Source organism: Leptonotus elevatus, chromosome 2, assembly GCF_054856555.1.
Source record: "Leptonotus elevatus isolate MCC_2025b chromosome 2, RoL_Lele_1.0, whole genome shotgun sequence".
Taxonomy (NCBI): domain Eukaryota; kingdom Metazoa; phylum Chordata; class Actinopteri; order Syngnathiformes; family Syngnathidae; genus Leptonotus; species Leptonotus elevatus.
In genome coordinates this window covers 16,634,149-16,706,237 of record NC_141240.1, presented here as the reverse complement: position 1 = coordinate 16,706,237, position 72,089 = coordinate 16,634,149, and the positions used below count along the sequence as shown (strand labels likewise).

Here is a 72,089-nt window from a genome sequence, read left to right as displayed (position 1 = left end):
ATGATCCAGCAAACCAGCTAGGAATGCAAATCGAGTGACTGTGGTTTATTTGAAGTTCTGCGTCTGCAACTTCCTTTAAAGTCCACTTGAAGGGACAACATTAACAGTTATGTGATACAACAAACTAGAAGACGGTTTCCTCAGTCACCATGCTTCAAAATCCATACTTGCTTTGGCATACAAAAGCAGTTAAAAAAAAACATTTATGCCTCCATCCATTGTAAATACATTTGCTATGGCTTATCTTTCGTCACGGGGGTGTCGGAGCAGTGTCCCATGGCTCCCATCTAAATTTGGGCGAGAGGTGGAATACACCCTTGAACAGTGGTGGGCAGGTTTTGGATGTTTCCATGCTCTAACGCAGCTGATTCCAATCAATAGGATCGTTATCATGCTTATGCAGAGCTTGCTGATGAGCTGATCATATGTCAGCTGTGTTGGAGAAAGGAAACATCCAAAACCTACAGGACTCCGGCCCTCGAGGACCGAGTGTGCTCACCGCTGCCGTAGAATGGTGGTCTAAAAATACGTGGGCTCATTCACAATCACTACGACGGAGTATTAGGGTCACCTAGTGAGAAAAAAACAAAAAACAAGACGAGGTTTGAAATTATCATGACAAGATTTCAAGTCGTGACGAGTTTTAAAGTTGCCATTGTGATGACAGTTGACGAGAGAACCCTTAAGTCAGACTGTGGCAACATTAAAGTCAACTTTTGTCAACTTCAACTCTTTTCATACTGCATTTAGCAGGGCGTAGCGTGCCATCGTCAAACTCTAACCCATTCATTGTGTCTGTGGTGAGGGGCGGGTACCACGGAATGGAACTTTGCTGGGGGGCACAAAGTGGAGTGGCGCAGCAAGAGGACTTCCGCTTCAAATTGGAAAGCCGCGGTGGCGTGACGTCAGACAAGCACGAGTTCCCACCGAGTCACAATTTTTTCCTCTGCTGCTTGTGTCCTCCTCCTTCTTAAAATGAGCAAAGTCAGGGCTTCCTTTTGTAACAATAATGCATGCATCTTGTCAAGTTGTGGTTCAATCACTGGCAAAATCTCAGTTTTTTACTTCTTGGTTGGGTGCGATGTCAGCAGTTCCAAATATGGGCAATTTTTTCAGATTGAGCAAGTGCAGTGTGAAAAAGGCTTAATGCTGTCACGGGCATCATACTTCAGGATTATCTCGTCAACTGTCATCGTGATGACGACTTTAAATTTCATTGTGATGAGATTTTTCTTGTCTTTTTTTTTTTTTAGGTGACCTGAATATGCCGTCGTATATTCACACCTTTGGACATTTTATATTTAATTAAACTACAACACATGTTTTAAGAATGCAAAATAAATCTAGAACAGCCTGAGAACCCCCACATAAAAGCACAAGAACATGCAAACTCTACATAGGAGGGCTCTTGCAGAGATTCAACCCTTGATACGTCTAATTGGGAGCTAACCACACATGCCTTCTGGCCCAACCACTTTTGTCTATATCGAATGTTGATATTTTATCAATATTCATGTGCTTAATTAGGAAATAATAGTAGCTGCTACAGTGTGTCACTATGGAGATCCCGCGAGAGTAAAATGAGTGACATGCTCCCTCATCTGTCTCTCGTCCCTTCTACCCTCCCACCATTGTGCAGCCTAAAACTGTTTTGACGAGCACTAAGTCAGCAGTCATTCAAAAAGAATGTTCCTTGCTATTAAGCATCACTCATGTCATAGAAACAGGAAGATTAGCATCAGAACAAGCTTCATGTGACCACCGAATACTGTCATTGATTTGCAGTGTTCAAAGGTTCAGGAGGCCATCTGCAAGCTGAGTGCAACAATTGATTAGGACTGACTGATTCAGTGTCACATTTCTTGTCTTTTCATAAAAATTCTGTGCGACGTGTCATGTTTGCTTTGTATACTTGCTGGGTGTGTCTGTGCTTAAGCACGCTTACAAAAGTGGGAAGCATACAAAGAGTACAGTGTTTGCGTAGTGTTCTGAAGATTGGTGTCATGAAAGTCATTTGGATTTAAATAACAAAAAATGTTGGCCACTGATTACTAGTGATATACTGAAAGTGTAAATCTATGTTGAAAATGTGCTAATTAATTACATGAAATTGATCTGCATTGCTGACTAAAGTGGAAAAAGTCAGATGTATTTTTCTTTTCTTTTCTTTTTTAATGTTCACATTAAAAAGCAATGGACTACGTATAGTTTTTACGTAATCTGACAAACTAAAAACAAACATAAACTACTACCTCTGCACAACCTTAACCAGCACTTAATTATGGGTAGCCACCAATTCTACGTCATACATACAATCATGTGTGCTCGGGGACTGATTATAGCCTAGGGGGACAACAGGTAGAACCAGCAGGCAGTAAATTAACTAAAGTGTTTAATCCGGACAAATTTGGTTGCATGGATACCATGAAGTGGTGAGACGACTTCAAATTAGAAACTACTGTATACATACACTCTAAAAACAGTTGGGTCAAAAAACAAAACAATTATGGATCAAAAATGGACTGATCCACTTTATGGGTCAATTTGACCCAACTTTCCGGGGTTGTTTTATGCAAAATGACCCAATTTTTTGACTCAAGTAAAGGATCTGACCAATATTTATGAGTTGTTTTACGCTGAAAGGCCAATTTCTTGACTCAACTCGGGTCAAATCGACCCAAGTAGACCCATAGTTGAGTTATTTTTGACCCAACTGTTTTTAGAATGCATATACATCAATTTTGACTATTTTTCTTTTGTCTTTCTTTCTTTCTACCTCATTTTCAGTGACGGTATGAATGGCGGGAAAGGCTCCAGTTTTTGCAACCCCAAACAGGATAAGTGGTTGAAGAAAATGAATGGAGATACTTTACAGTACCATACAACAAGACATTTTACATCAGTCAATCTGTTGACACCACTGTTCAGAATAAATGTAATCCCTTAAGGGTGATGGCATTGATGATAAAACAAACATGTCAGGTTGTGGAGACATGACTTTGAAGCCCCCATTCATCGAAAGAAATGATAGCAGTGTTATGAAAAAAATGCGAACAATGCCATGCTTCACCAATAAAGAACAAAGCCTTGCCTTGGAAATAAACCAGGAGCACAGAAAGGATGATTTTTATTTTAGACATGGGTTACGGGTTATTCCAAAGCAAATGGAGGTAAGAGAGGACATTGCGGACGGCTGAGTTTGTTTGCTGCAATGTGCGGAATTTTTCATGGTTGTGTTGTATTTATATGGAATGAGGAGAAAGTCAGGACAGTAGGAACAAAAATACAGTAGTGTGAGGCTAACTTCAAGGCTATTGTGCTCTTTAAAGGTGTGTCGCCTTGGCACTTGCACAATAAGATGCACGGCCTTGATAGCCCCACATTCTCTTTTCCTGCTTGATTGTTCTGACTTCCCACTTTTATCGTACGTTTTCAAAGCTTTCCCATGCTAAAAAACACTTTAATCAAACAGTATATTTATCTTCACAACCACAACTTTAAGTTTCGAACACCATCCAAAGCACTTTGTAAAGGAGAACACTTGAGATTTACACAATAGTGTGGCACTCTCAATAGGGAAATAAAGTTGATATGACTCATCCCCTCGTGCGCTACTGAACTGGAAACATTTATTTGAAGTCCAAATCATGATCTTGGTTTTGGTCTCCTGACCAACAATGAGTCATAAAGAGTTGTTAGATGTGCAGCAGGAGATGAGGCTCAGTCGTAGTAAAAAGGAACCCACAAGTTAAACTGTTACGCAATGTGAATTGAATGAAAATCCTTGGAACCAGAAAATAAAGTATTTGTAGCATTTTCTAATCGATGGCCTTTCATTGTGTGCTACAACTGGCAACAGTGAACACACTAACACCAGCGAGTCTTTGTCCAAAACATGGTTTACTGGAGCGGAGTAAAACCCTGCGCTGCAGTCAGTGCCTGGATGATGACGGCAGAGCATTGGAATGTGGCCGAATGGGCAAACGGGGTAAAGGAAGAAAGCAAACGGGAGCGAAAGTCATTAGGCATGGAGGGGAGTGCCTGCAGAAGGGCGGAGGCGCACTGATAGGGAACGGAGAAAGGATTTGCAGGATGGATGGCTGAGGGGAAGACAACAGGCCAGCACAGCTGTACGTCAAGCTAAAACAACACGTTCGCTTTCATGACAAGAGGGCTTTACCTTCGCACGCACTTTACATGCGTGTTTTGAGCAACAAGAACAGCAGACCTCCGCCAAGGTGCGAATATTGAGGTCTTTCTATGAACGCATATCAGTGAGTGCCATCTTTGTGACTTTTGGCTTGTCCCATTACTCACATGATTTGTTTGGTACAATTTTCACACCGGATTCCCTTCCTGACACAACTCCCTTTTTTTTTTAATCCAGTGAGGAATAAGCGGTTAAGAAAATGGATGGGTAGATGGATGGATGGATGCCTGTGATATTTGGGCACTGGTTGGTAATCGAACCTGCACAGTCTGCATTTAAAACGACACAACCAGTTAGGTGTCATTTTTGGGTAAGTGCAAGCAATCCAAAAAAGAAGAGCCTTTATTGCATGATTTTTTATTTATTTTTGTAGGATTTTGTACTAGAAGTAATGCACTGTTATTAGTAGTAGGGCCGAACGATTATGGAAAATAATCTACTTGTGATTTTCCCCCCAAAAAATTGCGATTGCGATATCATATGCGATTATTTTTTTCAAGGTCCTTTTCAATGAATTTTTTACCCAACAAAAAGTTATAATAAACAATATCAGATCTATTATAGATGACAGGACCTTAAGATAAAGGCAAATTAAACCATTATATCAAATTTACAATTACAGTTATAGTTACAATTTACCACTTCAACATATCCAACTTTTCATGAAACATGGCATGTAAACACTGCACTTTTTAAACAGTGTATTTATCAATAAATAAATTCATTATACAAATTAAAAAAAAGTTTTCAGTCAGTAAACTCACACATGCTAAAGTGTAGGCAAAGTAAAATTATACCTGCCTATGTGACGTAACATTTTCCGATTTGATTTAAAAAACCACTAGCATTCTGTAGCAATCGTTGTGGGTCGGTCGCGGGTTGCGTAGTTTCCCGTGGTCTGGACGATCCATGAACGCAACACAGGCTTTTGTTTTGGTAAGCTAAGCGCGTTCGGAGCTACAATACATGTACGTTAAAAGAGGATGCGCCGGTGGCGGCTCCTAAATGGCGGTGAGTAATGACCAGCAATAGTCATTTTGTCCGTCCTAATTTTCATTCATGAACATATGGCCACATACAGACCTATTTAGCCTCAAAATATAGGACAACTCAAATGTATCAGCCGCTGCTGCACACTTGCGTGTACACTTAATTTACAAAACGCGCGACACTACAGCATACGAAAAGTCATAACCCACAGCGATGAAGTGTTTAAAAACTAAGATCAAACCGATTAAACATGTTAGACACTGTCTCAAGGTCTCATGAGACAAAAAAAACTTAAGTTACAGCGGCGACGTTCCTGCTCCCCTCCCTCTTTCTCTCCTTCCGCTACGTTTCAATGGGCATTTAAATCGCAGCCTTTCACGATTACGTAATCGCATTTTGTCAAATGCAATTAATCGTTCAGCCCTAATCAGTAGACAGCATTTTACTATAGATATCAACTGTGTTGTGTCATTCATTTAATATTATGGCTAAACATTCCCCACATTGGTAGAATGTGCTTAACTTTCCCAAAGATTTCCTCCTACATGCCTGTCAAACCAAGTTGATTGGAAACAGACAACTGGAGTGAGCTCAAAGGTTTTCGAAAAAGAGCCGTACATCAAATATTAATGTGGCATGCAAGCAAGGGAAGTTTAAAGGTGTAGTATTTTTTAATTTTTAATAATATACCCAGCAGAGTATTCCATATGTATACGATATCAACACAGAGTTCAACCAAGCTACGATACGGACTGCATGATCGTGACGGAGAACGGTACAAAGTGATCTTTTGGACACAATTGACCTTTCGCAAAAGCCACGCCCCCTTCAGTTGACGCTTCCGTGTCCAACATCTCTTTGGACGCTTTATACAACAGTGAGCCTAATTTCTTCCATTCCTCCTACTATTACTTGTTCTACTACTTGTTCACCTTTGGAATTCCTGTCATTGTCAAAGCTCCGAGGCACCATGCTACCTCTCACAAGTCTGTCTTTAAAAAATGCAACAGACATTGTTACATGTGTGGTGTACAACACACACAATAAGCGTTTGTTTAGTTTTTTTTTCAATTTTTAAAATCAGCAAAGATGTTCATATATGTGCGTTCTCTTCTGCATTATCACAAAAAAAAACATTTTTTTTAAAGTTTTTTTTCTTCTAAAAAAATTGCTTATCATCCATGTTTGGATGCAAAATCGAAAAAATGCCAAACTTTCACCACAGCCAGTGAAGTTCAAATTCCAAGTAACATTTTATCAGTCTGCTGGGGAGTAAACAGCTCTTAGTCAAATCTTTTGAACATGTTTTGAGAGTGCAAACATGTTCCTGGTGCAACATTAAACTGTCTCGCTGCAGACTTGCTCCTTCTGTACGATACACAGACCCGCTCTGCACTTGTGCTGGATAGAGTCCAACTGCCAAAGAGCAATTTTCCTACACAGCAAAATTGCCAGTATTAGATTAAAAACAAGAGTGTTAAATCTAACACTAGAAAGGTGTTTATATGTGTCCACACCAATGAATGTAAATCTGACACTTTTCAAAGTGTAATTTTTTCACACTTAACTAGTGTTACTCCAACACTGTATAGTGTTAAAAATCTAAATAAATAAACAATGAATAGTGTTGAAATTACTCTACACTAGTGTCACTGTTAAAAATTTAACTCAAACGACACTTTACTCTGGTAAATGGTACTTGATTTATTACAAAATAATAAATTCTAGTTCTGGGTTTGTGTTTTGCTATTTCCTTTTTCTTTTTTTCTTTTTTTCTTTTTTTTTACAACACAAGAAGGAGCAGCCTCAAAAAGGGTTGCTAAGTAGATACGAACGAGATAATTATACTACACCAGTAGTTATGTGAAGTAAGCCGTCTGACATTCAAAGAAATTCAACATCCGAGTCATGCCTTGTGGAAATTAATATATTTCACGCAAAATTAACATTATTTTACACTTGATGTTAAAACAAGTAATGCATGAGGCATAGCACTACATTTTATTGGCGTGAACTGAACACTGAAAAAAACAAGGCATATAGGAAGCTATAAATATCAGTGTGATATCTTGTAACAATGTCTTTTAACACAGTATGCTGCGGGACACAAATCTGGACCAGACTTTGGCCACCCCTAATATAAAACCCATAAAAAAAGAGGAAACAAGATTATACCCAATGATTTAAAAGTAAACAGAGTAACAGATACGGCATTAAAAGTAAATCAGAGACAAGGGTGTGGTATAATAATAAACATTTAAAGCCTTTTTAGGGCTTGATGGAATGAACCGTTGCATGTCGTTCGTTTGATGTTTATCAGCTAAGTAACTCACCTTTGCATGTGAAGAACGAGAACGAGTGCTTAATTGTTTTTAAGATGGACTATTAACAGTGGTTCATTTGTGTGTACACTTCTGACACAACTAAACATAGTTAGAAACTCCCTGTATTAATAAAATCTTATGATGACCACAGTTCGAACTTGGATTACTTTTTACTTTTACGTTTCCGGTGATTCATTTGTGGGAATGACATATATTTCAGTGTATGAAATTAGTAACTAGTTGCTGGTCAGTAGATTTTGCGACGGAAAACTGAAAATGGCAAAGTAGCTTCGTAGAAGTGATTGATGCAAACACTGGCGGAACGGCAAAGTGAAAGTGAAGGTAAAGAAATGGAGGAAGGGTGCGCCTCATTAAATAAAAGCTTCAGTGTGCATGAGACTCAGATTTATGTCTGAGCGAAGAATTCCTCACTTGTTTTCAGTCCACAAGTCACAATCGAAGACACTTATGAACCTGAGCTGACTTGTAGTGCAACCTTTTATTTCCAAGGTCAATGCAACTCGCTCAAAGCCAACAGGTGGGCTCTTATGTGAGTGTAATAGTGGAAGACTTACTCGTTGTACTAAGTATTTGCATAATATCCATTCAAGTTTTACCATGCATTTACAGTATATACGTTGACGTTACGCCCTTACTACTTGCCTCACTTTCTTATCACGTGTTACATAGGTGTGATTCATTCCCACTACATTTCCACACCCAGGCCAATAATTCTGTCGGACATTTGGAGTGAATTAGTGGGCCTGACCCATTGGGAGGGGACCAGCAAGGGAGTGGCGTGTGTGTGTATGTGAACACATATGGTTTCACGTTCCAATGCGGACTTCAAAGTAAGTTCACCTGTTATAACAAAGAGATAGTCATGGGTCAGTCAGTACAGCACGTTCTCCCTCCTGAAAGTCCTCCAAAATGCACACGCATGCACACACACACTGGCTGACTTTTTCTGTATTTTTCTGCTGGCTTTATTGAAAGGAAGTGGAATTGTATTTGGCACCAGATAAGGTGAAGCTTCCTTGTGTAACAAACTTACATAACTCTCACCGTGCCTTTCAAGTTCACTAACCCAAACAATCACATACTGTATGTTGTTTCAGTATAGGTTGACCTTTGACCCTGTTACTGTCGTCAATGAGAAATAGTTGCTAGAAACGGTTCAAAATGAGATGATTGCGGGATGTGGTCAAATATTTTGGTGAACACAATAAGTTCATAGACTGAATTTGATTATGCACAATAACAACCTGACAGAATCAATGTACAGACAACAATGTTAATATGCATGCCAGCAATTAAGCAGTGTCATGTAAAACTTCTGGATGCGTTTGATTAGGTGGATGCTGTAATGAGGCCCAAATGTTGCCCGATTTAAATCTGATTAGCAAGTCGAGCGGAGCGACCAAATAATGCAATTTTCTCAAACATCATGTAAACATACTGAATGTTTCTCACCAAAGCGCAATTAGAGCGATGAGTGAGAAGGTTCGTTCTGTCAACAAAGTTCTTGTCTGGTGTCCAGTTCTGATAAAACTGCTGTCATGTTAGCATCCACGCTAATCTCTTGTTTTTAAGATTTCAGTCATGTCAAGCACCACTTAAGGGTATGTTTACGCAACACTATTTAAGTATTTGAATATATGAACTGGGTCAGTCACGTAAGCAGCAGTTGATGGTTTTGGTATTTTCTTATTGTTGCTAATCAGCAACCCACTTCTATAAAATAAAGAAAAAGTAGTTTTCAAAATTGCCTTTTAAAACACGCGTGTGTAATATTTTTCAATGCAACTACACATTTACATCTTCTAATTGAATTTCTGAGTGTTGTTGTTGGCAATGATTTTTTTTTTCATTTTAAGAAAGTCCCTTAAATAATGTGTTCTATGTGGGGACTCGGTATAGTGCACCGAATGACAATAGATTTACACCAAAAATGTTAATGTTTCCGATGCATGTCTATCAAAATATGTTACTTTTGACATGGGATGCACATTACATACATACATGTATGAGCATGTAACCCAAATGGTTACCCCAGTAAAAATTAGTCTCATATGGTCAAAATTACAGTAATTATTTGTATGGAAATCACAACTGAGCCATAAATATAATCCAATGAAAAACAGTTACTGCCACACTAACTTAGAGGGCCTTCTTGGGAAAGGTCAGTGGGTAAGGGCGTAAGGATTACGGTGACCTGGTGCAACCTTGTCCGTATTTGGAAGAGCTGACGTAGCAGCATACCAGGAAGTAAACAGGGAGTCTTTTCCTGTTGGTTTTGATGAGAAGTAAACCGCACCTCTGCAAGATGTAGTTGTCATTGTTGCAAAACAAGGCCCTGGCTTTTTTATTTTAAGGAAGTGGAGGAGGAAGAGATGTGCAGCAGAAAGAAAAACAAAGAAATGGCTGCATCCTATACTAATGTCTCGGCAATAAGGTGAAGAGTGTAATGTGGTTCATGAGCTATGAAGATGGCTTCGCTTCAGGCTGAGCAGGGAGCAGTTTATATGCACTTTTTATAGTGTTCGGGTTAGAGAAGGGGTCTTATTTGGATTTTTAAAAACCGAATAAGAGCATTTTCAGATTTTTGCATATATACATGGCCTTTCAAAACCCAAATAGTGGCAATTGACTGCATGCAATTGCAATGTTCCTCCATTTTCATCTGGCCATTTACTGTAAAAGTCTGCCAAAATAGCATTCCGCTAGCCAATCTCTTATTGGAGAAACTTTTAGTTGTCACCGAAATGCGGCTCTAGAATACTTTTTTTTAACTTGAGGAGTACACAATGAATGGGTACTTCAACGACATGCTGTGCATTACTAAGTACAGTGTGAAAAGGCCTTCATGCCACTGGACAAACTTCATGCATAAAGTTCATGACTCAACTAATTCAATACTGTTCGTAACTTCAAAACCTTGCATGTTAGTGACATTGTAAACTAGGGACCCCTTCCAATTATTTAGTCCGTGAGCAAGACCCGACCGTAATGGGGCCACAATCCAGTTTTGAGTATCAACCACCAGTTGAAAATCAATGCCCTAAAGTGTTGACCCTTGTCAGTCCAATCAGTTTGAGTTAGCTGAGGTTAGGTTACTTCTTGATATGATTAAGACCATTCCAAAAGAAATATTTTCTCATCTTTATTTATTTTGATTCCATTCGATTTTCACAATAAGACCTCCATCAAATAAATGCAACCAAGCCAGTGCAGCTGTGATGAAATTGATAGTGTGTTGGTGTTGCATGAGTGTGTGATGCTACAAAGCATTGTGTAGACTATCACATGACTGCTGCAGACACCTGTTGTGGGTGCCCGGGCGACACTGTCAATAATTGATACGCATCCACACCTGTGCAATGTGTTAATGCATAATCATTAACACATTAGAGTGCCCTTGCACAACTTTGCATTTTGGTTGGTGTGGTGAGAAAATACGATAACCTGAGGTGTGTTGTGCTATCACCAATAAAATATATCATACCTTAATGTCGGTGTCTTCCTTTTCATCCACGCCACAGTTTACATTCACACACTGCACTACGCTCAACAACTGCTTTTAATTCATAAATACATGAAAAATCATAGTCAAATATGACCTATTTTTAATGAAATTATTGACTTTGGGTCCAACCACTTTGTTAGTCAGCAAAGGTAGTATGAACTCACTTAGCACATTTCCATCAGAGCACACACCGTGTACGTTGTGAGCGTGTCCGGTGTGTGAATTTCAACAAGGCCGTGTTGCCACGACTGGAGTGCAGCCATTGTGTGCAGTACTTTCCAGAAATGAGGATTGCGTAATCCCTACAGTCAGTGCAAGCAACCAAAGAAACTGAGAGTTTGCATGGGTGTTGACTGACTCGACAAACAATTTGCATCCGCCTCGTCACATACACTCACACTTTATCTGTAGCAGCATCTGTAGCACTTTTCTATCGTGATTAGGGTTGGGTTAGAAAAAAATCCAACATGGAAATGATTGGATGTATGATAATTCTATCAGATCCATTATGGGCCAATTAGATCAGCCTTTTTGAATTGCTGCTTGATAAATTTATCAGACCACCATAAGCAATTTGTCCCAGAAACAGTTTGGCAACATTAAGTGCTCTAATGTGGACTCTTTCAATTGCAATTCGAGGACCGAGTTTGCAGTTTGCCCGCCACGGGTCTCGGGTAGGGATTGTCAAGTCCTAGAGAGCCACAATCCTGCATGTTTTCGGTGTCTCCTGCTGTAGCCTGCTGCTAAAGATAGTGACATTTGATAGAGGTAAACCAGAACATTCCATGCTCTTTTAATGACATCATGTTATCCATTTCAAACATCTTATCAACCATGCTTATTGGACTTTGCTTCATGTTTTTGTTACCAAGTATAGTATAATACTGATTGATCTAATCAAGACAAGCATCCGCGTCCACTTGATAGTGCACCTGAGCTTCTTTTGAGTTCATTCCACAGAGCAAATTGCAGGCTGGGAAAACAAAACCAGGTCGACAGGTTTGACGACACGTGTTGTTAGCCTGGAGGCGAATACCTGATGATCACATAGCGGGTTGAAAGGAGTGAGGATATCATGTATGTGACTCAAAGTTTGGGAAGAACATTGCACTGGGATCCTATTAGATGTAGTGTGTAACGGGAATGAAAGCTTTGGGAGGTGAGAGAGCTTAGCGAGGAGGGGTGCAGTGAGCAGAGCTGTTATTTCCGACCCACTCTGTATGCCGCGGCAAGATAACAAGTGAACACTTTTTTAAACAGCATGTGGGAATTTGGAGTTTGTTTTTTCTCGTAGAGGCATTGTTTTAGATCGCAGCGGCGACACCTCCTATGTTGCTCGCTCCCCCTACCGACCGATATGACCCCATGTGTGCGATAACAACACGCTGACGCCCTGGGCCAACGCTTTGAAAGTCCATCTGAGCTACTTGGTTATCTTCACTGGATGTCTCCGCGCTTCCCTTACTAACTCACAAAACTACACACACACACACACACACACATGCAATCAGTCAAAAGTAAGCCAGAGCAGACACATGAACACATTTGCACACAGTGGGGCGGGGGCTGACGGTTACGCAATGGAGAGGAGTTACAGCTCTGTGAAGAAAGGCCCCATATGAATGGAAAGGAATATTGGATGTACTTTTTTTTTCACTCCTTACCTGGCACACCTGCACCACACTGCCCCCTACTGCAATAATGGCACACAAAGTTACAAACTTGCGCCAAACAAACTTGGATGACTTTTGTGAGGAGGACTTGCTGGAAGTTACAGTTAAGCACAAAATAATTTATGCACTGGCCAGTTAAATTGAAGTCTTATTTGGTTAAGGGCTATCTTTATGTTGGAAATGGCACAAGTCAGACTGGAGAAAAAAGTCAGTTTTAGTGACCACTGGAGACTAGTTCCACCCTGTTCTGGCCACCATTCAATGGCGGATCTTGTGTTAGGAGAATTAATGAAAAAAATTTGATACTTTTTATTGCTGTGATTTGGGTGGGGGTGGGGGCGGTGGACTTTTTGCATTCTTCCCTCTTTTCCATCATTCTATAGTCATTCTAGTAACATCTAACATAATCAAAACTATAGAGTTGGAATATTTAATATGCCTGTATTGGGAAAGAAAGTGAATCATTTTTAATCAGTTTTAATATTTTGTCAAAATGTACAAAAATTACAACAAGAGTAAATGCATTTTCAAACCCCCCAGATGACAAAAAATGTTAAACATTTTTCAAATAAAAATATATAGTAATTCAACTAATTTATTCCTATATTTGCTATTCACTGTGAATGAAATATATGTAGGGTTACCCTCGCCAGGGGGGATTCCAGGGACTGTTGATGGCTATCAGTAGTACATCGTGCAGCCACATGTTTTCTTTACCCATTCATTCTATTTTTTGGTTTTTAATAGCGCATGTCGTCTTGAGGTTCATGAGTGAGCTTGTGCCATTCCCTGCTGACTTAAGGCGAGTTGCAGAGGTACAACCAGGACTGTTTTATTTGTACTTCTACATGTTTACAAGTTGTTTTGTTATATGTTAAGTAGACATAAGTAACAAAATCTAAACACGCTACATGATACTACAGAGGTGTACAGTTTGGTCCGAATCCAAATTAGGAGTTACTGCTCTACCAAATTCCATTCATTCTAAAGTAGCGGTAGTTGTCCATGAGACAATGTCCAGATGTCTCCTGAGCACAGCGGCAAAAGAACAAGCCGCCATTGTGCAGCTTATCTGCACGGGCGTGTAACCCGATGCCGTTATGTAATGCTTGGCTCGGCAGATATGCACATCTGAAGAATGAGATCCCAGGGATGTTAAGCCAATCAACGAGAAAATACGCAGGATGTTTGAAGTGATTTCCTATTTTTGAGGGAAGTAGGATGTTTTCTCCATTTTGGTCAGTGAGTCAGCTTCTACAAAATGTTTCCACGGAGTTTCCGATGCGTCCATACTCGCTGTTTCACGGTAGATTGGCACAGGCATCCATGACTAAATAGCTACACGCAGCTGTTCTTCACTGTTGCTTACTCTCGTTATCTAGTAAACCATTGATAAATAAGTCAGGGGTAAGGGTCGTTTCGACAGTTTGCTGACTTAATGAAATCGGTGAGATGACATCATACTTAGTTTTAGAATGTGTCCACTGGGATCGATCCATAAATCTTTGGCCACCTATATATCTATATATGTGTGTGTGTGTGTATTAGGGATGTTCGATACCACCAGTACATGTACTCAAACCTTGAGTAGTCACCGATACCACTTGAACTTTTGATACATACATACATCACACATAAAACAATGACAGATCATTTTTAAAAATAGCTTTATATCACAATATAGCATTTTCCCTTAAAATTGCATAAGATAAGTCTAATTTGAGTGACCTAAATGTGAATAAATGTCCACAATTTGAAAATATGTACAAAAATCTGAATTTTAAGAGCAGAGTTAGGAATAACGGCGTTTAAACTAACGGCGTAAGGTAACAACGTTTTTTTTTCCTTAAACGGACTAATCTAACTAATTATTCTCCCCATATTTGAAACGCCGTTAGCGTTATTGTATGTGAAATCCGTTGCGTTGCAATTCATTTATTAGTTTCAAAAAAAGTTACTTTTATTATGAAGTAATTAAATTACTAACTAATTTACTTTTTTAAGCAAGTAATGAGTAACTATAACCAATTACTTTTGTAAAGTAACGTTCCCAACACTGTTTAAGAGTGACTGCGTGTTGTCATACCAGCGATTATTCATTTCACGACTGATTTAGCAATTAAATTGACCTCACTGTCCACTTGCTGATGATTTACAGTAAGGGGCCTGCTGAATAAACAATCAGGAATTCCCGTCCAATTTACGACTCATCCTGCCTTCCTTCCGCCACGGCTCCCCTGATAGGGCCCAGTTTCAGCTGTCCTTGTGGAGACACGTCCTTATCAGTGTTCTTGTTGTGTTTAGGTACAAACAGCACATTCCTGCGGGGGAGATGGGCGTGCGCCGTTGGATCCGAGCACAGCCCTGAAGTTGGAAGGTCAGAAAGCGATGGAAGGGGGGATTGAAGGTAAAAGAGCGTGGGAGGGATTGGGTGAGGGAGGCAGTGCGCGGGGAGGGGGGGGGGGGGGGGGGGATTAGTGAAAAGGGAAAAAAAGGCGTTGCACACAAGCTCTGGGTGGGAATAAAGGGCGAGGGGGAGTAAATCACGGGGTGTCTGAAAGATAGACGACCATGGGAAGAAGGAGCAGTGGCATAATGTAACAGTAAAATGTAAACTACAGTTGCAACTGGAGGAGGGAGAGAAAAAGCAGGAAGGCGATAAGAGCCAACCAAGGAGAAGAGTGCATAATTAGCACTTGGCACACAGCCTTAGTTGTAGCGTAAACTGTCTTAATGAAAAGCCAGAGCACAGAGGACCTGGGAGGCCAAGAAAGTCTTGCAACTTGCATTTTCCTGCACTGTGATTGGTCATCAACTGCCACTCCTTAAGTCAAAAAGTCAAGTGAAAAGACATAGTGATCAAATGCAAGAAAAAAAAGAGCTTAAACCAAGATGTCCGGAAAGCAACTTGAACTGAGCACACAGTGGGAGGTGTTTGCATGACTCAAACAAGGAGTAGTTTTTAGTGAGTATTCATTTAGGATGGTGTAACAGTGCCCCGCCAGATGGCACAGTCTTCCTTTCCTGACAATCTCTATTTTATATTTAATACAGAGCGTATCAATAATTGTGCCCTATCGTCATTAGTCGTTCATTGGACTGCTCTGCTTGATATGCAACATGCTTTCATTATACCAACTAACTATAATTAAACTCTAATTTCGCATTTGAATGTATCTTTCTTTAACTGTGTACATGATGGGGTTGCCAAACAACAAAGAGACTGGTCCTCTTCAAAAAGTCCCATCTCCTCAATTTTGTAGCGCCTTTGTGCAAAAAGTCGTGGAGATGAAGAAGAAGAGAGAGAGAGAGAGAGAGACAAATAGATGAAAAGATGCTTCCAAACACATGAAATGAGAGCACTTTTTGAAATGAATTTGACTCCACTTTTACTAAGCGACCTTATCAAGCGACGGCGAGTGTTGCGAGTGACGTAAGTCTCTAGCGTGAAATGACTGTTTTCTGAAAATGGATTACGAAAAGCACTCCTTTGATCTTTGCTTACATGTCCTATTTATTTTAATCAGATTGTCACCAACAGTGAGAAACTACATACGAGACCAAACAGCTATAGGCATTTTATTATTTTACGGTATAAATGAGAAGAAACATACAAACGTGCTCTAAAGTTATGTAATATTAACATTGCAGTTTATTGTTTTGTAGCATAACAGCAAATCGAGATTTGCTTTGCTCGCTTCTTCATCATAATGTAGGCGATTTTTTTGGGGGGGCCTCTGTCCTCTCAAGCGTCACTTAATTTAGTCGACGGCCTCTAGCTTTAAACTACCACAAAGGATTACGTCAAACATGTTTTCATTAAGGTTGATGAGGATTAACTTCTTTCTCAAGCATTTTTAGAACTTGAACAACTTTCCTTCAAATACTTCTGGGTCATCTCACTTGTATAAGATGACCATTTTTTTTATTGTCTTCATAAAAAAATAAGAATACGAAGAGACTCCTAAAGTAAGAATTGGATCAGAAGTTATTTACAAGAAAGGCAACAGTTTGTAGAGTTGGGGGGATTTAAATCAAAATGTTTGGACATAATATGTGGTGTCCCCCATGGGTCAATGTTGGGGCCCAAATTTTTATTTTGTATATTAATGATTTATGCAATTTGCAGATGACACAACTATTCTAGTTTCTGGTGAGAAAATGCAGCTTATTTGGGATACAATTACCTCTGAATTTAAGAAAGTAAAAACAAGTTTTCAAGAAATTTAAACAAGACGAAATTGTTGTGTTTGGTAATGTTAAAATAGGGAACTGCGTAAGATTGCAAATTGAAGGTGTAGATATAGAAAGAGTAAATGAGATTAAATTCCTGGGGGTAATTGTTGATAATAAAATCAGCTTGATCCAAACTTTCTAAAAGCATATTCTGGCAAAAGTCAAACATTTTCTCAACCAGAAATCATTACACATTCTGTACTGCTCTGTAGTATTACCATATTTAAATTATTGTTCAGAAGTTTGGGGAAACACTTACCAGACATCATTACAAATTCTGTTTCTGTTGCAAAAAAAAGAGCTATAAGAGCAGTCCATAATGTATGATATCTCCACCACACCAATACACTGTTTCTACAATCTAAAATTGTAAAATTCTTTGATCTTGTGGAATTCAAAACTGCACAATTGGTGTATAAAGCTAGACATCATTTACTGCCGGACAATATTGAAAATATGTTTTCAGAGAGACAGGGAGGTTATGGTTTGAGGGGAGTTCATAACTTAAAGACAAAGTATTCAAGAACAAGACTGAAGAGTTTTTGTACATCTGTATGTGGAGTGAAAATGTGGAACAGGCTGGGTACTGATTTACAACAATGTCCAAACATAGACCAACATTTTTGAAAAGTATGGGGAAGAAGAAGTGCTTTTCAATGAAAAGGAACATTGGTTGATGTTATTACTATTATTATTGTATTATTATTAGTATTGTTGCTATTGATAAGGAAAACATATATGTAAAAGTACGACAATATATGCATAACTTACACTGTTCAATGTATTCATTATTAATAATTACTATAATAAATTTTGTTATTAATAATCAAGATATATTACAGGGATGTGATTTTTCCGCAAATTCGCGGAATTCCGCTTTTTTTATCTCCAAAAATAAAATGTTACAATTTTTTAAGTGGTAAAAAATCCGATTTCGTCTCTCGACAGCATTCCATTTTAGTGTTTCCGTAACTGAAATGAAACTGATCTTGCGATTGGCTGAAGTCTCCGTGTTGACCAATAAACGTGCTTGTTATAAAGGCATAGGCATATGCCATTGTTTGTTGACCAATAAACGCGCTTGTTATAAAGGCATAGGAGTATGCCATTGTTCATTTCTCAGACGTTTTTGCCGGGTGTTTAAAGAAAGATGTCCGTGATCGAACGCAAAGATGCTCCGCGAGTTAAGGAAATTGACAAGATCGTAAAAACAAGTTTCGATGGGACTGGTTAGAGAAGGATATATCTACAAATGTTGGAAAGAAGACTGTGACGAATTTGTTCAGTGACTTTATTCGGAAGTTTGATCGTGCCGGGAAAGCGCTTTGCATTTGGTGCCATGATACCATTGACTATGTTGGGAGAGGTTTCAAAGCTCTTGAAAGTCACGCAAAGAGCAAAAAACACGTGAAAGAACTCCAGTCAAGAACAACAAATTATTCCATCGCTGGAAGTTTCGATGCCCGAACGAAAACTCCAAAACTTTACGGCCTCCATCCCTTATTGACATCACAATCGGAAGCGGTAATAGAGAGACGTGATCCACCCCAACAACCTGTACCAGTTGCTGACAGAGTCGTGAATTTTGAGGTCGGTGGTAAACTTTTCAAATTAATCGAAATCAAATTTTCGAAAATATTATAACGTAATAAAAATGGCCATAAATATTTAACATGGTTAATCATTGACACAAACTCAAATGAATGCTGCATGTTTGCACTTTTCAGGTTTCAATATGTTGACTGTCTTGATGTATGCAGTTACAGAGATGATCTTAGTCAATCATGCATTCGACGAATGCATGATTGTGTTTTTACCAGAGCTTGCTGCATGAGGTATTTTATGTTTTTGTTATGCATTATGTATTAAATTAAGAATGATTGATTAAATGATTTATTGCATGGTAAATATATATGATGATATTCTCAGTGATAGTTTTTAAAAGCAAAGAAAGGCAGTCCAATGTTTTTGAATGTGACTGATTTTGAGTTGACTAAAACTGCAATTTTATATGGGATAGTTCAATATACATTGAAATTTTATGCTGTTGTTTTGTCTATTTCTTTGTCATCTGAGTGCATTGAAAGTACTTAAAAACACGGAAAACCCATGAGCTCTGGACCTAGCTGAGTGCCCGCGGCCCCCAGACCCCCGGCTAAATTTTCAGATAATTTCACTTTGGTCAAATCACATCCCTGATATTAGCTGTATACTAGCAGTTTTTTTGTTTAATATATTAACTATTTATTGTGTAACGGATGTAAAAAGAGGTAGGACCAGATACGTTTATACTTCTTCCTACTCCTTTCCGAACACGTATGTGTAAATGTGTAGCTCATGACTGGATGAAACACTGAAACTTTCTTATGTTGCTTTTGTCGCTCAAATGTTGTGTGTGTTGTTTTATAGGTTTTGTATATTTTGTCTTCACACATGTACTTTTATAACCAGTTTGATTTGAATATATACATGTTTGAAATAAAATTGGAGGAAAAAAAAGATGTGGAGCTAAATCAGCAGGTTTACAATATAGCACACATTTTTACTTCAGTTGTATGTTGAATTACATCAACTGTTGTTAGTGGAATAACAATGTTGCTGGAAGAAAAATACAGATTGAAATAATAAGTTCAAAGCTAATCAAGATAACAATTTGAGTTTTGAGATAAAGTGACTCATTATTAATTTATTATTTTTACTTTTACATGTTTGTTTCTTTGGGCTTCAATGAACCTCAAAGCATCTTTTTCAGCTCTTGGTGGCCTAAATGAGAAGACTGTGCACGCCAAGCTCCAAAAGGTCAAAGTGCAACCTCCTGACATGTCAACATCTGGCTGCCAGACAGATAAATGACTGGAGCTGATCCTAGCGGCACTGTGGGAGGCGTCCACATTGTCATTTTGCATTTTCATATGCATATGCTGCTACTAGTATACATATGTGATCTTTTTTCATGCCGTCTCAATCATTTTCAATACGTACGTGTAGTATGTAGTCACATAGCAGCGTGCTTGCCTGCGAATTATAGAAGTGAAAGTCGTAGCTTGAAAACTCACGAAGACAAAGAGTGCACTGCTTTTCGCACCATTTGGAAGCCATTAAATTCATACACGGCCGCAGTGACGTGGCGTGGAAAAAAAAGGGATGGAAAGGCAGGAATACAAACGGGGGTGAAAAGCCGCTGGAGGATATAATGCTTTCCAGACGCGCATATGCTCGTTTAGGATGTCTGGGGGTGGTGACGAAGGGGAAAGGTATACAAAAGGACTTCCTGAAAAAAAAGGGATAGCCTTATTTGAGAGGGATTTCCCTCAAGCTGCCTCCGCTCCATATGCACGTCTCATTTCATGCGAGGCGGCCGTTGGGTAGCCACAATATGATTATATGGTACGAATGAGTCAGGCACCTGAAATAGATATAGACTCCCAATTCAAAAGGCATTTAAGAGATGGGCTGGGAAAACCAATGCAAATGAAAAAAAAAAAGGGATGACTTTTCATTTCTACACTGCTTGCTGTGTTATATAACTCTCTACTCCACGATTTGTAGGACTATTACTATATAATATAGCTGCTAAATATAGTCATAGAGATGCTGTTCATTCAAGAGGCTGTCTTCGATCAGATTTTTGATTTTATTTAGATAGTAGGTAGTAGTAATAGTAGGGGTAATCAGTAGCAAATTTGCTTTTTTTTCAGCTTAGCAAATGTCTCTTTGCTGTTTAGATGTAACAGCCTACTGCAGTGGTGTCCAAACTGCAGTATGGGGGCCATTCGTGGCCCGCTGTCCATTTTTTAGCGACCCTCTCAACATATATAAAAAACCCTATTTGACATCCTATTTGGGTTCCACCCCCAATGGGTGTGATGCACCTGACAACCACTAATACTAGTATTTCACTCATACAGCTTTGATAGATATGCTAAGAAACTATTTTCTGTTTTCTACTAAGACATTTCTCTTTATAATACTTCATCAATTAATACGTTTCAGTTTTGAGAAGCAAAAATGTTTTCCTCTACTTGCTGCTTGCTGTCTGTGTCAAGGTCTGATCACATTAATGCTTAACTAAGATCTTCAACTAAACACTGCTGTAAAACTTTGCTTTGGTTCTGAATGTGGGAGGCGGATCTATTCTAGTGGATTACACGGCTGTGGGCTACCTCAAAATCATGAAAAATCCCAACCTGTTTGTCAAAGTGGCTCTTGCCTCTTTCCATTTTTCTGTATGCGGCCCTTGAAGAAAAAAGTTTGGTCGCCCCTGCTGTACATGGGTCACGTTTACATCAAATTCCGGAAATGATGAGTTGTCAATTCCCCAAAAGGAAGAAGTCCTGTGTTTTTTGACAAAAGCAACCATCTTGTTGCTGAGCTGTCCTTTAAATAATGTGCCATGAAGAAGAACATCTCTCTCTCTCTCACACGCATTGCTATCAATGGATGATTCTTCCCAAGATCGACTTGGCCAGTTTGTGCATTCCTTGTGACCAGACAGTGGTCATTTTTCCACCCACTCCTTTTCAGCCTTTTTGTCCTTGACTATGAATTGCCCTGAAGGACTTTCTTCACTGTCCACTCAAACGAGCCCATTGTGTCCAAAAACATCTCTCGCAGCAGCTCGACACCACCACGGGAGTCGAGCACCTAAAAACTCAACTGTGGCTACTGCAGTGTGGTCTTGCACACACTTGTGAAATGTGGTGTATAAAATCCAGCGGGGCTTTGCCAGGACGCTTTTGAACTGAAAGGAGGGGTGAAAATAATAGCCTGCCGAAACATAGGCCTTTTTCCCAAAATGAACTCTGATGTGTTTCCTGTTGCCGTGGTAACACAGCGAGGACTCGGTTTGGAATTTTTCTGTTCCTTGCACAGCTCAGCATCAGTCAGGGGGAGGAGGTTCTGGGAGCAATTACAGAGTGAAGATGCGGGTTGCGATGGGAGAGAGAGGAGACGCGGCGGCCATAATGTCTGCACGGAAGAAAGAAGCTGACAGGGGTGAAAAAGAAAGTGATTTAGCCAATGTATTCACTCTTGTTTGGGCACTATAGGGAGAAGAAGAAAAAAACGTATGTTGTAAAATGCCTTACGTTAAGGAAAACACGGTCCTATAGGTCGGATCTTGGCCTCGCCCTCTTTTGGAACCAAACTTCCTTGAATGCTCATCTAATGTCAACCAGTCACTACAGGATCACACAATGTTCCCATTCAGAATTCATGTTTCTCTTTCATGTGCAGGAGTGCACGTCTCCACGATTGCATCCCACCAAACAAATGCCACATGGAAGTGTAAATCATTGCACTCCTCCCAGACGCTGCACTGAACACTTCGAACCACTGCACAGACTGTGTACACAATCCATGTCCAAGTACTACTATTGATAGCTAGCTAGCTAGCTAGATAGCTAGCTAAATAGCTAGATAGATAGATAGATAAATGAAAGCAAAATGGGTTCAACAAATGGCATATTGTTTAAAAGGTCACTTTTCCACGTCACTATGCCCTCAACGTTATGTAACGGGGCTTTAAAGAGACTTCCATGTCTACAGACAACAAAAGTTGTGTGTGTGCTTGCATGTGTGTGTGTGCGTGTTTGAACAAATGAAACCTTCCTATAAAATGCACGAGCGGTCCGACAGCTCACATTCCCAGATGGACGTTCACTCTCATTTTATGATTGAATATCACATAGCAAAATAATATCTTCCATATGTGCATGTTAAGTTTAGGGTACTTTTTCCAGTGCCCCTCCCTGAAAAGACCAGAATTCATGGACTCACTCCACCCAGGCATGCGACCTCTGACCACCAGGAAGTGTGTCTGAATCGCCCGTTGTTGTATCTTTTAGTTGTATGCCTCATTTGCATTTTTTCCAGCTGTCACCCTTTGTTGATATTCAGTTGTAGCCAACCCACACTGGCCATTTCATTAGGAAGTCACATATGACAGCCAATACAATACACCAACAAATTGACATTTGACATGAGTTTTTGTTGGGCTTTTGTCTTGGTGCCGGTTCGTTAGATTGTTTGGCGTCATATAAGCCCATGCAGGCTGGATGTATGCATGACTCAATAATAAAAATGCCTTCATTTATTCATTCATTCATTGCCGAATAAATATAATGATTCGATTCATTAATTTTTATTTTCCTTTCAGGCACATTATATTACAACAGGTTACATCGATTACATCATTTGCAACATTAACACCCGAAATAAGCACTCCTCCGAGCCTACCTCCCCAAATCAAGAGGTATTGATTGTTGTTTGTTTATCACTAAAGAAGATGATTCAAAAATGACATCAGTGCTTTCAATTAAACTTTTATGAGGACTTGGTAGGAGAAAACAAATCTATATAAAAGGCAAATACTGATATTTTTTCCTTCCACCCAAAAATGCAAATGCTGGAGCCCAGTCTGCCAATCCTAACATTTTATGCTATTCTCCAAGATGGCTGACAACAACAAAAAGCAACGGTCTTTGAGCATATTTTTGTGAGAGGAATTTATTTTTACTTCTTGAGTCACACACCATTAAAACAAATAAAACAACAACAACAACAACAAAATGGTCCTGTCATCTTGCAGCATCCTCTGTGTAACAGAGTAATGAGTTAGTAGTGAGTAGTGAGTAATTGAATTGAAGTGAATTATTGTTATGATGATCTATTTTCAAATGTTGAGTTTTTTGGAAGATAAAAATATGTAATGATATCTAAGATAAGATTACAGGGAGCCACAACATACAATGAGAACTGGAACCAGTCAATGTCACTTCATCAATGCTTACAACACAACATTGAGTCTGTCATTCCTCAGCTACATTTTCTCACACTCAGGCAGTAATGTCAAATAGTCACAAAGTCAGCCAGTGACATTTTTGCTGACATCCAAAAAAAAGAAGAACTTCAATAGTATTGAAACTGTGACTGAAGGCCTGCTGTAGGAGTTTCAATGGATGCTTCAGTGAATTTCTTTATTGTGGCTTGTCCAGCTACTGATTTAGGTGTCAGTTATGAGAAGCCAAGTGCTTGATAAGCAGCTGACCCCTTGTCAAATACTGGACAATCCTTTGACTGGGCCTGCGAATGAAACTTCCCAGTTGTCTCACTGCTGCCCAATTGTCAGGGCTTGCTCTGATTTAACGCTTTCCGTGGGTGTTCTGGCCTCGGAGGTCACAGCAGAAAAAGGGTGGACTCCATGAACAAAAACTCCACAGTCTGAGTCGGCCAAGTCAGCCAAGACGCAGATTTTTCTTTCTTTCTTTTTTTTGGTCCTCTTTTTTTTTTTTTACTGGGAGCTTTAAAAGAACCAACTAGCACAGTATACTGCAGATGATGTCTCACCAGCGGATTATCTCAGCGCTGACATCAAATATGGTGTTGAGGTTGGCTTTCGCACACAGAGTATAAATACTACAGTCTGTGTGTATGTGTGTGCGTGCGTGTGCATGCTCAGGACTTTTGAACTAACACCTACTTAAAAGGAGTGTGCTACATTCAGACTTCAGGTGCAATTGTCTTGTGACTTGCCGACTCAGCGGCTATCATGTATTGAGCATCTCCACTCCCATTCCAATATACAGTATTACTGGATGCCTCTCTCTCTCTAAGGTGGCGTTATAACAGTTAGTTAAATCATAACAATGCATATATTTATTTATTTTTATAAGAAGTTAGCCACTATTGATGGCAAAATGTACAAACTCAATTTTATATATAGAACACTTTATAAACAATAACACTGTAGTCAGCTGACCTCAAGTTCATTAATAAAGTACTTTAAAACAACCATTGCCGCAATACAAATGGCTGTGCATGGAGTTAAAAAATTCTGTCATGCAATAAAGACAGGTAAAACAAAAACTAATAACGCAAAAATAAATGAACTTAAGTGATGACATATGGTAAAGCTGGAGTTATACTGCTCTGAATGTAACGTCTAGTGTTATATTTTTTTAATTCTTCTCATAATACATTTTCTTCTCTTGAGGCTGTTCCTTCGTTTTAAATAAAAGCCACCACACACACACAAAATCCGTCTCCCATGACGTCATACATGATCACATTAGTTGAATACGCCTTGGAGAGGTTCAACTTTTCTTTTTCTCTCTGTTCAATTTTCCCAGATTTTTTTTGCTCATTTTCTTGCTCAGTTGTTATTTTCTGTGCTGTTTATTTATTTATTTAGTTCAGACAAACAGACACAAACACATGCACAAACGCATACACATACACACACATAAAGCTGCAAGAAAAAGTACCCTTTAGAATTAACTGGATTCCTGCATAAACAGTGGAAATGGAAAAAATGGAATGGAAAAAAAATAGGTGCTGGTACACTTGGACTTCAAAATAAAATACATTTTCTTTGCTTTGAAGCCATTCAGTTGTTGACTGACAGTTGTTTACTTCTGTCTTTTAGGTCATTGACCTGGATTTGCCACTTTTTGTTAAACTTCAGTTGACAGACAGATGGTCTCGAGTTCTCCTGTAAAATGTCTTTATAAACTTTGGAATTTATAATATTTCACGTGTGTCCAAGCGTCCAAGCCCTGAGGTGGCACGGCAGTCCAAAAGCAGTCCAGTGGATTGAGGTGTACATCAGCGTCTCCATTTGAAACATAAAAACCTATAATTGTTGGTGTGGTATTATTAAATAATAGTCTACTGTGATTGTCTGTTGTTGTGACATGTAGATCAGATTAATTTTTACAAGCGTGCGTGTGCGCACGTGGTTGCATGTGTGTGTCTGTAAGCGAGAAAGTGAGAGAGCACATGTGATTAAACTTTTCACGCAGAATTCAAAATAAGTTCATTTGTTAAAAGAGATTCTCATGGGCCAGTGCACCAGGTTTTCCCTCTTAAAAGCCTCCCAAAACACACACGATCGCACACGTACACACGCGCATGTTGGGTTTACATGTCTAGTGGGGACATCTCATTGACATAAGACATTTCCTAGACCCTTACCCTAACCCCAACCATCAAAAATGATTGCCTACCCCCATTCCTTACCCTAACTTCAACCATAACCCAATTCAAACCTAAACTCTAAAACCAAGTTTTAAAGTAGCACGGATTGTCACACCCGCCAAGGTGGAGCGAAATTCGTTCTCCGCATTTGACCCATCCCCTGAGGTAGTGGTGAGCAGCAGCAGGAGCTACGCTCGGGAATCATTTGGTGATCTAACCCCCCAATTTCAATCCTTTTTGAGTGCCAAGCAGGGTGGCAATGGATCCCATTTTTATAGTCTTTGGTATGACCCGGACGGAAATTGAACCCACAACCTCCCAGTCTCAGGGTGGACACTCTACCACTAGGCCACTGAAAGAGGTTTGGACTCATGGGGACCACCAAAATGTCCCAACAAGGACACGTGGTCCCCACAATGATAGTAAAAACCCAGAAAATGGTCCCCATGATGTGATATAAACCCGCACGCTATACGAGTAGATTCACATTTGCAGATAAGTTAACGCGCCCCTTCACAATAAATCGACACAAAATCTAATCAAAGCCTTTTCCTTCCTTCAAGTCTTAATTGTGATTTGGCCTTTTCCTGTGAATGTGTAAAACAGCAAAAATGACCCAATGATTTGGGATACAGCACAACCTGTTGCTGTGGCATAATGAAAATGTGTTGAAATGTTTTTTTGTTTTGTTTTTGCATTGCTGTGTTCAAAGTCACTTCACATAACTAAACTAATCTGATACATAATGAATGTAATGTATTAAGGCAGTACATAATTTCAGTGAAAGTTTAAAGTACCTCATCTAAAATGGTTCAATAAATGTTTACACATTCCAAACAATGACTTTTACTCCTTTTAAGCTTTTGAGTCTGTAAGCTTTGTCCAATTCTATCCGTAACTTGTAGGCAGGAACTGAAGTGTTTCAACGCCTTAGCGTGAAGGGATTAGTGAGTCTCTGGAAACCATTCAGAGCGTGGAGATGACTATCTGGCTAAAAACGGACGAAATTCTTGACATTGGGCCAGAACCTTTGAGGCACTCTAAGTCCTTGCTGTCATTACAGCCTGACAGAACTTAATTGTGTGACCAAGTACAGAATCCAGTCCTACATTCAACATTTGTCTTAGATGTCTCAAAAGTTTGTTTTTGTTGATTGGCATAAATTAGCTAGTAGGCTAAATGTCATTTCATGCATCACCTTAAAGTGAGCGCACCTTATTGATCTTAGACAAAGGCTACTGTGAGTTTGAAACGGGATACAATCATCTTCTTTGTCTTATCGCTGCACCCCTGCGTCTGTTTTCTCATCTAGGTGTGGCCACCTTTAGATGAAGACAAAACACTGGATGATGTTCGCCACTGCCAGACATACCAAAACTCCCGACTAGGCTGACAATGAATGATTCTTGTTTGCTCAGGGCTGGTTTTGACGACAGTACAGTATATATTTGGGGCTAATACCTTTAGTTGGGAAAGTTTAAGGATTGATGTATGATTATAATTTTTTTTAACAACATAATTATTTGTCTGTTTACAGTGACTCCACCTTGATTATTATCTTTGTTTGTCATACATTGACTTTGGGCTGTGCAAGCTTCCCAAGATGTTGCCGGTGTGTACGCCTCATGTGTGAATTCCTTTCACATTTCTCTTTTTACTGCAGTACAGGGGTTCTTCTTTTCCTGTATTTTCTACCCTTTAATATATTTCCACGTGCCTTCTTGTAAAACAATAAGCAAAAGATTGGGTGAGACTCATCAACTCATTCAGACAATTACTCAGCAATCAAGCCACAACTTATGTTGATGCTGACTCACCAATGAAGATGGAATTGCTTCATGTTTCCAATGAAAGTCTGACATTTCCATCTAAATGATAAACTGGATTTTCAATTCTTACCTTTTAATATGATTCAACGGGGTTGTATGTGTGTGTGTGTGTGTGGGGGGGGGGGGGGGGGGCACAATTCTGAGCATATCTTTTAGCTTTAGTGATCTTGTGAATGGAATGTGTGTGTGTTAAAAACCTGCAGGAGGGACGTCTGGAATGTTTGACCCAAGCTCAGAAGTTATTGTTCTGATGTGCCTACTAAGGAGACTGTGCAATTGTTTCTTTGTTTGACCATATCCTTTATGGGAGGGGGGCAATTATGACCTACATCCTGCTCGGAGGGAACAACATCACACGTAAAAGAGGTCAAGATACCTCATATCATACTTAATGACATTGAAGAGACATTATGGATAATATTACTTTTAGAGTCATAACAAAAAAAAAGTTTGCTTGCAAGACTTGATTTTTTAGCCATCCATCCATTTTCAGAAGCACTTGGGATACAGTTGAGCTGGAGTCTGTGCTAGCAATCGTTTATCTCTACCAGAAACCTTTCTTAACGCAGCCTTCACCACTATAGAGCTCCAATAACTGGCAAACCAAACTCAAACTAGTAAGTTAGTAACGTGTAACAATACTAATTCCCCTTGAAAATGTACTTGCTGCAGTTATTTTATACATATGTACTTTTTATGGCGGCATTTCCCCTGGATTTATTGTACTGCTTATCATTTTGTCATTTCCCAATGCATTATTGCTGTGGACAGCAACATTAATGTGAGTGTGAAAGATTGTTTATACTGTATGTGCCATCTAAAAGCCTGGCAACTGATCTCGGGTGTACTCAATATCAGCTGGGATGGGCTCAAGCGTTTAAGAGAATTGGATGGATTTTTGCTGTCATTTTAACACCAGTCCACTTATTTGGTTCGAGTAGTGTTCACACTGTATCAGAGTTTGTTTGCAAAAAATCTTTAACTGGACAAAACACACGCTATTTGCTGTCAAGTCGGCTGTCTAGCAGCTGGTGGCCAAGGCGAGCGTCCCCTCGGTTTAAACTATAGGTGTTAACACCACTTCAAATATTAGGATAACAATAATGTGATGAAAGCCGAGGCAACGTTGTCATTGACGATGACATTGATATAGTTTGACATAAAATACTGAACAAAATAATAATCTCAAGAGGAGAGAATGCTTAGCAATAATTCATGTTGATCAAAAATGGACAGCTCATCTGAGCATACTCGTGGCACAAAAGAACTCAACATGGGCCGTCGCAAAATGGCATTTCCAGCCAGCGAAAAAAATGCTCCTGGTAGATGTGCTTGCCGCTAAGACTTGCACAACTTGGCCAACCTGGAAACCTGTCCTTGTTCTTGGCCAAAAACAGCAGCTGGTTCTGCATAGTGGGAGCTTTCAGTGCTTGAAAATAATCAAAGACCTCTTTGTGTATGGCGGAATAATTTCCACCTTCCACTTTGATAGTGCAGGCCCAAAAAATTGTTGAAAATCCCCTTCCCTGGTTCCCACTCACTTACTGAAGTTGTATATTCAGAAATAGAAAATCATCTAAATCGTATAAGGTGACGGAATCATTTCACAAGGCGCTCGAGGCGGCTCGACCACTTCAAGCCAAAACCAAGTGATTTTCGATTACTTAACATCAAGCTTTAGATGCCTTTACATTAAATGAACATTTAATCAAATGATCAATGCTGCAATTAAAAAATATTTAAAAAAACAAACATATTTTGCCTCATTTCCAATATCATTTTATTGACTTTTATGAAAATATATGTATTTACTATAATGTCTCGCATTTCTCCAACTTGGAACCAATCAAAATCTACCAAACAGTTTTATGAGAATCTTGATCGTGTTAACAAATGATGAGGATCAGGAGTTCGATGTAACGCACGCCTTAACTTCCAGACATTATCGTAATTGTATGACAAGCCTCCCTTTTGGTGGGTGTGGCATCAATTTACAGTATGTCACACAGCTGACTAAAGGGGATGATAATAACTTGAGTAATAAAGGGGTGTTTCTTAATCCCAGAAGAGTGAAGAATGTTATGTGTCACCGCATGTCTTGAAGACAATCAACAACAACACAAAGGTGTATTTGGGTCACATTGTTAAATGGAAGGATGTTTTTTTCTAATATATATATCCATCCATTATTAGTCACGTGACTTGTTGATGTTTGCAATTGACTTGCTTGTTGCTTGTACTATATCACTGTCGTTTTAAATGCCATCTCTACGTCATGTCTAAAAGACATGGGCCGATGTTGCTAATTTATATTTCAGCACTGACAAGTAAAGAATGAATCTGTGGTGAAGAGCTCTCCATTCAGTTGATTCATGTTGACACATAAACATAAAGATATAAACTGTTCAAAGTGAAATGGAGTGTGATGGATTTACCAACTTAGGACAAACTGTAAGGGACAAAGGGATGCTAGAAGCGCCGCTGCGGTTTAGGTCAGTGGAAAAGGAGGAGGTAACTGAGAGTGAAGGGGAGTGGTCTGAGGGGCGGACCTGAGGGCCCAAAAGGTTTATATAGTTTAGCGGCTTCCCCTCTTTCTGCCTTGTGTCTGAGAGTTCCCATTTCAACCATCCCAGCCTGTGCCTCACTCTCTGAGTCTCTCCAGCAATGATGCAACAAACCTCCAAGCAAACGACATACTCTGTGCGCACCGCGTCCGGTGGCAAAGGCTCTGTGTACAGGGCCCCCACCATTCACGGTGGCGCCGGGGGGAGCCGTGTCAGCATCTCATCCAGTGTGCGCAGCGGGCTGGGATCGGGAATGGGCCAAGTCGGAGGGGGTTTCTCCAGCAGCGTCCAGGTGAGCGGCAGCGGGACCAACATCACCGGCAATGAGAAGTTTGCCATGCAGAACCTCAACGACCGCTTGGCCAACTACCTGGAGACGGTCAGGAACCTGGAGCAGGCCAACCAGAAGCTGGAGATTAAGATCAAGGAGGCCATGGCCAAGAGCGGACCCGACTTCAGAGACTACAGCAAGTACCAGGCCATCCTGGATGACCTGAGGAGGAAGGTGAGGATGGATTTGGGCAAATGTCTTTATGTCGTTTAAGCTAAAAGCATGTGACAGGTTGGATGGGGCGGCAGGGTCATAGGTGAAATGAATGATTGAAATCCAGAGTCAGACTACCTGAGAAGAATAGTGAGTGTGTTTTAGCTAGAAACCAGTCGGTGTTAATCATCAGCAGTGAATACCTAGCAGACAGAGTAGACTGGCCTCCTGTGGGTCCATGGCACAGATCACCCCCACCCACCCCCGCCCCTCTATGGGCCGGGAACTGGGGGCTGGACCGGAAACAGTAAGGAGAAAGATCACGATGGGTCAAAAACAAAGATAAACAACATAAAAAGTCTCAGGGACCAAAAGGATCCGCCACATCAATTTAAACTACTTATTTTCATTCATTGCATTGTGGTATACTGTATATCAAGTCACATTTTTGTCATTAGCGCCCAATTTTCAAATGGTTTTCAGGACAGGCACAATCATGAATACAGCAAAAGTAACTGTATTCGTCCTTCAAAACCTCAGTTGTCCAATATTTCAGTTCTATTTCAGCCAGTAAAAACGATGCTGTGGAAAATGGAATTAGAATGGAAAACAATGAGAATTTATTACAGTATATACCGTACAGGCAGCAACACAAATATCATGGTGTCAGGGTTGTAAAAATATTACATTCATTACATTCAAAGGCCATCTTTTCCTAAGGTCTTGACATCCTCAAAATATTACACAAGAGGAGGCATAAGAATTCTAATTAGATGACGATGAGGTGATTCAATTGTTCAGAGGATTCAATTCTTCCGAATATATTCAAAATCATCTCCACTTTCTGTTGGTGGAATGCAAAAAATATTCAAATGGTTTCTTCCACCCCCATCTGAGAAAACAGACTAAAGTCAGCAACAACCACAGACCACGAAAGTCAACGGCTGATTGCAAACACACACACACAAGAGCTTTAACACACAAACACACGCCACCCTGACCTCTATTCCCACCTTCCTTATGCAAATCACGTGCCCCCATCCTGTTGGCTGAACTATCCTGTTTGTCAGCAGGCCCGACTGCAGTTGACTCTGTGGCAGTTTCTCATTGGCTCTTGGACTTTTTCACCTAGATGTTTGCCTCATTTACCGACTGTACTCTTTCCAAAAGTAAACAGTGCCAAGCATGTGCCTGTTCAAATGCAGGCTACATATCAAGTCAGTAGCTAATGTGCCACTCACTTTTTCTTTGGGACTAAATGAAACAATTGTTTAACTCCCCCACCCCCCACCCACACACAAACATAATATTAGTAGGAAAGTGTTTAGTTTTTGCTCAAACCCGACAATGATGATATTTGGGCATGAGCATAGACCTATACTATGCTAAACCTCTTCAATGCCATATAAAAAAAAATTTAAAAAAAGTAGCCTACATCGGTTTTCTATATTACTTTTCGTACAAAATCCTAATAATGTGGTACAGTATTGTTTTGGGAAATATTACATTTCATTTTACAAATACGGTAGCTAGAATTTTCCTAGGACACCATACCTACCATCATCCATCTTGACTTAGATTAGCATAAAGGCTAAGGCTATTAACTTAGCTTAGTGTGAGGGTAGTAAAGCAACTACTATATTTATTAAATTCATAAATGTATAGGCAATATGTTGTTCAAGAGCAGTTAGCCATTAGATAAATGTTTAAGAAGAGCTAAATTGCTAGTTATTTTTATTATGACATCAGCTAATACAATAAGCATGAGCCAAAATACATAATGCTTAAAGGCAGTCTCCATTTCTTTAGTCTTTGAAAGCCTTTTTAGCGTGAATGTCAATAACAGCTTTTTGTTCCACTCCCTGTCATCAGATTTCAATTTAAATGGCGTTCCTCTTTTGTAAACCTGTTGCAGGTGTTTGATGCCACCATGGACAATGCCCGCCTGATCCTCAGCATTGACAACGCTCGCCTGGCAGCTGATGACTTCAGAGTGAAGTAAGTCGTGCGATTGTTTGCTGTAACGGGCAACCTGAAGCCAAACAGCTGCAGGCACGCCTTGTTTGGCCGCTGAACGGCTCCAACTTTGAATACAATACATCCCTGTTACGATCATAATTGGTACTTAATGATAAGTTATCACTTTTACACCATCATTGCATTTACATCAAATATAAATGTGCTTAATGATACATTTTCCGTAATTAATGTCAGGTGAAAGAGTTTTAAGGCCTGGTGTTTGAATTTGACCCATTTTATCAGTCTTTCACACCTAACCAACCATTATGTTTTGATTAGGTTCGAGTCCGAACTGACTATCCGCCAATCTGTGGAGGCCGATATTGTTGGTCTGAGGAAGGTGATTGATGACACCAACATGAGCCGCATGAACCTTGAGAGCGAGATTGAAACCCTGAAGGAGGAGCTCATCCACCTTAAGAAGAACCACGACAATGTGAGTGAAACTGCAAACATTTTTCTCAGACCTGCCCATACAAACAAATGACCTTAGAGTAGGAGGCATTTCCACACCGCCTGTTAACTTGATAACCTTGATATGTGTTTTAATAAGGCCAAAGATATTTTTGGCATAGACAGAGATCTTTGCAAGCCAACTCAAAAAGGGATATTGCCTTAGAAATACTCTTGTGGACATAGCCTTACACAAAACAGTATCATCTGACACTTCCTGAGAGATTCCTGGCCGCTCTGGAAAACAATACTTCATTAAACTTCTGGGGCAATGTTTTCTTAAAGAAACCTGAAACAATCATATGTTTGTTTTATTTCATCAATGTTGGAGACAGTTACTATATATGCTTCCATTTCATATCTACCTCAACAAGGTATGACATTATGTTTGAAAGCCAACATGTTCTGATTGAGTTTTAACAAGAACTGTATTGCTGCTTCTTTCTCCAGGAAGTACAGTTGCTTCGTAGCCAGATCGCCCAGTCAGGAGTCCACGTAGACATTGACGCTCCTAAAGGACAGGACCTCGCTCAGATCATGGCAGAAATAAGGGCTAAGTATGAGAAGATGGCACAGAAGAACCAAGATGAACTCAAAGTATGGCATGAATCTCAGGTAAATTACCTGGAAATAAATGACAATTGGCTAAGCCCATTGTCTTTGATTGAGGTAGCTTAGAGGCAAATTTTGATTTCAGATGACAGAAGTGCAGAGCCTGGTCAATGTGAACACAGAGGCCCTGAAGAGTTCCCAATTAGAGTTGAATGACCTACGCAGACAGCTTCAAACCTTGGAGATCGAGCTGGAGTCCCAGAGGAGCTTGGTGAGAAGCACTTACCCGACACACTTCACTGACCTGAACACAACGCTTATCTCAGCTCCCCGAAATGCCAAACTCAGCCCCCACACATGACTTTGTTGGCATAAGCTTTACACACGGCTGACCCGTCGCTATGGTGCTGTCATCAGCCAGCTGGCTTTACTGTTTGCACGTGTTAACCCCTTCGCTTCGTGTTCCTTCCACTTTTGCAGAAATTATCCCTGGACGGCGCGCTGAGGGACACAGAGATACGCTACAACATGGAGATCGAGTCCCTCAACAACATCATCCTGGGCCTGGAGGCCGAACTCACACAGCTTCGCAACAGCATCCAGTTGCAGACCCAGGACTATGAAACCCTGCTCAACATGAAGATGAAGCTAGAAGCCGAGATTGCAACTTACAGACGGCTGCTGGATGGCGAAGACTTCAAGTGTGTAGATTGCTCAGTCAAGAAAAAGCTGTGCTTGAGAACTTTGCAATTAAGCTTGATTTTTGATATGTTCCTGTTTTTTCTCTCTTCAGGCTCCAGGATGCTCTGGAAGATCAGAAATCAGTGAAGACCAAGGTCATGACAGTGACACAGACCCTGGTGGATGGCAAAGTTGTGTCCTCCAGCACAGAGACCAAGAACCTCTGAACAAAAGAAGCAGCCATCAAATATTTGCAGCAACAACAATAACAAGAAACTCAATTTGGCCAAAGCTGATCTTTTGCTCCAATTGGCTCGTGGCGTCTTAGTTAAACAGTAACTAACCCTTCGACTAAAACCACTGCAGTGATTAGCTTGACTTCTTTAGTTTAACCCCCGCTCAGGCTGACTGAATCGAAAACTGGACCAGAAGAAAACAACATCATCTGTTATTTATTTCATCATAGACGTTCTGCTATTTATGTGTTTGTATGCTGGCCTGCAGATGTCTGCTCACATATTGAGGCGAGCTGAGGGATGTTTTGAAACAAAGTAATATAAGGGCCATTTTATTACAATTCATCACTTTTCTGACATCCTTGTTTTTTTCTTTCTGTCCAGTTGAACCTGTCTGTCTGTCTGTCTGTCTGTCTGTCGTGCTGTGAGGCTCAGACATATCAATAAAGTTCATTCCAGGGATTTGTGTGACTTTGTTTAATTTTTATATTGGGACTTTAACAGAACTAGTATTAAACAAATATACATCAAGTTTCATTTACCTTATTCAGGGTTGTGGGAAACTCTAAGCATATGTCAACTGACATTGGGTGATAGTCAAACGACATCCTGAATTAGGAGCCAGTTAATCACAGGACAATTAAACAATAACATACACCAATGACAACACATCAATTTTAAAATGAATATTCAAAGTTAGTTGAGTGAACCACAAGATTATATAGCTGTTAACTAATTAGGGTAATTTGGAAAAACAAATGAACAAAACGGATATGAGTCGGTCTACTGGTATGTCCACTTCAAACCTAATTTATCCTGCCAATCTTTTGACAGCTGCTGTTAAAAATAGAATATCATTAAGATAATAAACAAATTAATTATAAAGATGTATCTGATCTAAATGGCTGATAATATGGAAACCATATTTGAGCTTTTCATAAAGGGCACAAAATATTCAGTATAAACAACAGCAATAATATTCCTAGCAGGCCATATTTGTATCCAAATGTTTTCTGAAAAACACACAAAAACAAAATCCAATAAATAAAATCTAAAATCATATTTGTTTGCTATTAATTATTATGGTCCAGCTGACTTAGGGAGGGAGGCGGTGTACACTCTGGACACAAATTTAAAATCAGGGCTACAATAAATATGATAATCAAAAAGAAACTGAAAGTTATTACAAGTATCTTTGTTGATAAGATTATTTTATGTTATCATTCAACAGCACATATCGGCTCTCATTAAATTAGATTGTGCTGCTGTAGATAGGGTTTTGAACCATATAATTACCATCTTTCCAGCATCCATTTAACTGCTATTGTAATTATAGATATCATAAACACAATCAATGCGAAAATGTCGGAACACCTTCATGTATTGGCCAGTCTGCATCATTGTGGGTGTTGCTCAGGCAAAGTCTGCACAAAATGGTTAAAGGTGAAAATGCAATATAGATAGGAGAGGAGTGGCAGGAGGGAATATTGCCTTCCACAATTATATATAAGACTCGAACACTCTCCTGCTTCTTCTCCATTACTCTAAGCGGCCAAACATTTCCCAGACGCTTCTGCTCAGTCAACAATTGGCCATGGAGCCCCTGGTTGTAAAACGCAATGCTCAACGGAAAGCTATTCTTACGTCGTATGCTCCCACCGTGTACGCCGGGGCAGGTGGCCGTGGAATCCAGATTTCTACCTCCACCTTTGGCTCACGAGTTGGAAACAGGTACAGCAGCGGGTATGACTACGAGTCTGCAGGGTTCATTCCTGGAACCCTGGCCATCGAGAATGAGAAGTTTGCCCTGCAGCAGCTGAACGACCGCCTGGCCAGCTACATGGAGACTGTGAGGAGTCTGGAGAAGGCCAACAGCAAGCTGGAGTTTAAAATCAGAGAGGCTGTCGAGAAAAAAGGCCCGCTTGAGGGGAAGGATTACAGCAAATATAATGCCATCATTGCAGATCTGAGAGCAAAGGTGAGCTAACTTAACATTGCTGTTATGCAGCTTGTGGTGGACCAATTCCCAATGCACCATTTACAATCGCCCATGAAAGGCTGATGTCATTTACATAAATTATACAGAATAGGATACGTGGTAATAGTAGACTTTGCACTTTACATCTTAAGTCATAAATACCACAAAATGATGTCTGTATATCTCTTTCCTCTTGTTATCTATGATTTCCAGATATTTATCTTTATGTGGAGGTGAAGTAAATTATCCAAGGTCGTTTTCTCAACTGCTTCATTAAAGTGAAAATCATAATCAGGTTATGTACGAAATCCTGACCTTTCATCACATTGATATGAATGAAAGAATCCGCTTGTCGTTTCAGATTCTCGACAAGATTAAGGGCAACATGCAAATTGCTATCGCCCTTGACAACGCCGGCCTGGCCTCAGAGGATTTTAGGATCAAGTGAGGGTTTGAGCTTTGTAGTCTTTGGCTTCCTAGTTATGAAGCTAAAAACATTCATCTCTGTTTTTCTCTCTCGCTCTAGGATGGAATACGAGCTATCCATGCGTCAGACAGTGGAGGCTGATGTTGGAAGACTTAGAAAGATTCTGGATGACACTAATATGATCCGAATGCACTTGGAAAGTGAAATTGAATCACTGAAAGAAGAATTAATCAAACTTAAGAAGAACCGAGACATTGTGAGGGAGCGCCAACACTAACGCACTACAGTTCACCCAAACCTAAGCATCATCTATTGTAAAGTGTACCATGACTGTATATGCATTTGTTTGACTTATTGCACAGGATAGGTTTTGCTCAGGAAATCACTCCCTGTTTATTTCCCCTTTGACAGGAGGTTGCTGAATTACGTGCCAAGATCACTCAGGTCGGAGTCCATGTGGACGTTGATGCCCCCAAAGGCCAGGACATGGCAAGGGTCATGGACGAGATGAGGGCTACGTACGAGAAGATCATACTGAAGAATGCGGAGGAGGTCAAAGTATGGCACGAGTCCAAGGTACTCCAAATTATTAATTTGAGACACTTGGTTGAGTATGATTGGTAGGAACTGTGTATATTCAATATTGTGTGCAGATCACAGAGGTGCAGGTCAAAGTAACTGAGCAGACCACAGCCCTGAAAGAAGCCACAACAGAACTAAATAAAACCACGAGAAAGTATCAGACATTGGAGATTGAACTGCAGTCAGCCCTGAGCCTGGTAACTTTGGTCTTGACTTCTGATGATAAAAATAATATACATAATACAAAATAATTGATCAACAAAAATACTCAAACTCTTGTCACCCAGCTAGAAAACCTGAAGGCGACAATCCAGGACATCGAAATGCGTAACAGCATGGAAATTAAAAAATACAATACGATCATATTGAGGTTTAAGGAAGAGCTTACTCTGATTCATACTGAGATTCAGCAAAACAGAAGAGATTACGAACTCCTCCTCAACATCAAGGTCAAATTGGAGGCTGAGATTATGGAGTACAGGCGACTGCTTGATGGAGGAAAATACTTCAAGTAAGTTGGAGCGAGTATGGCAAGAATCTTCAAAACATCATCACAGTGTATAAGCAAAGAGTATCATTTATTCTTGTGCATTTTTACAGGCTTGACGATGCCCTCACTAAGAAGACGGTAGAAACCAAAGTAGTGACGGTCACTCAAACTTTGGTGGACGGCAAAGTTGTGTCAGAGAACAAAGACGTCAAGTCTTCAAGTGAGGATGTAACCTTAAAAAAATGAAAGAATAAACTGAAATACACCCATCCTAAGATTTACCGTCATGCCTGTGTAATATGTATGATTTGGGGCTTGGGGGTTGTATAAAGAAAGTAAACATTTGCAATCAACCATCGCCAAATCACAAAAACACTTAGGAGGGTGATACAGGGGTCCTCACCTTGTCAAACATCTCTCAATACAGTATAGAGCCTTAGCATCCTCTGATCCACATGAAGCATAGGAAAACAGCCACAGAGGCTTCCTGTTTGGCTTCCTGCCAGGATTCTCCCAAGTCTGCATTGGGTCTCGGAAATTCTTTCTGCTTCTGAAAAATCGACACTCTGACCTGCAGTATTTGAGAAGTGTCCCATATTGGGCAGAAGGCCATATTCCCATGCCTTGTCCAAGCAACCCATGTTTATCTGTATTCTTGTTAGCCCTGCCTGCTATTTGACTGATACACTTACTTCTTTTGGAATGTGATGTGTAATTCTATTTAAGAGCAATAGGCTTTGTCTGTTTGCTGCAGCCTACACACCACAATTAATTAAATTCAACCACCCATTTTTATTAGCATTTCGTACCTTTAATCCCCAAACTAACTTGAACCCAAAAGAACTTTATGCGCCATGAGTGAACATCTACTCTTTTTTTTGTTCACCCTTTGAATTCCAACTGTTTGATTGTTAATTAATTTGATTTAAAAATTATGGTCCAAAAGTAGTAGTAGGTGGTGTCTGGTCGGTGCTGTATTTCACTTTTCTTTATTTTCTTTGATCCTTCCTCGGGTCTCCTGACAACTTCACGACTCTATCGGGATTCTGAAGTATTCGGTTCAGGTGAAGGGTATGGGATTTTTAATAGGTTTCAGGTTAATCAATGAGTGCAAACTCACACGCACGCACATATGCACGCACACACACACACACACACACACACACACACAAACATGCACACACACAAAAAAAAAGAGAGCAATGGTGATGACATGTTGAATCGGTAAGATTACCAAATGAACAATACTGATCTCTCTCTCTCTCTCTCTCTCTCTCTCTCTCTCTCTCTCTCTCTCTCTCTCTCTCTCTCTCTCTCTCTCTCTCTCTCTCTCTCTCTCTCTCTCTCTCTCTCTCTCTCTCTCTCTCTCTCTCTCAAAAAACAAAAACAAAAAATATGGTCCAAAAGAAGAACAAGACAGCAACCCAAACCAAAATGGAGCACACATTTTCTGTAGGGTATCACTAATGATCAGCCAAAATGGATGACAACAGAACTAAAATACATCACTTAATACTGGGTGGGTATACTCTAGGTGGCAATTACTTATACAGTATTATAGTCATGAGACAGCCTCCTTGTATAGATTCCCAGTATAGTTTATCAAACCAATAAAAAAAATTATTTGAGATGACTAAATTTGAGTATTGTCACTGTCTAAGACGTGTAGTGTTGATTTACGCTAATTTTGTAAAGGCACAGTCATTTACTAACTGAAAGAAGCTGGGAGGCCTTTACCTGTTTAGTTCCTCCACCCCTGTTCTCTGGAAGAGAGAACATGTTTGCGCGTGTCCAGATAACAGGGGTGGAGGGGCTAAAAACATTTAGGAGACAGGTAGGCAGATAAGGAGTGAACTAAAACGACCCATGGGAATAATGTCTGCATGCTAGTAATTCCTCAGCAGGCCTCATAAAGACAGAGTTGAATAATACCTCGGTCTCCCAATAGAGAGCCAGGAAACCCAGAGGATTTATAGCTCCTCAAAACAGGAGGAGAGGCTAGATATCACCAGGAGGGTTAGACCCTATGTTGTCTTACTTGTATAACATCCTCAGCATGCTAACATGCCTGTCATCGTGAGAGAAAGCATAGACAAGGTTACATGTAGTCTTCTTGGTCTGAAGGTTGAATGAGGTGAAACCTCTTTTAGGGATGATGACGGGGTTGATATCAGGTTTGGTTATGGTGGAGTTGTTTTGTACATGTCAAGAAAAATGTACTGCAATTACACGGCATTGTGTAACCTCAGAAGTCAGGGCTTAATGGCACCTATTTACGTCTACAGACTGACCTAAAGTGGGTAAAACCCAAAAATATAGTGTTACGGAAATGTGCCATTTTTATCAGTATGTTGCACGCAGCCATGATGGAAGGGCTGAATTGTGTTGTCCAGTACACTGGTTCTCAGCCCCGGTACCTCGAGTACCCCTATCCAGCCTGTTGTCCATGTCTCCCTCAGTGAACACAGCTGAGGATCGTTATCAGGCTTCATGTAGAGCTTGCTGATTAGCTGATCGTTTGAAACAGATTGGATAGGGGTACTTGATGACCACGGTTGAGAACTACTGGTCTAGTACATTGAGTGTGTTGAAAGGTTGTAGACTGCAGTTGAACCTCTGAAGTCAAACTGCATGTTGTTCCATTGGGAATTTAAACAACATTTTCTGAGATTCTAAAGTTGTACAAAGCTTCAAACTCAGAGGCTGGTGATTGACTAATATGGTTCTTGAGCTCAAAATTATACAACCTTTGGGGCATTTGACGTTAGAGATTTCACATGATTTAATACGTATCTAATAGATGGTTAAAGATCATTTCATGTCAGTGTTGCATGCATGTTGCATCACTTTGAGTGTAAGTTACTTCTTTGATTTTTTTTAATTGACAGACTTTAATGCTACCATTAAGTGCAGCTTCGTAAGAGGTTATCAGTGGCTGTAAACACTTTAGATAAACAGTTTAAACGAGACGTGAGGAGTTTCCTCCGTTCAAAACTTTCTTCAGGCCATAGTCTCACTGTGTAAAGTCCCGCTGTTTCATCTCTGCTTCCTTTTTCTGTAAAACAGTTACGGGCTTAGCCTAGACACACACCATGAATCATCTCTCCCTACTCTCACTGTCACACAATCAAACACACATTGTCTTTCCTTCGGGCTCGCACATCTGCTGGGCGTGGGTCATAGAGTAAACCATCCGACTCGTTGGGCCTCCTCCCAGTGAGAAGGGGGAGGCGGGGCAGTGAGGGGATGGATGTGTGTGTATGATAGGTCGAACAGACAGGAGGGTCGCAGGACAAATTTAAATAATGAAGCGACTTTAAACGCTTATTGAAAGAATTAATTGAGGCGGTTTTATTTCACACAATTAAGCAGCTGTGTTTGATAAGTCCAACAGACTACTTACAGGAAGTGTTTTGAAATCAAAAGCCAAACAATGAGCTCATCGTTTACCAACATAGGGTCGCTAACTTAACACACAGAACCGAGAGTAAACATACTTTGTGACCGTATCAGAAATGAAATAAATGCTGGAACCTCCAAAATGGAACACATTTAAAAATGTGTTTTGCCAGAGGAAATACAAATAAGTATTTCCATAGCCAAACAAAGTTACTTTGTGCAAAAGTGCAGAAGCATGACAGTAAACTTGAATACATTGATGGCTGTCATTGACGGTGTTCACTTATATAAGGTTGACTTTCTCTAAATATTCCCTGTGACTGACTGGAGACAAGTCCAGGGTGTACCGGTAGTCTGCCTATTGCAAGACAAGAATAGGCCCTCGCATCCTGTGCCGCTGAACAGGATGAGGAGTAGAGAAAATGGATGGACATTGATGGCCAACACAACAGATCACAAAATGATAGAAGTCTTAGGAGGACAACTTCCTGCCATCCAATTACACAGAACAAAAATAAAAAATAAAATAAAACACGAACAGTTCTTTTTAACAGCCATAGATTAACATGAGAATTATTCAAATGTATTGCTGTAAAGCATGCACTGTTGGCATTACGGATTATTTTACTGATTGCAAAACCATTGAAATGCACTACTCCCACTGTGATGATGAAGGCATGATTCAAAGCTTATTTTTGTTGCAGATGCACTTCATCAGAAACATTCACAACTTGTCATGCAAATGCCACAAGACAGACTCATACAGTTGACCTTAAAAAAGGTCACGCTCTTGTTTTCTAAATACCTGTTGTGTTGGAAATAAAACACCAAAAAACAAAGGATCTCACTTTGATGCTCAGTCAACTAATGTTGTACAAATGTACTATTATAGAAATAAGCAAGTTGTAATGAAGGACTAACGATGGAGCGAAAGCAAGTGAATTCTGAAAATAATATCATGAGACAAGTGAGAGCGTGGGCATGAGGCAAAGGGCAGCTTAAGTAAGAACACAACTAGGCAATGTGCCCCCACCCAAACACATTCATTTTCATTTCCCCGGCATGTTGAGAGAAAGAGAGCTGGGAATTCAAGACTTCGCTTGAAGCGCTGAATTGGCTAAACTTGACACGGGTGACTCATGTCTGGTTTCCGTGGAAACTAAGCCCCCGCAAAAAGTTGTGACCAGTAAGTGGCAAGCCTTATGGCGTAAGAAGATTACGATCTCTCCTCTGCTAAACATACGGTGATAACAACTCCAAGACAAAGCAAATATACAATTTATGATGGTGTGTGCAAGGGTCGTTTGAATGTCTTCATTCATTAACCGTGACACTCTTTAAATAAGTGTCATGTAAATATTTAACAAAGCAAGGAACCAGAGTCAATGATTAAGCCTTAATGCTTAACACTGTATAACAAACCTAACATATATATTTTTTTCAGGATATAGAATTTCTGAAATCTTTTATTTTGGTCCTCTGAGGCTGACCTACAATAATAGGCAGGCTTTTGTCTGTTTGTGTGTCATGGCAAAACAAAAGGACAGGATATTTGGCTTCAATTCTGGAATGTTGCTGTTAAGCACCTGCGGCCACCAAACATCTTTTTGGAAAACAAAAAACAGATCCATTAAATGTGTGACCAAACTATTTAAAATACATTTATTTGTGTTTATTATTTCCATAGATTTTTTAGATAAGGTCTATGAAACATATTTTTCATAATGATGTAGAAGTTGAGATCGCCTGAGAAATTATCCAATAAGATTGCTCTTATGTCATTCCCATGCTGCCAACGGCCACAAAGGGGCATTCATTTTTCAACAGATCGGGAACTTGGCATTTGAGTTAGGTGAGGGTATTTTGTCGCATTTACAAATAAAATAAAAAAATTGGAATTGGGGCAACATTTGCAAAAAAAATTAAAACTAATGTCATGTGAGACAGACATCTTCATATTTCACAAGACTTATTTCATGTGAATTTCAGCTCAGTGTACATCTAAATGATTACACATGTGCACTGGTAGATCAGCTAAAAGCAGGTCTAAATTGTGGTGCAGGGGGTGTAACACAATTTTGGTGGAGTTGACCCAGGTGCAGGGATATAAATATTACGCTCCAAGGACGTGTGTGATCAAATCTTAGCTTATCTTGCTCCTCCCCCCTACGCGTCAGCGAGGAGTTGAGGAGTTGTAGTTGTTTAATATGATTGTTTTTGTTTAGATTATAAAGTGGTATTTTCTATGGGAATGTATTATTTGGAATTTAAAAAAACAATGGGAAGGTTGACGACCAGCACGTGGGTATTTGCAATTAACAGGGAACTGAACTTCTAGCATGTGTTAGTTAACTGGATCCCGACCATTATTTCCCCCAATTCTACATCCAAGTGTATAAATGTTCCGCGTGCATTTAGCTTCATAAGATAAACTTGATTGCTATCTATCAGAGGTGCCGTAACGTGCAAAGCTGTTTTCCACCGCTCTCTAAAAATAGAAAGTGTTTGGGGAAATTGACTTTTTGACGAGAGGAATTCCATCACAGGAAGGGAGAGTCGGCAGTTAAATCGTTCCAAATTTGAGCGTGACTCTCTGTCAAAACAACAACTGCTCCAGGAAGGTGACTCATAAACATAAATGGTTCAAAGGGTAGGGGGAAAAAAAACATAGATACTGCCTGCACAACTCTAAATCTCATCTTCCTTTACTGTACGAGAACAAAAAGGTTAGTAACACAATCTTCACACATTTTTGCCCAAGAGAACTACAAAGAGAGTGAGAAATGGGGCGAGACTATTTGAAATAAAGTCCTTGGGCGTCTCTCTTAACTATGGCACACACAAAAAACAGGCAGAGGGGGACTGCTGAGAGATGCCAGCTTGCTCCCTAGGCGATGACAAGGTGCCCTTGAGCAATGCGCCAAACCCCCAATTCACTGAGTGCTCATTTGTGTGCAGCTGGAGACTTGAAACCGTGTTCAAAGCCTCATTACCGCTACCAAGCACAGACCAGTTGAGGGGAAAGGCTACGTTTTGATGTGTTAGTTTTAGTTCGATCGTTTATCAGTCACTCAATCTGATAGTTTTGCTGAGGAAAATGCAGACCACTGATTGATTTTCACTTTATAGTACAGGGGGTTCTCGAGTTCCGAATGAGTTCCGTTCTTACGCTGAAGACTAGGCCGAATTCCCGCGTATGTCGTTTTTCGCCGCTAAAAATAAAAATGTATGCCAAAATACTTTGTAAAAAAATTGAACATATTTGCAGCACCCAGAAGTTGCCGGAACAAATATTTCTTGCTGCTGCACAGACAATTATTGCTGACGGACGGCAAAGTAGAGCTTGGAAACGTAAACACGGAAATGTGACGCACATGACAGCGAGCCGACCTGCTCGTTGCTGGAGGTAACAACAACACAACTTTAAATCGGTGATTAAAGTGGGAAGGTCGTAGGTCGAGTACGTCGTGACACGAGGACTCCCTGTAGTTATGATTCTTAAAAGTGAGGTGCTTGGTAACCACAAGCCCTCAAGTCAACATGGAATTCGTTTCAGCTGCTGTGGACTAAAACATTGCAGGAAATTGCCGTATATGTTGGGACTGGAAGCTTCTAGTACTATAGTTGCACTACTACCTTACATTGTCGCCCATGTATCTATATCCCAGCGTTATAGTCTGCTCGGAGTTACGTCTTTTCATGGTCCTATTGTCCTGCACCTGGAGTGTCGGTCTGGCGTTCACACTGCCACTCAACATGTCAACTCATCGGAGGCCTGACATGATGAGGCCTTGCACTTCGTCGTTGAGGGAGATTAGCAATCAAGTTTGGAATTTCAACCTCTCCCACTGCAGACCTTGCTCTTGAAGAGTGACAATGGTTTCGGGAAGAGGTACACCCCGTGAAATCTTTTATCATTTGGCGTCTTGGTAGACGTGTCACCACATCCTGTTTTGGCTGGTTTGGGGTGTGGAAAGAGAGGACCTACCTGCAGTAATCACTTTGCCTATTTAGGGGTGAAAGGTCCCTCAGGGATATTGTTAAAGTGTGTTTACTTAGTTGCCATGGTTATGCAGTGACAGAGAGAAGATGTCAGACTATGATAAACACTGAGGCAAATAATAAGTCTGGGTTGCGATGGAGAGTTTGAATGTAGTGGTGGGCAAACTTTCATTTGTGAAATTGACAGATTGGCCTGGACATTTGTGGATGAGGTATATATAAAAATGTGTATGTCAAATCCTTTAATTTAATTTTGAAAAAAAACCACACACATTCAATTCCATTTTATTTGACTTATTTTTACAACCCCTAGGTTCTGAGTAGGTACTGGTAAATGTTTAAACAATGTGAAGATGTTTAATTTATTATTAAGTCCCTTGTATGTAATATTGGTGAATTGGGGGAGGAGGGGGCAGTTGATTTGTTTTTTTTCACATCATTTTATAGTATATAAAAGTTTTCTGTTTTATATATGTTTCTATTCTATTGCTATTTTCATTTAATCAATTATATAATGGGTAAAAAATAATTAATTTGAATTACGAGTAATGTAGAAAACTATTACAATTACTTTTAAAGGCACTAATTCAGCAACTTATGTATAAATGATTTTGTGAATTGCCAGCCAGGAAGTGCGATTGTACTGTAAACTCTTGTCTACAGTTAAGTGTTAGACAGGATGTGCTTCTGAAACTCAGCAAGCCCAAGAAGGAAAGAAGGAAGAAGGAATCTCTCTCTGTGTGAAGCATGTGGCAATTACTGACCAAACAATGAAACATTGCATTCAAGGGCCGGTTATTAAGACTATTCACTCCCTCTAGTGTTTGAGATCCACCAAGCCTGTACAAAAGACATTCTACTCCAGTGAAAAAAACAACAACATTTAATTAACACATCACATCAGGAGTTGCAGATGAATCCATTGTTAAAAGAATTTCATTTCAATCAACAGACTGTACTTCCATGTCGTGTGCGTGTCAATAGAATGTTGCCAAAGGTCAGTCAAGCAGCAGCAATGTAGCTTCAAGTCTGGCTGACTTATTTGGCTTCTGATTAGAGTGACATGACCAAAAAAGGCCTTTAGTCCACATACTTCTGCTGGGAAGCCTGCTTTTATCGCTTATCGGTGAAATGTTGCAAAATACCACTAAAGGGTCACTGCGGGTTGGTAGGAAAACGCGGTGACGTAAAAAATAATTGGATAAGGCGAGGCTCAACACATGGGACCTTTGAATGATGAGCCGAATGATGAGCCCTCCCCTGTTTGTGTGATGATTAACCAATTCACCTACTCACACAGCTATGCGGAAAGTGTTGTAAAATGTTTGATCAGCGCTTGCAAACATTTACAAACCTTGACATGAGAGCGACAGCAGATAGATCAGCGTCATCGTTTTGTACTACAAATGATGTGTAGAAGTGACACTGATTATTTCAACATCCTCGCTGAGCCGACCGCCTGAGCAAATAAGTCTCAAAAAGAGGGTGATGAAGTCAAACAGGGTAAAAGAAAGAAGCTCTTCCTGAAAATACTTTTGGTCTTTGCCAAGAAGCTGAAGTCTTACGTAAGCATGCTAATAGTCGCACTGGTCCTTCTTTGGTCTTCGGGGTCAACCTCTCAAGACAGAAAAGGCTGCGTCTCTGTAAGGGAGGCTCCCTATGAGCTCATTATAAAGGCATCTCCTGTTTTGTTTTTTTTGTTTTTCACCCATGCAATGTTTTCTCCTGACTTCTTCACCTAATCTGGTTTGTCTCTTGGGAATTGCCCCCCCGCCTGCCCCTCTATATCCTGAACTGATCTCACTTCAGTTACTGACAAGTCTTCCTTATATGAGCAGAGAGGAGAGCCCCACGCGGCGGTGCGTCATCCAAGCAATAACCTCATATTTAGTTTGCTTCTGGTTCAAAATGTCCTCTACAGTCGATGTGAAACATGACAGTTCAACACATGCACACGGTCAAATCCACTTGAAGTCTCCAAGATAACAGATGTGAAATAAAGAAACTAAATGATGACATGTTGTCGTGTTTTCACTCAAGTAGACAGTCATTAATTTCCTTTTTTTTATAAACAGCTCAATATGCTCATTATGCTGCAAGAGGAATAGAGTGGACCCTCACTATTTGCGGGGGATATAGTGAGATGTCTATATTGATGACCAGTGAAAAGTAGGACGTGGATTAATTAACCAAATCCAAAATATTCTTCTAAAAACGCTGATAAACATGCAATTTTATACTGTATTATACAGTCAGTTTTTCTTTTTAAAGAGAAAAAGGTTTTGTTTACCTTGACGAGTTTCAGTGTCCACTGCCGCCTCAGAAGCTGTCAAACTGCCAGTTGTGACGTGTCCTCTTATCAGCTGATGTTTCTGGATGTCTTTAAAAAGAAAAAACAAAGACTGTATAGATTAGAAGACAAAATTAGTTTTTTTTTTTTTAACTATCTACTGTATTATTAGTGGATAAAGACTAGGGGCAGAAATAAGTGATATGCATATCTGTGGGTGGCAATTTTTGTCGTCTCTGTATATCAATTCATAATGCAATCATGTTACCATTCACCCATTTTAAACGGCTCTTTTTGGCCATTCTGCTAGCTAAACATGTCCACAGTGTGCTTGTAGCGACCAAGTCTGTGGAGTGCGTGCGTGCCATGTAGCAGACACGTTTCTTAAAAATAGTCCATATTGAACATGACATAAAAACTTCTGTATTTCTGGAAAAAAAAATGTTGAACATGCTACATGTGCATATCACATTCACGATGCATTGCCAGAATTTTTTTTTTTTTTTTTTGTGGGGTTGGTTACTTTTTAATAATAATAATAATAATAATAATAATAACCCTAACGTAAATACTACTTAAAACGTATTATTTACGAAGACATGTTACAGGGACACCAATCAATGTAATATGACACATATAATACTTTCCATGCACTAGCACTGTAGATAATTTTAATAATGTCCATAGCCAAGGTCACTGTTGTGTTCATGTTTTAAAAAAATTAATTGTGACGATCTCTCCTAAATTCTTCTCAGAACAAATTCCTTCCAACAAGAATTATCTTTCAATGAGTACTGTTTAATAAAGGCATTTCAAATTGTTGAAATTATTCCCACTTGTCACTTGTGTTGTTCTGACTTCAGCATGTTGTAGTTTGTAACAAGCGGAGGCTGATCAGCCATGGACGGTGCTGCTGGATAGCAAAAATGGGCTGGAAGTCTACAGGTAACTTGGCAAAACAAAACAAAAGTGCTGCATAGACATAACAAAAACAAAGAGGCGCAACCTTGTGGCACGGTGCCATACTATGTATTGTTACAAATTGCTTTATGCATAAGCGTGATGTTACGCGAGGATCTTATTACTGAACATGAGCTGTAAACATCATATAAACCAACCACTCCTACAAGGAAAACCTTTAAATCCTCAAATTGCCACTTACAGCTTTCCTTTATCGCTTGAATGGTGAAAACAAAAGGACATTTGTCTCGCGCTAACATACAGAGAGAGCCTCGCCCAAACTCAAGGGGACAGTCCACCCCAAAAACTCAACAGCATCACATTGGACCAGCCTTCATCTGAGGTCAGCGTCGGCTCTCAACAGAGCAGAAGAAGCAAATCCATGTCTGGTGTTAGAAAAGCAGATTGTATTACACACACCTGTCTACAGAAGAATAGTAAGGGTGACTGAGTGAAACAGGAATGTTTGGGAGCCGTTTCCAAAAGAATATTCATCCTTGCAGCTTCATCCTGTGACATCACAGGATGAGACCATAATCTCAGAAACCCTTTTGTGTATGCGTGTGCAGTGTGTGTGCGTGTATTCAGGTGATGTAACCCAATAAGAGGATGGTTTTATTACAGACTTCTTACTGACTTGATCTTCTCTTTTTGCTTGGGGATTACATTTAAGGTAGTCAACAATAGTCGTTTTTACATGCAAGAATTTTTGTATAGTGCCAACATAATGTCTCGTGAAATTCCACCTCCCTGAACCCCCCCCCCCCCCCCCCACCCCATCTTATGCAGAAAATAAACCAAACTGACATTTCCGTGAGCTGGACTGCTGAGAGATCTCATGCGAGCCGTTTTCTTGCCAAGAAAAAAAATGAAGAAAAAAAAAGGGACCTACAAAGTTGGGAGGCAAAAAAAATCACAGCAGAAAGGACGGTGAGCGTGCTGTGATAAGAGATGATTCAACGGTGGCAGCTGTTCATTAGAGTGAGTTACTGTGCTCTCGCTTCAACTGATTCATTCCGGGCCTAATGAAAAGGCAAACACGTAGCAGCTCTGTGGGAAATGTTTGCTAAGCTACTTTAGCATTACGGAATAGTCAGAGGGAGGGCAACTACATTACACACTATGCAATAGTTAGAATAATGATGTCCAATCATTCTGCAACCAATTTGTACAGTCCTCATACGTCTGAACAGTAATGCTATACAAGACACTAATATCAGTAGTATCACAAAATAAAAGGTGTCCTGGCGGGTCCACCAACAGACCAAAACATAGAGGTGTGAATTTTTAGGCTGCAATGGCATCAATTATTATATGATGTATTACAAGCCGGTGCACAGTCCATCATTTTGAAGCCTTTATCTAAAAGTCAAACTATTGCAAATTATTGCTTTAAGCATAGAGTAGGAGTAGAAGTAGAAAAAAACGGAAACACCACTGTGATCAGGACAGGCACGAACGGTGGTGAGGAGAGATGTGGGTGTGAATTCTGGTGACGATTCATAGCAATTGTGTGTCATTAAGCGATGTTTAGCTTTTGGACATTTACAGTTGTGCTCCTAAGTTTATAGAACTCAAGGGTACGTAAACTTTCAAGCACAACTGTATATGTAATTGGTTATTAAATATACATACATAATGTTCGCTTAAATGTAAAATAGCATTAATGGAAGTCACCTTCACCATAAAAAAAATAAAATAGTACATGTCAATGCTAACAAGATCCATCAGATAGTATAACTGCACGTCATCCAATGACAGAAAAAATTCATGGCTGTACCGGTCATCTGTGCAAGACATTTTCGGTTTTGTTTTTATGCGACCATAAATCAGTTAAGTTTTGCTTATACAAGACACGGGGGCTGATAGTTACGTAACGTCGTGTCCTGTGCTACTGCAAATAACTGTCCCATCAGTGTGTAGTATAGGAAGCATGTGTTTTCAATTTATTATCTAAAATGATGTGCACAGATTTTTACGATGCATCCCCAAGCCTGAAAGGCTGCTTCTAAATTACTTCATGTGATATTTGTGGGGACAAAAACTGATTCTTAAAAAAAATAATAATAATATCCAATCATCCACCTTCAATACCACTTTTGCTGTTCAGGTGCTTATCCCAGCTAATGTCGGACAAAAGGCGGTCTCTCTCTGCTTTCCTGTTACTGCTCTCCTTGTCGCTTCCCTTCTGTGTAATGCACAAATTCTGCCTAACAACAGGGAAAGTGTTTGTGACAAATACAGTATGTAAACAATTCTGTTGATCCATATTGCTCTGAGAATGTCTAACTACTTGCTGTCAGCTCTCTGTCAGTCACTTGTTTGTTTCACTTTTTCACATTTGTCTGCCTGGTTGATGATATTTTGTTCATTGGTCTATCAGCATTATCAATCTTCATATTCTGCCAAGCAACAAGTGGAAGTGGCTGAGCAGGACAGGAAAGAGACCCTGTGCAATTCTGTTGATGTTGTGAAAGTTTTTCTATGCTGGGGCATCTGTTGATAAGGCTGCACATTTAAAGTGTCCCATAATTAATAGAAGTGATTTTTTTCAACGTGGCAAAATTTGATGGGGCTGGAAGGATGAGAAAAATAAGATGCAGACTTGCCAGCTGTGGAACAATTTTAAGCGTTGTAGTTAGTGTTATATAACACCGTCCATAATTGCAGAATTACACAATTAGCACGCTAACTCGCCTATTTACCCAACATTTAAGTGAAGTGAAATTGTCCGTGTGTTTCAGATTGGTAAACATAATTTGTCACAGTTTGCAAGTTGTCTTTAAATACCACTGAAGTCATAACATTTAAAAACAATTGTAGTGCGTGCGTGCGTGCGTGGGTGCGTGCGTGCGTGCGTAATTTTACCAAGGATGGAAGGTCTGTGCAAATTCAGCGACTAATTCATCAAAAGTTCTAGAAAAACAAATTCACTGAGTCACTCGTTCTGAATGTTTGCAGACAGCCAGCAGACAATAAGGTTCTTTCACTGCAAGGCCCGGTTGGCTCAGCGGGACCAACTGCGGTTTGGTGAATCCAAATATCTGAAAAGTTTCCACAGAAGCACACGAGGAAGCACACGCTCAAATGTATTTACCGAGAAGTGACATGGCGTCACTTCAATCAATGGCCCACCGGTAACACATCTCAACACATCATCAGGTTTTCATTATACCCTCGTTGTTAAAAAATAAAAAAATAAAAAATAATAAAAAAAGTGTATCGATGATGTTAACTTAACTAATAAGAATTTAATTGTGAGGTGATGATGGCAGCTTTGTCACCACATGTTAATCTTGTTTTACTTTTTGCGAGAGAACGTTTGTGTTAAATTTAGTCCCCACACAAACTCCAACACCACTCAGGGAAAAATGGCAGGGTGAAAACCACAGTGGAAATTTTGGAAAACTATCCACACATGCACACACGCACACAGAAAGCCTGTTGCCAACACAGTGATTTATGTCCATATATCTTCTTTCCAAGCTCCATGTGTACAGGACTACTGCTTACTTACACACCAATGAGCTCTCCTAAGTTCAACGTAATGCAGTACAATACGCTACTTTCCTACGATATTTTCTTCTTATGCGGCCATCACATTTTCCTCTTTTGCATACTCTTATGTTGGCAGCACACAAAAAAGACATAGCGAAACACATTTTGACCTCCAAACTGTTGTGTGACTTAAAAGGCATATTTTCCCAGAGTTGTGCGCAGGAATTGAATTTGGAGGTTCAACTGTACACAGAATATTGTATGTGTCTTTCATATCAAATTTCTATATATATATATATATATATATATATATATATATATATATATATATATATATATATATATATATATATATATATATATATTAACTTGCAATTAATTTGCATTCACATTGCAGTGGTGCAGTAGTGTCAAAGTCCAGTCCTCGAGGGTCTGAGCCCTGCATGTTTTAGAGGTTTCCCACGTTCAACACAGCTGATTCATAATGAATCTCATCAGCAAGCTCTGCAGGAGCCTGATAATTTATCCTGATCATTGAATCAGGTGTGTTGAAGTAAAGAAACCTCGGAAACATGCAGGACTTAGGCTACGTTCACACTGCAGGGCGTGATGCCCAATTTGGATTTTTTGTTAAATCCGATCTTTTTATGTGCTGTTCACATTACAAAAACAAACGCGTCCGTGATGCGACTCGCATGCGCAAAGAGCACACGTCGAGTGACGTACACCCAAAACAACAACGTCAAGTTGTGGTATTCACGGAAACGTTTTACCTCCAGGCAAGCGACTTTTGTCAGTGTCATATGCAAATTTAGCTGTACCAACGCATGCTACAGATTGGTGGACTGGTGAACTCATGCCATGAGATTTGTCTTCTGTAAAATACGTGTCTTAGCTCAGTAAAGATTGAGAAACACTGCAAAAAGTTGTAGTGCTTGTATCTACATCCTTACATGTTGCATAAGACTTCTGCTAAAATAGCCTTTAATGTATTGTTTTCAAGAACTAATAGTTGACACTTCAAACCGCAACAAAGGCTTTGAAGCCTGCTGCTCTCCTGACAAGTAGACAGTGTTCCACCACGGTCAGACAAGCCCGACAATGTTGCCCTTTAAGTGCACTAAATAACCACCGTGAAGGCTGTTTGTCCAGAGCTATAAAACACATTTCTATTTGTACTTTCCCTACATGCTTCACACTCTCTCTTTCTCGCATGCACAGACACACACGCTAACACACAGTGAAGAAAATACATTTGTCACGACAACTGAATTGTGTATGTGACCCTCTTTGACCAAAACTGCATACAATGGCAAATCAATTGAAATAAAATTTAGAGTTTAGCAGCACCATAAACTGTCATTGGAGTAGGCATGGGGGTGCCACTAGAAGAGACCAACTCAGGGGGCTAGCCACCCTAATCAGTACTTGTCCCAAGTCCGGATAATGCAAAGGGTTGGAGCCAGGAGCGGCATCCGTCCATAAAAACCTATGCCAAAGTTTCTTTAAAAAAAAGAAAAGAAGAAGGCAATCACAAATGGGGGAAAACCTGGGAAAAGTTACCTCACAATGTGTATGCACGTAAAACCTGTTTTGAAATAAGTTACTCATAGTTTGGTGATAAATACCTGACATCCATGCAAGTCCATATGAATGTATTACTATACAACAACAACAACAACAACAACAACAACAACAATAATAATAATAATAATAATAATAATAATAATAAAAGCCCAGAGCCGACATAGCATGTTTAAGATAATATTGTAATTAAAAGGTGAAATGATTCATATTATTTTAGGACATTATGAAAGGCTGTATGAGTTGGTCCTGCTGAATTTCTTTGCATACACTGCCCCCTTGTGCTGATGGACTAAAAGTGACAATCGTGATTGTGTCTAACTGATTGTACAGTAGGAGGCACTTCAGGTCCCATTTGTACATTTGTATTTATAAAACATTTAATTTAGGAAAGAACTGCATCATGTAAACTAAAAATGCCATTTTGTGCCACACTACAGGATGACGTATTCCTTCGTAAACCCAAAATGATGTCAACAGAGGACCCCTTGTGGTTTGTAGCCTACGAGTCGACCAAATGTGTTATTCAACTACAGTATGTAAGTATTTGTTCTCTGAGTCACACAACACGTTTATTAACCCTTATAATGCAATACAGTATGTAACATACATATATAATATATTGTATATATTGTATGTATATACGCTGACGAGAGACGATCCGTTTTGCATGTGGTCACATCTCGTTTGTACTACGTCGACCGGGTCATTCGATGATGTTAAAAAGTTAAAATGTGTATGCAGAATATGCAATAGTTTATCTAAATATGAAAACAATCATTCATTGTAATGTTTTCCCATTGTATTATTTATAATTAATTAAATTCTAATAAATTAACCAATTATTTAATAAAATAAAATGACTGTTAAATATTTAATACTCCAGGGACAGAAACATAAATGTCCCAATTTTGTTTATTGCCACATTTATGACTTTTGGGGAGTCAGTGACTAATCCATTGAATCTGATTGATTAGATGTTGAGCCTCAGCAAAGAGAATGAACTGGATTTATAAACAAACATATTGTAACCCTACTAATTTTCTGGCGAAAGACAACTCATCTTGATACAACAGCACATCTACAAAGACATTAACTGTACAATTTTATTTTAGTTTTCTTCCCCCGGGGTAAACCAGCCCCCAAATACGATACAAAAAAAATTAAAAAACGGTACCCAAGATGTTTTGGGACTTTTATATATAATGGGATGCACACCGTGTAAAACACATGAACATAAATTGACTTTGAATATTACGATACCGCCAAACAATGGATGACTGAGAATACCAAACGTTACGTAGTTCACGTGAAGGCAACGCGACAAAATGAAGTTGCTGGAGACGGAGCGAATGCTCCTCGTGCTACTGTGATGGAAACAAACTGAGAAGGTAGACCGTGCATTTTTAAAGTTCTCACCGGTGTAGTTAGGACACGATAGGTGGCTATTTATGTCCGTCCGTCTATTGTTATTGACTGCGCATTATTTCCTGGTAGTTGACAGTCCGTTAGCCGTAAAACAATACAACTTTAAAAGTTGTCGTTTATGCACAAATGACTGCCTCGTTGTCTCACCAACCTGCAGAGGAAGGGACAGAAACCAGGCAGTGACAGTGGAGGCAAGCCGTCTGCTATGGGGAGCGCGTTTTCTCGCTGGATCGGCAGCGGACTGTGGGTTCTGCGGAAGTGGACGAGGGGCTCCGGGCGGCCAGGTGACGAGACGCAGGTAGACTCAGATGACGACTCCTTGGACGGACTCGTCAGGAGGGAAGACATCGCCCAGTTTCCTTACGTAGAGTTCACCGGCAGAGACAGCATAACGTGTCCTGCGTGTCAAGGAAGTGGACGCATACCATCGGGTCAGTACAGCAGGTGGATTGCACATTAGCATTAGCATACGGTTAGCACCATCACGTAGGAACTACTTTCGCCATATCCCATAAGGAGTTGCCACACTACGTCGAGGAAACTTATATGTAGTTCTAGCTAGCGTCGAAGCTTCCTGTGTAATAAAAATAATAATAATAATACAGTAAAATAAAACCCCAAAAATCTCAAGTTAATGTTCATCAGCACCAATGTCTCTGAAAAGAGTTTGAAAAACGGACGAAAATGGTGGTTAAATAAAGTATGTCAATGTTGTAACACCGTCGTATATGGTTAAAGGATGACACATTTCAATGCGGTAACAGAATGCACATTATTTCAAGAGTGCAGTGCTATTGTCCACAGCTCGCGTCCACTCACTCCCACACTGACCGATCACTTAGGCCAACCTTCAATCCCCATCTTCAAAAAATATCACAGACATAATTATAACAAAGCAAATAAAGAGCAACTTTTAACATAATACAGCTATTGATAAGCATGCTTGGAAGTGCGTGACTTTGCCATCGCTACGATGTGCTAAGAATTTAGGACATTGATGTCAGATTGATGGTGGTTGGTAGATGACGTCAGATGTCAGGGAGCATCCAAAAATGATTTACTGTTTTAATCTTAAAACAATATAATGATTGTGATCAATTTTTGTTCAATGGAATGAAGCTGAGAGCTTGATGCCTCAAGTGTGGACTGAATTTTGAGGATGAGACACCACAAGATGGCCATGTGGTTAAGACCATCCCCAGACACACGGCTGTGGTGTCCTTGAGCAAGACACAAATTGCTTCGTCCTGAGCACCTAATGGCGCTTTTCCACCAGGACGGTGACGGTTCCACACCAAAGCGGCATTTTTTTGTCCCCGGATGTTTGCGTCTCCATGGGACTTTTTCGTGGCCGAGCGTTAACAATGGAACCGCTTTTTAGAACTATCTCGAAGGTAGTTCTGCAGTGCTGGTGTTGTACCGCAAACAGCACCCCTGACGTAAAATGCACCCCTAAAATGCAATTTGCCAAATTGCAAATATGCACTTAATGTTGATATGCTGTTTGGTAATTTTGTGCTATCCTTGAATGGTAATATTTATGCCAGCTATCTGGCATAGTATTTATGCCAGATAGATATTACTAATAGCTATCTGGCATAGCTATTACCATTCAAGGATAGCACAAAATTACCAAACAGCATATCAACGTAAAGTGCATATTTGCAATTTAGCACACGTGAATACTCATATTGGTACCCCCACCCCCTCTTTTTTTCTTTCTTCTTCTTTTTTATAATGTATTGTTTTTATTTTTTGGTGGAGATTTTATCTCCATTAATCCCCGTTTTCCCCGAGAACCGAACAAGGAGGGTGTTTCGTCGTTTTTTGGAGAATTTTTTGTTTTTGTTTGTTTATTTGCGTAATTAATCAAGGAGCAACTTGAATGATGTATGAGGAGGCGGAGGACAAATGCGTGCGCGCTCCCGCGAGGGGTTGCATTTTAGGACAGGGGTGCTGTTTGCGGCACAACACCGGTCGTCTGGGGCTGAGCTGGGCCGTGTCGTCACCTGTCATCTGATTGGCCAACAGCAACGCAGCCGTGGCACACGGCCATTTTCTGGTTTTAGACGAGAGAGGCAGAGGCGCCCTCCGGTCTTCGCCAAAGTCATAAAAATACAGTATATAGAATCAATCTATCATTTTAGGTTTATTTATGTTGCGTGGGAAATGGAGCAAGTTTTGCCATCATAAAAACTTGATGAAATGCACATTCATAACTGAGCTTACGTCATGTGTTTTGAAAGGCTCTACTGTTGTGATGCCACTTTTTGAGCTTTTATAACATAGCCATAGTAGAGTGGATTGTTGCAGGCGAAATGCTTAGTCAGCACGTTGCATGACTCCCTGTTCCTTCCAATAGCTCAAGTCAATGAACTGGTTGCATTGATCCCATATACTGACCAAAGGCTGCAACCTCAAAGAACGTAAGTCATCATCAGTGCACTACAATAGAGCATGTCACTTTTGTGTCCTACCCTAACGTACAAACCGTCATCGTCCCAGCAAACTCTACGTGGTCCTGTCCATCGTGCTGTGTCTCCTTGTGTTCGCGCTGGTGGCCTTCTTCCTCTTCCCGCGATCAGTGATTGTGGTGGATGATGGGGTACGCGCAGTGACCGTGCACTTCGACCCCGCAACCTGCAACGTCCAGATGAACTTAACGGTGTGTGTGATCCCTCGACCTGCAGCGCAGTCCACTACCTCACGTTTCAAGCATGTCAAATCACTCAAACAGTTCCCTGATGTCACATACACAAATGATCAAGCACAGCACACTTAACGTCCACAGTAGCTGAAATTACTCATTTTTGGGGAGGGTTCTGTTTCATGTGTATGTTGAGCCCCTGCTTACCCTGCCGCTCACTACGTATTACTAAAATTAGATTTACCATTACTTCAAATTAATACGCAATTGTCCCGCCTATTGCCTCAAAAACTTTAATGAATTTGAGAATGAACCTCTCGTCAGACGCAGACACTCGCGCTAATCAGTGCTAACACTGCAGCTCTGCTTACCTTTTAGTTAGTGGTAGAGAAACTGGGTGTCACTATTCGGGCAGATTTGTAAATTAGCCAGACTGTTCAGAAAACATGTTTTCAGAAATAGGCAGCGCACAAAGCATTTATTTGATTGCGTCATTTTACGCTTGGGCATCCCCAGCGACCAACTATTTGTATACAAATAATAAAAAGTCAGTGAAGTGTAACTCATTTGTACTCCCCTGCTATGTTCCCTCCAGAGCACACTGAACTTCAGCAATCCCAACTTCTTCTCAATGCTGGTGCAGAGTGTCAGCTGTCAGGTGCTCTACATGAAGAAGGTGATCGGTTCGCTTCAGCTCACCACAGCCACCACCATCTTACCACTTAGCGAGCGGCAGGTACGTCATTAGGGACGTCGTCATCACCGTGTCAACAAAAGTGGCGTTGAAAAACTCAGTGTCTGCTCCATTTTTTTGGGGTTTGATTTGCCTCTTCATTGTCGGACAGGTGAACTACACAGTCAGCGTGGAGATTGGCAACAGCGCACCGTATGTCTAGTAAGTGGCAAGTTGAGGGGAATTACAAGTATTTCATACTTTTTTTTTTTACAAATTAGCTAGATAAATGAAAAAATGTGGTCAATTTTACTGTAGGAGTATGTCGTGTAGATGCGTTAAAGAAATAGGGTCACCATCTTAAAGTGCACACATAATGGGAATTTTTTTTTTTAATCGATTGCATGCAAATGGGTCGCAGGAGTGCCTGCCCACTCGATCTGTAATTCAACAGACAAGTGTTGCTTCAAAGAGTGAAAACACACATGATGCTTTACTTTTACTTACTTAATTGAAGTGTCTCCTTTTGTGTCTTTTCAGCTCCTTCTGCACCATGCGCAGTATCAAGGTCCACAGCATCCTTGTCTTCATGCAGTACGTATGCCTTTATATTTATTTACATTCATTCTCCGGAATTTGCTTGCATCTGTTCAGTATTGCTGTGCTGTGAATGTTACTCTTTCTCTTAACCCACTTTCACTTCCAGGAAATAATACAATGGTGAACACAAAATCCATTCTGGAAAGCAGTTCAGCTTTCCATTTGTTTGTACTTAGAAAAAAAGAAAAGAAAAAAAAATATATATATATATATATATGGAAATTAAATTAATTGTCCGTCACCATCATGACAGGAAATTTTAAGTAACATTATCAACTCATATTTTTCCTCTTAAATAATGGTGCTTGTAAAGCCAGTGTTATTCGCTCCATGCTTTCTGCAAAACACTTTATTGAAGGGCCTGCCTGCGTTTTCAGAACCTCTGTGACAACCTCATACATGGTGCGAACATCCCAGAACAGCCTGGAAGCGTATCACTACGTTGACTGTGGCTCCAACACCACATACCAGCAGCACTGGCACACCTTCTCGGCCCGCAGTCAATTGTAGTTCCCACAGCAATGGCGAGGGATGGCACATTCGTTCTCTTGACTTGAGTGTTGGTCGAAGCTTGCACCTAATCTGGTTCCATGACCAATCTGCCTCTTGATTTGAGCAACTTTTCTAAACAAGGTGAACTGTTTTGGATGGCGTTATGAGCCAAACGCACTGGAAAATCTGTTTCTGCGGTTAGCAATTTCCCTTACCCTGCATGCTTGTTTAACTTGAATCAGGTTCTCTGTATAGATTACTAGGTGTCTCCATTGCGTTTTAAAGGGATGCTTTTTGTACGATTCTGCTTTGTCTAATACCTTTTAGCAGATGTTTGGGGGAAAAAAGACTTTGACGTGTTCTAAGGCAAAATAAGCATTAAAAGAAATGTGAATAAATACTAATAAAGTAAACTTTCTCTCTGGCCTTTTTTTCTGAATCCCCCACCACAACCTAAAATAATCAGTGACTCAAAAGTGTGTAAGGTACCACATCATTATCACTTTATTCTATTTTCCGAGTACAAAATAGCAGAATAAACTTTTCAAACAAAACAACTTTCCTTTTGTTATATCTCATACATGGTCCTATAGCTGCATGTGAAAATATATTACTACATAATATAAAGATGAACATGGAGAAATAATACAAAGACCACAATATATTATATTGCTGTAATAAACGCAGTGTTTTGTTTTTTTACGAAAGCAACGCACTGAAATAAATGCATAGCAGAGCTACGAAGAGCAGTAAGTTAAGTACAAAAATATAACTGGATAAAAAGCTTATTCATACAAGTGCTTCATCTTTGGTTAAGTACATTTTTGGCCTCCGTGTGACAATTACACTCAATACAATAACACTGTACGTACGTCCTCACGTCTCCTTTTCCCGTTTCACTTGCGTTACTTTAGTTAAGAGCGGACGTGACAACACTTGGTTGCCAAAATACTTTCAAACTGCCTCCGACAGGACACACGGTTAAAAAGTTGAACATTCCTATTTACGCTCTCAAACTTGTTCTCATCAACGGTCTATGAGTGGAGGGAATGTAGCAGGATTGTCGTTATTAATGATGGTGTGAGTTCATGTACATACGTGACACTAAACACAATCAGGTCTTTGGTCTTCTTTCGATTTATGATGCTAAAAAAAAACACCTAGTTCGCCTTTGCATGTTGTCTGTTTTCAGACAGTTGGTTCACTCAGTTTTCAACTTCAAATTAGTGTCAGCTGCGTTCATGGAGAAAAAACAAACAAATGTATATCAGTGCTATACTTAAAAATGTGCGTATTGAGAAAAAACAATCAGTATGCAGCATTATCCAAATTACAATAACTAGTTCTAGTTGTTTACATATAATGTTGCTATCCTTGCATGTACTGTACTATTTTTTAAATTTGTTTTTATCCTTGTATAGTAAATAAGTATGGATACCCTAAAGTGACATGGAGAGGAAAAAATTGAATTGAAATATGTTTCTAATTAGGATGAGAAAGTTTCTCGTCCTAATGGGAAACATTTAACTTTTTTTCCCTGCCATGTTACTTTAGGGGCTCTGTATAGTCAAATACCTTTTTATCAAACACGTTTTGTTTATCCAACACTGATCACATCGCCTGACCTACTTCATCATCTCCGGCTTTTGCAGGAACGTGGAGTCTTGAGAATTTTGTAATGACAGATTTTGGTGCGACCCTTTGAAACCAACATGTAGCAAAGCAGGTTATCAGGCCTGCTCTGCGTTACCAAGGTGAGCGCACCGACTTTTAACTTGGCGATGCGAGCCAGAAGCTGATCAAATAAAATGTATATTCTCGGGGCATTTGTGGCTTAAATGTTTTGGTCTTTTTGTAATAATTCTTGAGTTTTTTTGTTTTGTTTTTAGAATTGCAAGGCATGGCCATGTAGAGTCTGAATATACTTAATTTTGGCCTAAAAGAGTCACATAGCCTGCAGTCGAATTAGCTCCTAAACAGGTGAATCCTAACCCAGGCGTTAGGACCAAGCTCACGATGAACGCAGCTACTCCCTACCGACGCTGCGACAACATGACCTTGTTGATGAAGTTGACAATGGCAATGGCGGGTTGTTCTGGGTCCAGCTCGGCAAATAGGTGGCAGACGTTCTCCGCCAAGCTGCCTGGCTTCTTGGCTACGAATCCGAAAACTCTGAGGGGAGAGGATAACAAAGAGCAGGGACGGTAAGGGTTTTGGCCAGCAACGGTTTCAAACTCCTTTATCGCTCAGTGTTCAAATTGTGCTCATGTCATGTCTAAAAATGGACATGCAACTACTGCTATTCGTGACCCTTAAAAATATTGCCTCTGCAAGCTCATAGAAATAGCAATTGTCAAGCTTTAATAGCCACTTAGCAGAGCAAAAGCAGAAACTCCAAACTTCTACCATTAACAGCACAGGCACAATCTAACTCCTCCCTGACATATTTATTTGACTCTTAGTTACTACTTTCCTATTAGCCAAGGCTTTGGCGACGTCTTGTGATAATGCAGAAAGAGCACAAAAAGTCATGAATAGGGAAGCACAAATAGGAAGGGGATTGTTTCAGCAGGTGGCCCATATACAGTATATACCCCCGCATACTTGTGGTTTAGCACCCACGGATTCCCATATTCACTTATTTTCAACTTCACTTTTCTTACTTTTTTTCATTTATAAAGAAGCATACATGCTTTCTCACACCAGTAACCAAACAAACAGAACACTTACTTAGCAGTAGTGTTGTCTGAGTTAGTCCACCTATTCAAAGAGAAAGAAAGAGAGAGCAGGCTCAGGCAGCTGCAGCCAGCATGCTCACACACACACTCACACACTCATGCATAAAAGCGCTCCCAAATCCCACATTACACAAACAACCATGCGAGGATCACAGCAACAGACGCAGCCAAGTGATCCAGGGTGCACTCTGCGGATTTTCTGTTAGTTTCAGTTCCAACTGCAGCTAGACAAAAAACAATTTCTGGCTGGCCCACCTCCTGTCCTTGGGGTCAAGGCTACTGAAGGTTACGCTGTTCACTGCGTAATGTCTGCGGAAGAAAACCCTAGAAGAAGACAAAAGACAATATAGCTTACTTAACCTAACACACACACACACGTTTTAGTCGGCGTACCTGCATAGAGAACATGCAAACTCCACACAGAGATGTGTGACCAATGACAATTCATTCTTTATCTATCCCTTACCAGGTGGAATAACAATAATCCAAGCTAATATTAACGGCCGATATTCCTTTGTGATGTTCTGTACCTGCGCTGGCTGTCGGTCAACGTGATGCCCTGCGACGTCACCTTGAACTGGACTACGGTGGCAGAGGGACGCGGGTTACGAGCCAGTGTGGCGTCTGTTGCTTTGGCGATGGCCTGAGGGCCAGTCAGAGACTCCGTTTCCACAGAGTTCAGGTAGAGGACGTTACAGGCTGAGGGACGAGAAGCAGCATGAGCGAAAACTCAGCAGACGGATGCATGGATGGATAATATAGTGATAAAATTTGCAGGGGATAGGGACTAATAAATAATATTAACACAAAAGTTATAGTTGCTCATATTTGTACTTCCTGTAGGCATCATGGCCATGTTTCCATTACTTCTAGTTTATGTAGAGGTCAATGAACTCACCTGCTCCTTGTTTGAGCAGGTCAGCGGCAGTACTGACGTTACTAACAGGCTGAACCTCAGGCACATCTCCTACCAGATCTGACAACACAAGCAGAGCACAAATTAAGTAAGCAATACATGTGATTGATGCATTCAATATGAAGGAGTGCTGACCTTTTTCAAGGATCTTCAGAGCACAGGGCAAAGAGATGGGTGTGATGGAGTGTTGGTAGACTAATGCAGACAGACTCCCTACAGATGCACATTAAAACAGCTCGTGTTAATCCGTCACCTAGTCTTGAAAGTATTTTCCCTTGAGACACACGATGATTGGCCTACCAAAGTAGGGCTCGTTCTGGCAGCCTTTAATCTTGACTCCTCGAGGGCCTGTTTCTATGAGGAAGTGCCTCACCAAATGTTCCAGAGGGTCGCCTACTGTTGCAACAGAGAAATGCTGTCAACATTACTTACCAACGCCGCTGACCACAATATTAGGTTTACTGAGCACAATACAAAGAGGAGATAATGCTATAAAGTACACATTTGTTTACCTTTGCTGCTGTGCTGGGTGACATTAGGAGGAGGTGTGGCCACCTTCAGTGCCAGGCCATAAGCCCCTTGGAAGGAATTACTATCCCTGATCAGAAAGGTCCCAGGCTCTCGTTCCTTCAAAGCAACTATTGCTAAGATCAAACAAAACCAATATGTTAGAGGATTTTTATATAATCACCCAATTAGCTCTGCAACTGTGTGAGCTAACTATTCTGAATTCTAATTTACAGGTAGCTTGGGCGAAGATTCGCCATTTCCATGTGATTGCTGGATTCCCGCCAAGTACAAAGAAGTTCTACCACAACCATGTGAAAGCCAAAAGGTAAGCAGAGCTGCTGTATTTGCCAATATTAGCATTAGCTCACAGCGTTATCTTCCGATAACCGACATACACTCAAATGTGTAATAGTAAAAAATGATAATTTGGTGAAGTCCGAAGTATAGCTGGAGGGCATGTATGAGCCGCAATGTGTCAGCTGAATGTGCCGCATGCACTAATCCGCATACTGATTGGGTACTATGTGTAAAAGTGCTGCTCAATTGGAATGTCTCATCAACACACCTGAAGGACGGTTAATAATATAATATATAATAACCTTGCTCTCTGGAGATGCCTGGCTTATACCAGAACCTCGAACTGTCCTGGACAAACTTCACACTGACTCTGTTTCCATTCTCAGGCTCCTCGGACCCAACATCACTTTGGTTCTCAGAGGGTGCAATTTCCCCCACAGTTGGCGAGAAGGTGACATGGTGCTGATGCTGAGTGTTGCTGGAGTGGCTCACGGCTGGTTTCAGAACCTCCGCTTCATCAGTGGGTGAGCCGGGTTGAGCGTGGCGTTTCTCCGGTAGAGGCGGTTGTGGGTGGGGAAGCGGGATGGAGATGGTAGAGTAGTTGGAGACGGATATTTGATGAAGCTGTGGGGGGTGAGCAATGTAGCAGTGCCTCTTGTTGATGTCTATAGCTGGATTGTGCTCCATCCCCGGGTAAGGGTGTTGAGGGGGGCCGTGCTGGACAGGAATGTGGTTGTGATGGTGGAGGTCAGAGCCGCTCATCATCAACTTCCTACCCAGAGTGGCAAAGCCAGGAACGGGGCTATCTGAAACGGGGGATCCCTCCATACTGTTTGACGCCACCTGGATTGAAGACGATGCAGGGGTTGGGCTTGTTGGGTAACTTGTAGAATTGTTGGTAGGTTTGGGGGTTTCTGGGTGAGAACCCCTGGTTGGAGAAGAACATCCATTGACCTGCGGTGAGGGAGCTGATACCGAGCTGGTGGTCTGGGTCTGGCTCGGAGGGTGACAAACTGCCTGAGTTGACGAGGAAGGCACGGCCGCAGCCTCAGACGGATGGGGGGTTTGCAGGCTGGGATGTTGGGGAGGGTGGGCTGGCGCAGGTGAGGTATGAAGAGCCGATAAAGAGCAGTGGAGGTGTCCCTGGCTTGACGCGGTTGTCGTCACAGAGTCCAAACAAGTGTGTGTTGATGATGGTGCATCATGGTTACAGTGATGCTGCGGGCTGGTTGTTGCAGGGGACGGAAGAGTTGGTGCAGTGCAGTGGTTGTTTGAGTCTGTTTGAGTGAGTGATCTTGTGTTTGACGTTTGGCTTTTCATTGGTGAGGATGACGAGTTCGTGCTGCTTCTTGGGATTTCCGTGGACTCCTGGATGACCTTACCGGAAGAGTAATGCCTATCCTGGGGCTGCGACACCTCGTGGTCACTGCTGATGGCCGTTTTCCGGATCTCGTACTCTCGCCCTGGACTGGGACTAAAATCATAAATATTCAAGTTGGACATTATTTTAAACATAAGTTACATCAACTGTTGTAGCGAGACATTACAACAACACAAACTGGCGCCGAAAACGGGCCTTCCCCAGCACTGTTTCCACAATTTTGGAATCATACATTTGTGTAAAATTTCTTAGTAAGGGAAAACTGGAATCCAGAATAAATTAAGGAACATGTTCCAAATCCACTAAGGATATTGTCATTGGCAAAGGTTTGTCTCTATACAATTTCTGTATCGTTAAGAGTGTTTTTCTCAAAGGACATTGGAATTATATTTTGGTGTGAGCCTATGTACCAAAATTGGAGCAAAAGAATTCACCCGGGAGGTTCAGAATCTGTTATTATGTGGAATCAAGTTTCATCTGGATCCAATCCAGACAACACATTTGGAAGCTATTTAAACTTAACATGGGAAATCCTGCAATCATGATGGTTGATGAAAAGGGGCTTCCCCAAACAGTTCCCGCAAAGTTGGAAGGAGAAGCGTGAAAGTAATGTGATGAAATATTAGTAATAGTTGTAAGAACAGACAGTGTTATATCAAGTTTATCAGAGAGCTTATTGTTATATGAGTAACTCTGGATTTTAAACTTTACACTGTTTTGGGTTTCGTCATGACAGGAACTCTATTAAATTAGGGGAATACCTTTCTGGCGTCCGTAGAGGACTGCTGGTATGGACGGGAGTGGATGGCCCAGACATGTCTGACGGAGTGGAGCACGCACCATGGCCCTCTCTGTGGCCCCTTTTAAAGGAACCGTTGGTAATGTGGTCCCTCCAGCCCACACTTTCACCCGAGGTACGAATGCCGTCTGGAAAATGACATTAATAATTCAGGAAATTCCCCAGTGGCAACACATAAAAAGTAAAGAATGTGAATGAATAGCGTTGTGTCCGTGTCTCACCAGTGTGTGAGTCAGAGCTGTATGATTGTTGTGTGTCTGGATGGTGACGGTTGTGGCTGTGATTGTGCTCAGCTGACCCGTTGCTACGACTACAGGGCCCCATCATAGAGGATGCAGGTGGCAACGGGGAAGTGGACTCTGAAGTGGACTGGTACCCTGAGGCATACCCCCTGCTCTCAGACGGTGACGGCTGGTAAGGTGAGCAGTGGCACACCTGCCGGGGTGTTTGGTAGCCGCTGCTACTACTGCTGTACTTGAGGTCAAGGTGCGAATGAGCGTGACACCGTGACGCCTCTGGATAGGCAGGGTGACATGATGGCAGGGGGTCAAAGGTGAAGGCAGGGAGATTGTGACCCTGTGGTGCATAGGAGGCCATGGTGTCCTTCCTGTGCCAATAATCCGCCTCTCTCTCCCTCTCCCACTGGAGCTCCGCCTCTCTGTCTCGCTCCCATGTGAGGGAAAACTCTCGGCCACGCCTCTCCCAATGGCTCTCTGATCCCCCTCGGGCTAATTCAGCCTCCCTGGCTCTTCGAAGCCCCGTCTCCCTCTGTTGAAGCTCTGTCTCTTTGTCCCAGTGGTAGCCGTTGCCCCGATCAAGCCTCATGCTGTGATAGGCTGCCGATGTTTCTTCTCTCCTGATGCTGCAGTCCCTGCAAGAGCAGCCAGGGGGCGGCAGACCATCTATTAGCATTACCTCGTGATAGGGAGGGGTGGTGGAGGACTTGGGATGGTGAGGGTGGTGGTGGTTGTGAGACAGAGGAGGAAGGTGGTAGGGACCGTAATCATCCTCTCGGCAGCAGAGGCGAGCTGGTGCAGACAGAGGATAGTGAGGATGGTTGTGGGGGTCAAGCAAAGGGTAGGGGCAGAGATGACGTGCTGAGGTAGCTTCCGAGCAGGAGCGGTGCAGGCAGTGTTGCTGATTGCCCTGGCGATCCCACACCAGGTCTGGTGGTGGGAGAGATTGGTGGGGGTTTGGACTATAGTGCTGGCATAGATCCATGTGCGAGGGAGGAGCAGCTGAGTTGGGGATCGGAGAAGGAGTCGCCCCGTGGTGCCCATTGGTACCAGGTGCTCCATCAAGGCAGTAACCGTTTGGCATTAGAAGGGTGCGGTCGCATCCGGGTTCTGCACAGCGCTGAGAGCGGTATCCATCTCGGCAGGAACAGGACCGGCTGAGCCTCAGCGTCCCGGTGCGTTCCGAAGGTGACGAATCGCCGTCATCCAAGATGGCTGTCTCTCGCTCTGGATTCCTGCTTCCCTCTATGCCTCCAAGAAGACGCTCAAGCTCCTCACGTTCTTGCCTGGTCGGAGGCGGTGGACGTAATGTTTCCTCATGGTGGTCAGGATGGATGGATAATTGATGAAAAGGGCTAGAATGTGCAGAAAGGGCGGAGTCTGAGCGTTGAGGGAGGAATTGATCAGGTCTATCCTCTGTTCCAGGGCTGCTGCCATTGGTTGAAGAAAGAGAACCAGAACCTGGGCCCCGACGCTTCTTTATTTGCGCATAGAGACTGCCATCAAGAGGACCTCTTGTGTGGGCAATATCTGGGACAAAAAAAACAAAAAAACAACACTTGTTTATATAAACACTACTTATAAAAACTCAAGAATATTGGACTTTTCTGTGAAATTTCATGATGATCATAAAGGCAATGCATATTTCCATTTTCCAACTGATACATTTCCTGGTTCGTATAGAAATGGTATTTCAACAGTCCTCTTCTTCATGCTATATATATATATATATATATATATATATATATATATATATATATTATTTTTTTTTTTTTTTTTTTTTTTTTTTTTGACATCACAAGACAACACCAACACACCTTGACATTGCAAGGCATAAAAAAGAATGTTCTGAAACGGAAATGGCCAATGAGTTCAGAGTGTCACAGAATGTCATCATTCGGTTGCAACAGAGAGATACACTGAACAGTTAGTTAGACATGTGCCTTCAAAAGTTTAGAGAAGGTTACATTTTGTTTGCCTCTAAGAGTTATTGTGCATTTTAGGTTCATCCTGAAGTTTCACCCTAAAGCTCAATCTACTTAACTTTTTGTGAGCCATGTATGCAGTATAGCATAGGATGTCCTTGGATGACAAATGGGTTGAAAAATGCTTGTAAGAAAAAAAAAATTCTATATAGAATGATTCTCAAACATAGAACAAAAGATGCAGAGTCTAGGTACAAAAAATATAAAAATAAGCTTGTATCCATCCTGAGAAGACAAAAAAAATGATTACTTAACCAAATTACTAGAGAAAAATAAAAGTAGTACAAAAAATACCTGGGGTATAATAAACAAAGTCTTGAATAAAGGCAAGACAAAACCAGTCTTTCCAAACAATTTTATTAAGGACCACTTGGTAATTTATGATAAGGAGAAAATTGCAAACCAATTCAATTGCCCCAAGGTTATCACAAAATATACCCGACGAAAATATCAATTATGGAATCATACCAAATAACGTAAACAGTATTTTTCTTGAGGCCGTACATAAGCTAGTGAAATTTTGAGCGACTATATAGATATGAATGTCGCTGATAAAACAAATCATAGACGTGATTATAGAGCCTTTCACGTAAAAATATATACAATGTATTACAAGTAATAGAGAATGAGTTGAAGAATTTTATGAAATGGTTCAATGCTAACAGACTATCTATAAACATTAGTAAAACTAGATTTATGATTTTCAGTTGTAGATATATGGATGTTGAAGCAACACTGACTGTGCAAGGCATTGAACTGGAAAGGACTCATGAAATTAAGTTTCTAGGTATCATTATTGATGAACATTTAACATGGAAAGCGCATATAGAATATGTCAAATCTAAGGTGTCACAAACCGTAGCCGTGTTACACAAGGTCAAAGAATCATTGAACATAAATGCTTTGTTATTGTTTTATAATTCATTGATTTTTCCATACCTGAGCTATTGCATTGAAGTGTGGAGGTGTGCAGCCAAAACCTACACTGAATCCATCTTTCTTTTACAGAAACGTGCTATTCGTGTTGTTTGCGGTTGTGGATACAGAGACCACACTAACATTATTTATACAACTAAAAACTTTAACATTTATTGAATTGATGGAGTTTAACTGCCTTAAAATATTGTACAAAGCCAAAGTTAATGTACAAACAAAATTTATAAAAAGGGAAAGTGAGTAGAAATTAAGAGGAACAGACATTTTTTCCAAACCTAAACATAAAACAAAACAAAAAGAACAATGTATTTCAACTCAAGGTGTCAGTTTGTGGAACAATCTGGATTGTAAAACACATTCTTCTCAGTCTATTTGTATTATTTTTTAAAGCATAAAAGCACAATTACTGCAAAAATATATATAGCACAAGGACACACAGTTGAATTATTTTAAATTATCTTGTAACACTGAACGCGTCTTGACCGCTCGTTGAATGAATTAAATAAACTTGATTGATTGATGGATGGATGGATGGATTGTTAGTTATGCATTTAGATTCCCCCCCCCCCTCTCTCACATTAGAATGGAATTACACTGTGATATTTTAGGTGTGTTGTTCTTAAATTCCATTCCATGCAGTAAATATTGATAAAAGTCTGAACTAATGATTTAAGTGAAATAAGATCCATGACATGTCTACTCTTACTGTACATTTGGAATGGTGCTGTTCCACTGTTGTGAAGAAATTTAAACTTGTAATTTTATACCTTGATATTAGCTGTAATGACAAAGATGCACATATACATAGAATAACCCCATTTATAACATTATTTGGATAATACTGTTCATGCATTAGCACAGAGTTGAGAAAACCTAGTCCTAACATCAGTAAAATGGCATAAGATCACTGAAATTTCTGAAAAATCAAAAATAAATTCCAGTCAGCATTGCATGACCGGCAGCGAGCTGACAAACACTCCTTGTTCCACCCTGCAGACTGCGCCACAAAAAAATGTGCACAATACAACTTCAAAACCAGCCCAGATTTTTTGAAAAATTAGACAATTAGCCAGTCTTCTCAAAACCATGCTTAATCAGCATAATATGCTCATTTTAACATCCTATAAATTTACAATAATTATTAAATTTAATGTCTTACACTATTATAGAAATCAAAATGGCATTCAAATAGGATGACATTTTACCCTCAAGGCTGTCCTGGTATCGCTGGTTGAAGTTTTCGTAGGAATCCCAGCGAACTACAGGGTCAGCAGTGTTGTAATCGACCGTGACAGCTGGGTCATTTCTGTGGTATTCACGACCTGTGAAGAGACGTAACATTTGGGGTTAAACAGTTGTTTTGACAGAATACATTTTGCCACATGCAGTAAGTCATTATTGAAAAGTGGCAGATGAGAAGAGTGGAAAGTACATCATCTCAGTAGTACTTCCCTAGTTTATCGAAAGTTCTCTAAGATTCCGAAGTTAGTGATTTGGTTGTTTATAAAGAGGAGTGGTCATATCAAGATACATTGCAGACCATTGAATAAAACACTACCAAATGGCATCCTCCGTTGCTGTCCTTTGTTGTTCCTGGGTTACATTGCCTTTGCTATTTATTTATCTACACCTTCTTAGAATAATCGTATAGATCTTTTTTTTCAGATTTTTCAGGAAAAACAATTTGTTTTAGCTATTTGCATCATGAAGAGATGATTTAGGCAAAAACGATATTTTCTGCAAAAATATGACTTAGGCAATTGTTTTAAGAGGGTGACGATATGGTAATTATTTATGCAGCAATAACCATCCCGACTAAATGCACCGCAATATGAAAACCAGTTCTAGTTTACCATTCCAGATGTTACCATGAAGAGCTGAATTTAACTGTCCCACCTGGATTATATGTGTTCAAGTGGAAGAAAATAGCATGCAACAATGACAACAGATGGGGTAATAATTGAGCATGAAGAGGAACTTTTGATATGGTCTGGTCTGGGAAGGTCAGCTATTTTTATTTATTTTTGGTCTGCTGAGCTTGACGAGATCCTGTGCACGTAACTAATGCTTTAATAATATTATTTTACAAAAATATTTGAGGTTCCCGTTTGGCTTTGACATTGATTTGTCTTGTGATTCTGAGTCTCGATGAACAGAAAAGATTATCACGGTAATGAGTGCACCAACCTTTGATCTTCTCAGGTCCAGTGGAAAAGACAAACTCCACTGTGGCATCCGATGGAAAACGTTCATCTTGAATAGAAAGAGGAAACGCATACATAACTGCTAAGTTAGATCCATAAAGGCCATGAGGATTAGCTATTCAGATCATTGACATTATATCAGCAATTCAGTAGACTGAATCTCCTCATGATACCCACAATGTTGACTGTAGGCTGTAATTCAATTAGTATTTATTAGTACAGACTAATATCTTCCACAGATGTGTTCTCGGTTACATAAAACCACAAAGGTGTACTTAAGTACA

General features: G+C 40.4%; 4 protein-coding genes across 9 annotated transcripts in view; 3 read left to right on the top strand and 1 right to left on the bottom strand.

Annotated features, from left to right (window-relative positions):
• Positions 1-30,351: 30,351 nt before the first annotated feature.
• On the top strand, positions 30,352-35,215 carry krt18a.1 (keratin 18a, tandem duplicate 1). Its single transcript, XM_086068315.1, has 7 exons — positions 30,352-30,833; positions 32,728-32,810; positions 33,111-33,267; positions 33,735-33,899; positions 33,982-34,107; positions 34,317-34,537; positions 34,630-35,215. The coding sequence occupies exons 1-7, from the start codon at positions 30,429-30,431 to the stop codon at positions 34,742-34,744; spliced, it is 1,272 nt and encodes a 423-aa protein (XP_085924441.1). The 5' UTR covers positions 30,352-30,428; the 3' UTR covers positions 34,745-35,215.
• Positions 35,216-36,332: 1,117 nt separating this feature from the next.
• LOC147178614 (keratin, type I cytoskeletal 18-like) lies at positions 36,333-38,476 on the top strand. Its single transcript, XM_086066917.1, has 7 exons — positions 36,333-36,731; positions 37,093-37,175; positions 37,258-37,414; positions 37,570-37,734; positions 37,812-37,937; positions 38,028-38,251; positions 38,341-38,476. Exons 1-7 carry the CDS (start codon positions 36,348-36,350, stop codon positions 38,474-38,476), a joined length of 1,275 nt encoding a protein of 424 aa, XP_085923043.1. The 5' UTR covers positions 36,333-36,347.
• A 16,739-nt stretch (positions 38,477-55,215) lies between these two features.
• On the top strand, positions 55,216-60,216 carry tmem106c (transmembrane protein 106C). Its single transcript, XM_086070144.1, has 8 exons — positions 55,216-55,354; positions 55,549-55,822; positions 57,754-57,817; positions 57,897-58,056; positions 58,634-58,774; positions 58,884-58,933; positions 59,252-59,305; positions 59,689-60,216. Exons 2-8 carry the CDS (start codon positions 55,597-55,599, stop codon positions 59,819-59,821), a joined length of 828 nt encoding a protein of 275 aa, XP_085926270.1. The 5' UTR covers positions 55,216-55,354; positions 55,549-55,596; the 3' UTR covers positions 59,822-60,216.
• Positions 60,217-60,284: 68 nt separating this feature from the next.
• Positions 60,285-72,089, bottom strand: part of tns2a (tensin 2a) — a 62,625-nt gene continuing 50,820 nt past the window's right edge. For 3 of the 6 annotated variants that reach the window (XM_086070141.1, XM_086070142.1, XM_086070143.1), the window contains exons 16-28: positions 71,789-71,854; positions 70,807-70,923; positions 66,666-68,210; positions 66,407-66,572; positions 64,567-65,738; positions 63,970-64,101; positions 63,758-63,853; positions 63,593-63,670; positions 63,440-63,517; positions 63,072-63,240; positions 62,797-62,865; positions 62,534-62,563; positions 60,285-61,975 (exon numbers count right to left, since the gene is read on the bottom strand). In XM_086070141.1, coding sequence (XP_085926267.1) covers positions 61,837-61,975; positions 62,534-62,563; positions 62,797-62,865; positions 63,072-63,240; positions 63,440-63,517; positions 63,593-63,670; positions 63,758-63,853; positions 63,970-64,101; positions 64,567-65,738; positions 66,407-66,572; positions 66,666-68,210; positions 70,807-70,923; positions 71,789-71,854 — 3,857 coding nt within the window. In that variant the 3' untranslated portion in view covers positions 60,285-61,836. The remainder of the gene's footprint in view (positions 61,976-62,533; positions 62,564-62,796; positions 62,866-63,071; positions 63,241-63,439; positions 63,518-63,592; positions 63,671-63,757; positions 63,854-63,969; positions 64,102-64,566; positions 65,739-66,406; positions 66,573-66,665; positions 68,211-70,806; positions 70,924-71,788; positions 71,855-72,089) is intronic. The other 3 variants (XM_086070137.1, XM_086070138.1, XM_086070139.1) reach the window with 3 other exon arrangements.

Excerpts from the sequence above, each read along its gene's own strand:
- krt18a.1 (XM_086068315.1), top strand. The coding sequence starts at position 30,429 with ATGATGCAACAAACCTCCAAGCAAACGACATACTCTGTGCGCACCGCG. Across the intron at positions 30,834-32,727 it reads TGGATGACCTGAGGAGGAAG|GTGTTTGATGCCACCATGGA; the intron begins GTGAGGATGGAT and ends AACCTGTTGCAG. Across the intron at positions 34,108-34,316 it reads TGGAGTCCCAGAGGAGCTTG|AAATTATCCCTGGACGGCGC; the intron begins GTGAGAAGCACT and ends CCACTTTTGCAG.
- LOC147178614 (XM_086066917.1), top strand. The coding sequence starts at position 36,348 with ATGGAGCCCCTGGTTGTAAAACGCAATGCTCAACGGAAAGCTATTCTT. Across the intron at positions 36,732-37,092 it reads TTGCAGATCTGAGAGCAAAG|ATTCTCGACAAGATTAAGGG; the intron begins GTGAGCTAACTT and ends TTGTCGTTTCAG. Across the intron at positions 37,176-37,257 it reads TCAGAGGATTTTAGGATCAA|GATGGAATACGAGCTATCCA; the intron begins GTGAGGGTTTGA and ends CTCTCGCTCTAG.
- tmem106c (XM_086070144.1), top strand. The coding sequence starts at position 55,597 with ATGGGGAGCGCGTTTTCTCGCTGGATCGGCAGCGGACTGTGGGTTCTG. Across the intron at positions 57,818-57,896 it reads AGGCTGCAACCTCAAAGAAC|CAAACTCTACGTGGTCCTGT; the intron begins GTAAGTCATCAT and ends TCATCGTCCCAG. Across the intron at positions 59,306-59,688 it reads AGCATCCTTGTCTTCATGCA|AACCTCTGTGACAACCTCAT; the intron begins GTACGTATGCCT and ends CTGCGTTTTCAG.